At 35.7% G+C, this 72089-nt stretch overlaps 1 protein-coding gene across 1 annotated transcript; it reads right to left on the reverse strand.

Annotated features, from left to right (window-relative positions):
• Positions 1-2635: 2635 nt before the first annotated feature.
• Positions 2636-29841, reverse strand: LOC131802693 (uncharacterized protein DDB_G0271670-like; the record flags this gene model as incomplete). The annotated part of the gene is made up of 3 exons (XM_059123097.1): positions 2636-2766; positions 28132-28284; positions 28375-29841. Coding segments are annotated over 3 exons (1751 nt in total), but the record flags the coding sequence as incomplete, so codon positions are not given.
• Between the last annotated feature and the right edge of the window lie 42248 nt (positions 29842-72089).

Below are 72089 nucleotides of genomic sequence, written 5' to 3' on the forward strand. Positions count from 1 at the left end.
GTAGTACTAAATTTGGTACAATTTTAATTTTGGATGAAAATTGGATATTATGATGTAGTTAGTTACTGAAACATGTACTTAAGTGTACTGAGTGGTACTAGATTTGGTACAATTTAGATTTGGAGGAATGGATGAAGCTGGAATCCTGAAATTTGAAATAAACATTACTGCCGGAGCGTAGGAATGGGTTATGTAGGTAGTGTTCGAAATTTGCACTCAAGATTTGTATTTGTACTGAAATTTCGCATTAGGATCACTGTTAATGTGTAGAGCTTAGATTTGGAGGTGGTTTTGGAAATAAGTACTAAACGGTACTAAATTTGGTAATCGTGTAAGAGATTAAGTTACAACTGTAAATTTTGGCATGAGGATCACCTTTTGTGCGGTGGTTTGGTTGATACAAGGAGGGGGATTTGGATATACAGGGTGAGATAAAAAAACTGCAACAAAGTCAAACGCCATAATTTTTACATTTTTTTAAATTTTATTGAATGAAAGCAGAAATGTCGGAAATAACATCAAATTTTAGAACAAGTTTAGATTTGTTCGAATTGGTCACCTTTGGCACGAATTATGGCCTTCAAACGGCCAATGAAACCTTCACACGCTGCCCGAATGTTGCTCTGCGGTATTTGGGCCTATTCCCGGCGAAGCGCTTGCTTGAGGTGGTCGACACTTTTATATTTTTTTGGGGCAACCTTCCTTTCCAAAATACTCCAGGCACAATAGTCCAACGGATTAATATCCGAAGATTTCGGTGGCCATTGTGTGCTGAAAATGAAGCGAGGAACCTCATTTTGTAACCATTCTTAGGTGGCTCGTGCTGAGTGCGATGGTGTTGAGTTTGAATGTCCAAGGTCTGCGGCCAAATATTTGAGTGCCCAAGGCTTAAATACACCCTCCAGAATATTTTCGCGATAATATTCAGTATTTTTTCTGATACCACGGTCGATTAATACGAGCAGAGAGCGACCATCGGCTGTTATGGCCGTCCATACCATCACCATGGCCGGCGCTTGAGATCTGGTGGACAACCGAAGGTGCACATTTTCAGCTGACCTCTTTGGTTTGTTTACAAACTGCTAGACAACGAATGTTTTCTCATCGGAGACAGAGAAAACCAAATTCGGCAGTTCACCACTTTCGGCCAAGCGAAGTAACTCTTTAGCTCTTTTTAGTCTATTTTCTGTCGTCTTTCTGTTGCGGTGTAAGTTCTTGCACTTTTTGGAATTTCAATGGCTTTCCGCCGAGTTCATTTTTCAATATTTGCCGAATGGAATATTGCGATATGTTCAGCTCACGAGACATTTTTTGGCAACTGCGCCGCGGGTTTCGATCAAGACGCTTTTTTACTTTTCGAACCATTTCTGCTGATGTTGCTGTTTTCTTCCGTCCACTTCCTTGACGTCGGGCTACGCTACCAGTATCACGGTAACGAGCGATGGTACGAGATACAAAAGATTTATTCCGATTCAAATACTGGAGTGCTCTAACGATAGCCACTTGTGGTTTTCCGGCCAAATATAAAGAAATCACACTATCACGCTTGAATTCCATCACGAATAACTTTTTCTCTGGAGAATTTTCACCAAAATGCTTTTGTACACTTGTAAACAATATAATGAGATGTCACTAGAATAATTTTACCAGCGATGGTGCTAAATCCTGTTGGAGTGTCCAAAGTCTGCGGCCAAAATGTTTGCGTGTCCAAGGCTTTAACACCCTCCAGAATATTTGTCGCGATAATATTCGGCATTTATTCTGATGCCACGGTCGATTAATGCGATCAGAGAGCGAACATCGGCTGTTATGGCGGCCCACACCATCACCATGGTCGGCGCTTGAGTTCTGGTGGACAACCGAAGGTGCATATTTTCAGGTGACCTCTTTGGCAAGTAAACACGATAATTTTGTTGGTTTACCACTGCCTGACAACGAATGTTTTCTCATTGGAGAAATGACAGCAGTATGAGTTGGTTGCAGTTTTTTCATCTCCTTAAAATCATTACATATCGATATGTAAGGATTCTAGGGAATCTTAAGTCGAAAATACCAAAACATGTTGTAAAGGGGGGAACTTTCCTCCTCTATCTAGGTTACTTTGCGATGCGAACTATTCTATTATTCTATTTTTAGCTCTACTTTCAGAATCTGCTGGATTTTGCCTGTACTATGGAGAATAAAAAAAAATTGTCTCACAGTGTACCCTTTTAAACCTCTAGCAATACTCCGGTTATTTTAGATCGGTCAAGATTCTCATATCATCCGGATCGGTCCAAAATAACCAATGTCTTGCTTTAGACATCGAAGGTAAATAACACTGTGCGACAAAATTCGAGTTTTTCAATAACCGCACGCAAAATCCAGTACTTTCTCAAAGTAGAGCTAAAAATCAGCAGTTCTTGGCAAAGAGATATCTAAAATCGGGAGGACTATATGCATTATAATATTTCAAAATATGACATAATAAATTCTAAATCAGGGCTCCAATTTGGGGTGAAAATTTTGTGGTCTCTTCCCCACTTTACAGCTTCAGTTCTCATATGTAAATAAAGTTCTCCCATATTTGAGTACATAAAAATTTCTCCCCCCAGACGAACTTAAAATATCCTTACCTATTCCGTTTTTCTTTTGTTTAATTTCCAACAATTATCATAAAGCTTTTATTTTTATTTGTTTTTTTTTTTGGTTGGTACTTACGTGGTATGATGCCTTGTTCCACCAGCTGGGAGTGGGGTCTTCGCACCATCAATTTCACTTTGAGTGCTGCAGCAGCCGACGAATTAAGCCGAACAATGAGAACCGAGAAGAAAATAAAGAAGAAATAAAAATTTAATGAGTTTATTTCTAGTGTGGAAAACATGGGTAATTATAATTGATGGCAAGGAACACTTGACGGTGGCGGTGGCGGTGGCGGTGGAGAAGGTGAGGGTCGTCAGGTAATTTAATTTCATTTTAACTGTCATTTGTTTGGCAAAGATAATTTTATTTTTTTTATTTTGTCGGTATTGTGTGGTAAAAGTTGTTGGGAGGTTTATTATGTGGCGACCTACGTTGTTGTTGCTTTTGCTTTTGTTGTTGTGGTTAAAACCAAACATCACACAATGTCATATACAATCTCACATCTAAGCCCAAAAATCCATAATGTTTTGAGACTTGTGTTTTGGAAGTTTTACCACAAATTATCTAACAAAGCCCCGCAATAATTGCAGAGAGATTAATATTAAATTTTCGAAGGAAGAAGAGATGAAATAAATTTGAGGCAATTTAAAGATTAATAAATGGGAATTTACGATTGGTGTTAAATACTTCTATAATTAGAACTTATTCATATTGCTACAGAGGGTATTTTATCATTTATATGGTCAAAATGTGTCTCATCAAAGCAACAGTTTTACACCCTAGGCCTCTTTGAACGAAATCCATTTCAGAATATTTGGAGTCGATTTAGCAACGTAGTCTTAGTTAGTTTATCTGTCTGTCTATTTGTGAACGTAATAGCTCACGAAATTATATGGTCTTAACTTGGTACATCGTACTATTTTTAGAAGGAGAAGGACAAAATCAGTCTACTACCTCTTGGTAACACCTCTACAAAAAGGCAATTTTGACCGAAGAAATGGGCCATTTTGTGTCTGTCCATGTCTGAAATTAATATTACAAAGAGCGCGTTAGCTTGTCAGCGGAAATTCCATCTTAGAATTTTAGATTCCTTCCAACAGGTTGTGTAAGGCTTTTTAGTGCTCAAAATGCATAATTTCTTCAGTTTTTATTCTAAACTTCATACATTGTACTAAATTTGCAGAATTCCAAGGTTTTAGATCTTCTTCAAGTTTTCCTTTTTTTGGAAAGCTGAAATGTCTGGGATTCTATAGAGTCGACCTAAAGGGCCGGGGTGGAAAAACAACAAGCTGGCATGAAAACTTGCTGAAGGGCAAAAATTGGGTATAGAGCGAAACCGCAGGGAGTTAATGTTAAGAGGAGCTGAAGGACCATCGTCTATGTATAGACGGACTGAAGGCCCAGCTAGTAGATATAGAGGAACTTAAGAGCCAGAGATTCGATATAGACAAACTGGTGGGATAGGGCCAGCCTGGAAGTTGATATGATCCAAACAGTTCTTATGGGTGCTGAAGAGTGCTATATTTCTCAAAAGCTACCCCAACCTCTGCTGCACTTTGGACACGAATTCTTTGTGTCATATTTGGAAATTTTAGAATTCCTTCTCTATCCCAAAAACCACATTTTGTGGAATTTTGCACATTTCGTACGTTTATAGTATGCATTTCTAAAACCACCTCCTTCTCTCAGACACAGACACCAACAGCTACATCAATATAAAATTTCAGGATTTCGTACAGTTAAAAGTACGCCTTTCACAACAATCTTCAAATTGCAATCTCAGATATCTCAATATCAATATTTCGGGATTCCAGCTCTATGCCTTCATCCAATGACCAATTTCGTACCTCATAGTACTTTTTAGTACAATTATGGCACACATTTACAAAACCCCCTCCCTAACTTAAACACTGACACCATCTGTGATAGTATACATATCAAATTTCAGGATTTCGGTTCTATTCTTTCATCCAAGAACAATCTGTTCACCCAATACCAAATTGTACCAAATATGGTGCTTTTCATGTACTTGTAGTACACATTTCCAAAACCACGTCCATATTCTAATTCCAAATACCAACAGAGACCTTAATATCCAATTTGATGATTCCAGCTCTATTCCTTCATTCAATAACAAATTTGGTACCATACACTACTTTTCGTAGAAATATAGGACACATTTCCGAAAGCACCCCCAAATCTCCATCAGTAATCTAAATATCAAATTTCAAAATTATATATATATCCCTTGACCCAACACCAAATATAGTACCATTGAGTACTTTTCGTACAACTATAGTACACATCTCTAAAAACACCTCCATAAGCAAACCCTAATACCAAATTTCAGATTTCACTATCAATCACTATCTGTTCACCCAATACCAAATTGCACGAAATATAGTACTATTTAGTATACTTAAGTACGCATTTACAAAATATCCTACATAAAACCCAATCCTATCCTCCAACAGTAATCTTAAATCTGAATTTTTAGGATTACAGCCCTATCTTTTCACACAAATCCCAATTGTACCAAATTTAGTGCACATAAATACGTATTTCCTACACTCCACATTTCCAAAACTACCTCCGTACCCCAAAAATACAATCCAATAAAAATCATCTTTCCAAATTTCAGAATTCCATATCTATCGGCCACACCACAATTCCAATTTGTACCAAATTTAGTAACATTTGATACACATAAGTGCGAATGTACAAAGCTTCATATATACCTTAATCCTACTCTCCCACAGCAATCCCGAATCTAAATTTCAGGACTCCACCCCCATTGGTTCACCGAGAAAATATAAATTGAACCAAATTAAGTACCATTTACTAAAACTTAAAACTTACTACATACCTCAATCCTACAATGCAATAGTAATGTTATTTACAAATATCAATATTCCAGCTCAAATCGAAACTGTAACAAATTTAGTACCATTTAGTACTTTTTGTGCACATAAGTCTAAATTTCGAAAACTACCTTCATATCAGAATCCACACTGCGCCAGTAATGTTATTTTCAAATTTCGGGATTCCAGCTCCATCCGTTCCTCCAAATTCAAATTGTACAAAATTTAGTACTGATTTCCACTTCAAATTTCAGGTATTTAGATCGAAGCCTCAGATTTTATTGAACTAATTTTATCCTTGACCAGAAAAATGTCACTATATATTTTCTTGGTAAAAAATGACCGAATATCGGGGGGAGGGGGGTGGGGGGTTCCGTTATATGAGAGCTATACGAAGACGTGAACCTTCATGGCGCATTTTCTGTCTTATGCTGTAGTATCCACTACGAACATCAAATACCAAATTTGAAATAGTTCCGGTAAATAATGTCGCTACAATCATCAAAAATACCGAATATCGGGGGGTACCGGTATATGTAGGCTATACGAAGACGTGGACTTGCACAGACAATTTTCTATCATAGGCTGTAGAATCCATTTCGAACTCCAAATACCAAATTTTAAACAATTCCGGTGAATAATGTCGCTAAAATCATCAAAATACCGAATATAGGGGGGTACCGTTGTATGGGGACTATACGAAGAAGTTGACTTACATGGCCCATTTTTTGTTTTATGCTGTAGTATCTATTACAAACTATAAATATTAATTTTGAAACAATTCTGGTAAATAATGTCGCTAAAATCATTAAAATACCGCATAACGGGAGGTACCGTTATATGGGGGCTATACGAAGACGTGGATCATATGGCCCATTTTCAATACCAAAAGTCCTGCATACATAATACACATTTGAGTAAAATTTTATCAACCTACTTCATTTCGTTCGGAAGCTAGAGTGATTTCAACAGATATTGATAAATCGACATAGTATTTTATGCTAATCAAGAATATATATACTTTCTGGGGTCTAAAATGTATATTTCGAGGTATTACAAACGGAATGACAAACTTAATATACCATTCATACTATGGCGGAGGGTATAAAAAATCATCTACAATTTGCAGCCTCTTTTTTATGGCTTCTGATTTCAACCATACAAAATATGTGACCTACAGTGCAGGGCATAAAATATTTGTATGCGACGAAATTAAGCCAATATTTGTTTATTATCATGTGAAATACATGCATGTGTTTATATATGTTTTTGTCTATGTATATGTGTATTTGATTTTCTGTGTATTTAATACAGTCTGCATATATTGTTATTATATTATTCAAAATTTAATTAGCACAATCACAAAAGAAGGATGAACTCAGCAAGCGTGAAAGTAGATACAGTATTTCCCGCCTTAGTGTTAGCCAAATAAATATATGTTCCATAAAATACCTGGAATTTATTTTGTGTAGACCAGTTTATGCTACACTACTCCCCCTGTTTCGGAAAAATGTCGTATAACTGAAATATAGGTTATTATAACAAATTGTCGATTCTTTAGAATATATGTTTCGCCTCAGGGCAAAAAAAAAAACTAGCTTGTGTAATCATGGAATTTAATTGCTAGTTGAGAGGATAAATTGCCTAACAACTAAAAAACATTTCCATGAATTTCAAATAATATTAGATTGTCCATATAAACGAGAAAATGGAATACCTTTTGTAAATGCGTATACGTTATTCCAAGAATGCAGAGTCACCTGTATGGACCTACCATCATTCACACATTTCCCTTTAATTTGACCAAATTAAACAAATGCTGCATAAGGTAGATATAACCGTATATTTTATGTATGTATGTTTGTAATGAGAACAAAACTCTATCTCTCTCACACACACACACTTATAACTAGTCACTTTGTTCATTCGTAGCCATATCAACATTTGAGATTCGTTGTTGTAAATCATGTTCAGCTTCTGTTGTGTGGCCAGTTTGAGACTGGGGGTGTTGGTTGGCGTATGATTTCGCTGGCATTATTCATACGCCATGATAATGTGTGCGGGTGTGTTGTGGTGCATAAAATATTCATCATACGCCTAATGGCCATGAAACGAGTATTTTATTTCAATTAAAAGTTTGTTTCTTTCACTTCGTTTCCTGTTCCGTTTTCATGTTTTTCCTCCCGATCTGTTGTATTATTAACACTGCTGGCCACAATAAACTAAATTAACAACGAAAATCATAACTGGTTGAGGGGAAAAAGGTACTAAACAAGTCGCCAACATTTGGATCTAATTTCATGGCGGCAATCATGACGACGATTTGGGAAAATGTGTGGGTGTGGAAAATTCGAAGCATCTAAAACTTGAATTTGGAAATTTAGAAGTGAAGAGGCTATTGGTATGAAATGAAGAATCGTCCGGTTTTTCATAACCTTCACAATACTATGGAGGGTGTATTAACTTTGTCATTTCGAAATACTCATGATAGACCCAACAAAGTATTTATATTCTTGATCAACGTAAAATTCTAAGTCGATTTAGCTATGTATCTGTCTGTTCGTCTTTCCGTCTGTTTTAATCACGCTATCTTTCGAACGAATTGAGATAGAAAATTAACATTTTGCCAGTACGTCTAGTAGGTAAGTTCGTAAATGGGTCATATAGTTTCACGTTTTCATATAGTCCCAAAAACGGTAACTCCCAATATTCGTTATTTTAACGAATTTAGCGATATTTTTTATATATAATATAGCCAATGACAAAAATTAAAGATTAAGCTGGGTTTTTGACGTAATGTGTCACGGTGTTGAGAGGAAGATTAGAGGTACAACTCTCTAATTTGGAATGCGAAAACTTATATAGAATCGTCTGAAAACTTATATAGTTCCAAATCTGAACCGATTTTAATACAATTTGACAAATTTGTGTTTAGGCGAAATTCTGTCACATATTTCAAATCTGCATTGAATTGGTGCATCAAATACATAAAATCGGCCGAGAATATGCATTTGGATGTAGCTCCCATCCAAATGTATTTTTGTACCGAATACCGTTACACATTCCAAATTGAAAGATTATATCCGTAACCCATCAAAAGATATGTGCACAAAAAACCTAATATTTTGGAGGTGGCTCTAATTTGGATGCTATATCTCTAGTTTAAGGCGATGCTGTAGTATATTTGGAAATATTAAGGAAAATCTGTTTAGAGTTCAAAAATTAGAAACAAACAATAAAAGTTACAAACATTTTTCTCTTTTAAAAATAAAGAAAATAGTCCTGGAAAATATATTCTTTAAAAACACATAGTCCTTAAAATTAAATTTTTTTAAAAATCATTTGTAGTCATTGAAAAAAAAAAAAACATTTAAAATTCCACATCTATAAGTCAGTTACCTTGAAAAACAAATTTTCAAAACTATAAATTTTTTGGCCAGAAAGTCCTTAAAAATATTGTTCTAAGATCCACGTCTATTGGCTAGAGGATCCATCAAAAAAATCTGAAGTAAAAGCGTTTGTTGGCCAGATAGAGTTTGAAAAAAGTAAAATCATAGTCCCTGCAAAATATTAATCCACGTCTAGTGATTAGGTAGTCATAATAATATTCTTTTAAAGTCTACGTCTATCAGACAAAAACAAACACGTTTCTTAGTCCTTGAAAAAAATGTTCATTAAAAGTCCACATTTTACGAATTGATAGTCGTTGAAAAATATCCAGAAATATCCAGATTTATTGGTCAGAAGTCAATTTTTAGGAGTCAGCATTTACGAGTCAGATATAATCTGAAAAAAATATTCTAAAAATTGAAAAGTTCTATTTACTATTTTTACTATTTTGAAAAGTATTATTTAAAAATTCACGTAAATTTGTCGAAAAGACCTTAAACAAATAAAATATAGTGGCCAGAAGACAGTTTTTTTAAAAAAATATTGTTTTAAAATCCCACGTCTTTATGGATATTCCTTAAACAAATATTCATTAAAATCCCCCTTTTATTGGTTAGAGAGTTTTTGAAAAATATACTTTAAGAGTGCGCGTTCTTAAAAATTTTATTAAAAATTTAAAATTATTGGTCCTTGATCATGTAGTCCTTGCAAAAACGTGGTGGACTCGGACATCCGTCTTACAAAACTAAGAAAGGTTCCAAACTACTGTAAGCTTATGTAGGTAGAACTTCGAAATTAAACAGAAAGATGTTTCGAAGATATCTCACGGCAAATATACTAACCAGGCTTTTAATATACTAACCAAGGATTTTAATACCCAAGAGAAATTTTCCGACCCACCATCAAATTTCGAACCACAATTTTAATTTATATTTCTCGGTTCAAAGACTACTACATGGCGAAGAATAATTCTAAAATTATTCCGCCATAAAATAAAAAAAAATACATTCCTCGAAGACTCCTTCCTGCTCAATTCCAAAACCTGCAATACTCTACTAGTTTTGAAATTTTTTCCGATATTATAAGGGAAAAATCAGTTTATTTATTTATTTTTATTTTATCAGCAACAATTCTTCCCATTACCCAATAATGGATTTACTAATTGTTGGCAATCGTAGCTACCTACAAATCCACCTTCATCGCCACTATTTTTACAAAAACATGTTGCCCAAAATAAGTAGTTATTGTTTGGCGACCGAGAAGCTCGCTCGAATTTAAATAAAGAATGAAACTGACTTGAATTCGGGAACCGAAACAAAATCGAACAAACCTCAATTTTTCCATTTCACTCGAATTGGAGTGAACATTATTTCCTAGTTTTTGTGTGGAAGCAAAATTCGTTCGACATCAAGCAGATCCCACTTTTGCCGTTATTGTATTTCTATGTTATTGTATTTCTATAATTTGATTATTTAAGTTTCAGTATAGGTCCTTGATACGATATAGCTCTCATATAAATGATTTTTCCAATAGCTTTACCGTTCATCTTTATCTCAACAATTGTCGATCTATTTTGAGTATTATCACTATATTTTCCATTCGAATAAAATTTGACTGGTTAATTGTAACAGATAGAAAATCATATTAGAAAAGTATTCAATATTGATACAGGTTTAGACAATAAGGATTGTTGAAAGTAAAATTAAAATTTCGTTTTCTCGTTTCTATAAATCTCATTCTTTTCTCTCCACTTGATGTTTTCGCTAACGAAATATCGGGCCGCTGCATCGTAATAAATCAGCTCTATGAAATTTCACAATTATAAATATCCTGATATCGACTTCAATGTGTGATATGAAAATTATTAACAATATCACAAACTAATTAACCTCATTTAAGATTCGTTCGTGTTTGTATGTTTCACAATTCTCTTATCAATATTTGTTATTGTAAACCGTATGAACAACAACAAAAACACCAATAACAGCAAAGCAAATAAAAACATTAACGTGTATCTACTGGTCACACAAAACCCAACATAATGACACATGGCGGTAACAACAGCTCACCTGCCCCCAGTCAGTGTGGTGGCAGCAGCAATTACAGTATCGAGAAACGAAAAAGCGAAAGGATAGCAGAGCAAAGAAAAACAAACAACACATTTGTGAAGAGCGACCCAAATTAAAGGACACGAACTGAACAATGCATGTGGAGCCATGGCGTGTTGATGCTGTTCTTTTTAATTTTCAAATAAATATCGGAAAGCACGCAATCTTGGTTAATGTAATAATGCAGTGGTGTAGACAAAATTAAGTCTTTAAATAGACTAGGAGGATTTGAGAAATTTGGAGTTAGCACGTCAGGGATTGTAAAGCGTACTTTCGAAAGGAAATTAAGATTTTTCTAGGGGGGTTCGAATGACATTAAAGGGAATGTTTGGTTTGTTATCTTAGGGAGAAATATCATACGCGGTTTCTGTGTGTGCTCAAGCTTGTGGCACTGCAATGGGGAAGGTTGGTAGAGTTTGGCAAGCTAGCACATTCGAGGTAACAGTTGCCTGAGGTGGTCCAACTTGTATAAAAAAAGTATTGTTTCTAAATCTGGTTTTTATAAAGCTATGCTGGGATTAACAACATTTTGAAATAAGCTCAAAATTGTACTGATTTCGAATCGAACAATTATATACCATTTATAAATTTCATATACATCCCAGGTTTCTGGTTGAGTGAATAAGGCAAGTTGTAATGAATCGCTGACTTGTTTTGCAAGCTATGACCGATAAAAATATTGAAAATTGTGACCCTTTGGGGGGGGGGGTGAGGTACCAAAAGGATTACAAAAGGATTATACAGATCGCAATTATGGTCCGATCTTCACAAAATTCAAAATGTAGGTGGGGTTACGGTCAGAATAGAACCCTATTTATTTTGCTATCTAAAATGCTTATATCTCCAGAATGGTTGGAGCGATTTTGACAAATTTTGTAAATTTAGAATGCCCGTTTGGCATAAAAGTAAAAAAAATCACATAAAAAGATGTCAATAACGATGTTAATATAGATTTTGTAGTTTTTTGTGACATTTTTTATTTTTTCATTTTTTTTTTTTATACCCTCAGCCATATGGCTACAGAGGGTATATATCATTTGATACGGCCAAAACGTGCCTAGTCGAAATAACGGTTTTAGACCCTAGGTCTCTTTGGACCAAATCCGTTTCAGAACATTTGGAGTCGATCTAGCGATGTCCGTCCGTCTGTCTGTCTGGCTGGCTGGCTGGTGCGCACGATAACTCTCGAAGGGAGTATCCGATTTGGTCCAAATTGGCTACAACGTAATATTTTTGTCAAACATAGATCGAGTTCGGAGATGGACAATATCGGTCCACTCCTTCTGGTACCTCCCCCACAAAAGGTCCAAATTTTCAAAAAATATATTTTTTTTGCACAGGAAGAGAAAGGATAATCCGATTTTGCTCCAACTTTGCAAATCCTAATATTTGCGTCAGTGCTATGTCTGGTGTGAAAATGGACACCATCGGCCGACTCCTTCTGGTACCTCCCCCACAAAGGGTCAACATTTTAAATAATTACAACTCTCATAAAGTGTGATGTAAGAGTCCGATTGTCTTCAAATTTCACACATCCCAATATTTGTATTAACCCAAGGTCTGGTGTTAAGATGAACAATATCGGTCTACTTCTTCTGGTACCTCCCCCACAAAAGGTCGAAATGTTCAAAAAAATATATTCTTTGCACAGAAAAAGAAAGGATAATCCGAATTTGCTCCAACTTTGCAAATCCTAATATTTGCGTCAGTGCTAGGGCAGGTGTGGAAATGGACAATATCGGTCCACTCCATCAAGTACCTCCCCCACAAATGGTCAAAATTTTGAATAATTACAACTCTCATAAAATGTTATGTAAGAGTCTGACTGTCTTCAAATTTCACACATCCCAATATTTATATTAACCCAAGGTCTTGTGTTAAGATGAACAATATCGGCCCACTCCTTCTGGTACCTCCCCCACAAAAGGTCGAAATTTTCAAAAAAAAAAAAAAACAAATTTTTTGCTCAGAAAGAGAAAGGCTAATCCGAATTTGCGAATCCTAATATTTGCGTCAGTGCTAGGACAGGTGTGAAAATAGACAATATCGGTCCACTCCATCAAGTACCTCCCCCACAAAATATTGAAATTTTGAGTACCCATGAAGCTCATAAATCGCCAAATTAACATCCGATTGGCACATCTGTCGAAATATTTATATCATATTTTGGGTCCGATAGAAAAAGGGCAATATTGGCCCATTCATTCGGGATCTGCTCCATAGAGGGTCAAACGTTTGAATAACCTTAACACTAGTCAAAATATATTTAGATAATCGAACATAGGCTGAGGGTATATCTCTGGCGGCAATACCGACTGATACTTTTTAACTTGTTTTTTTTTTTTGCATGCGATTTTTTCAATTTGACTTATAATATTGAAGTGTATATTTTGTAATATTTTTGCACTTTACAACACAGTTTGGGGTTATTATATACAGATTGCAATTATCGTCCGATCCTCACGAAAATTTTCACAAGGATCGGATTAGGCTCAGAAGGGCTAGGTCTATCGTTTTCAAATATGTCCCAATATATTTAGCGGTTGAAATGGACCAACAATTAAAAATATTCTTGATTTTACAGCCGTTATAAAGGTCACAAATAGAAACCAAAAGACACGAAATCTCGCATGAAGTTAGAGTTAGGACAGAGGATAGAATGGACCACTACTTTTGTGTGAAAAAAATACCAACACTACTTACAGGCGATATTCGAAATACACAAAAGGCGAACTTCTCGCTTTTTTATGCTGATTTCGTGACCAAATATAGCCAAATATCGTAGACAAGAAAATCATATAGATTAGTCTAGATTAGGAGATACAGAGGGGCCTCTTGCTTTTGGAGATGATCGCAAAATATTTAGGGGTTCAAATGGACCAAAAACAGAAAAATGTTCCTGATCACACAATTGAAGCCAATCGACACGCCTGAGAAGAGAGTTAAGGACAGGAAAAAAGTTTAACATTTTGGATGACCATTGGATTATATTCAGCTGTAAATGGACGACAACAACTAACAGCATAACTTCAAAAACGAAATTTCCCAAAATGGATTTGGACATAAGGGGGGCTTCTATCATATTGTGGTGTTGTAGGGTATCACATAGTCGGCCCCGCGCAACTTTAGCCTTTTCTTACTTGTTTTTAAATGTTATTGAATGACAGCAAAAAACATTGGGAAATAGTATCAAATTTTAGTATAAGTTTAGATTTGTTCGAATTGGTCATGTTTGGCACGAATTATGGCCTCCAAACGGCCAAGATATTTCGTTGGGTTTTGGGATAGACAGGGAATTCTGAAATTTGGTATCGAGCCCACTGTTGGTTTCCTGGGCATACATGTGGAGACGTTGAAATAGTTTTTGAGCGTAAAATTGGATGAGGTCCTTTGTGAAATGGTTTTTCTAATATCCTCCTCGGCAAAATTCATTATGAAAGACTTTGAAGACTTTTTGGTGTAAAAGGAAACATTTTCTTCTCATTTTTCCGAGAAAAGAAAAAATTTGAATAATATATAACAAGTAAAAAAACCAAATTTTTAATACCCTCCACCTTAGGGTAAAAGAAACATTAGAAGAAATGTGGCAAAAACCATTAAAATGCCGAATATCGGGAGGTACCGTTATATGGGGGCTACACCAAAACGTGGACCTATAATTACAATGTTCCGCCACACGAACTAGGACCCATTATGACCCACAAATACCAATTTTTAAACAAATCAGTGAAAAAATGTGGCAAAACCATTAAAATGCCGAATATCGGGAGGTACCGTTATATGGGGGCTACACCAAAACGTGGACCTATAATTACAATGTTCCGCCACACGAACTAGGACCCATTATGACCCACAAATACCAATTTTTAGACAAATCAGTGAAAAAATGTGGCAAAAAAACTAAAATACCGAATATTGGGAGGTACCTTTATATGGGGGCTATACCAGAACGTGGACCTATACATGCAATGTTTTGCCACACGCTCAGGGACCCGTTATGACCTACAAATACCAATTTCCAGACAAATCCGTAAAAAAATGTGGCATAAATCATCAAAATACCGAATATGGGGAGGTACCGTTATATGGGGACTATACCAGAACGTGGACAGATATATCTCATTTTCAATACCAATCATCCTAGACACAATGCAAATAGCTCTGCTAAATTTTGGCGCTCTACGTCAAATAATGTGGGCTGTATCGTGATTTCAACAGACAGACGGACAGACAGACAAACAGACAGACAGACAGACAGACGGACAGACAGACAGACGGACATCGTTAAATCGACTTGTGCTTTTCCAGCCAAATATAAAGAAATCTCACCATCACGCGTGAATTCCAAGACGAATAACTTTTTTTCTGGAAAATTCTCACCAAAATGCTTTTGTACGCTTGTAAACAATATAATGAGCTATCACTGGAATAATTTTAACAGCTGTCGGAGGAGTGGCTCAGAAATGATAGCAGTCTGAAGTTGGTTGCATTCTTATCATCTTACGCTGTATATTTTTTAAATTAAGATTTTTCCAGGATTTTCGTATGGCATTACCAAGTTCGCTAGGGGGATTGGAAATTGACAGGACCACGTAGCGGACGGTACCTTGGATGGGGGTCTCAAGTCTAACAACTTTTTTATTTTTCTTCTCAGTCTTCGAGCATTACTCAACATTGAAAAGTCCTTTGAACGAATTTAATCTCTAATTACCTACTCAACATTTCTATGTAAAGCAGTTTTGCATTTAGAATGTCCATTTCTCTTCAATCTATTGCCTTTGGCAATTACACCATAAATCGCTTAATGATTTCCCAAGAAAAACTACTCTAAATAGACATGCTTCTACCAATCAAACATGGAAATCGACAGAAACATTTGATGCTCTGGTGATGCCTGTCAATTCTAATGAAACCACATGCAAACATAAAACTGGACCACTTTTAGACCATCAAACCATACGCACATTTCGCGGAGATTTTTGGAGACCGGTCTACAACTGGTTGTGGCCATACTTAATTGTTGTTCTCTAGAACTACATTTGACATGGGCATTAACAGTTAACAGCCTAAATATTATAACCATATAGAAAAGGCTAAATGTTCATTCATGTTGTGCATTGGAAAATCCTGTGGAATGAATTATTCCTGCAGAACAGTCAAACATGGCTATAAGGACAGCTATATAAATTTTGCCAACAACAAACACCAGTTTATTTTTTTCGAAGGGGATTTTCCCTTCACACCTCTTTAACATGTTGTACCAAATCTATGTTGGTTTACGACATGTCCTACTCAGGTTTGACTGTGGCAACCTTCACATAATGTCTTCCTAATTATATATTTGCATTGAAAGAGTATACAATCGATTAGCTGACTGACTGATGGCTGATAGTGTGGGCGAATAAATGAAAATAAAGATGGATCGATGGACGGACTGCTGACGGATGACAGATGGCAGACAGTGCATTATTTGCTAATGTGAAAGTAATTATTTCGCGTAGAAGAAAAAGTAAACACCTGCTAGTGGCATTAGTTCCGTTGAGTTTGAGGTCGCAAAACTTCGAAATATAAATGGGATGAGTGTGAAGTTATTATTTCTCAAATAATGAAAACCCATGTATAGTTCTCCAAGGTCAATTCCCATCTGCAACCATTGGATAATCACACAATCGCCTGGCTTTATTTTATATAACCATATCCATTTAAAATGGATTAAAAAATGTTTGGTTAGGTACCAGAAGGGATGGTCCCTTCTATCCGTTCTTGATACCAGATATTGTGTTGGTAAAAGAATTCGGATTTGTGAAATTTGAAGACAATGGTACACTTATTTCACATTTTATAACAGAGACGATTGTTCAAAATTGTGACCCTTTGTGGGGGAGGTACCTTAAGGAGCGAACCTATATATCCCATTTCCACACTACATCCTGCGTTGAAGAAAATATTAAGATGTGCGAAATTTGAAGACAATCGACCTCTTATTTCATAATTTATAAGAGTTAAAAATACTTAAAATGTTGAGTGTGTCGATATATTCAATTTTCATACCTGACGTGGTACTGATACAAATATTAAGAACTGAAAAGTTTGAACAAAATTGGATAATCCTTTATTGTTTCTACGAGGTAAATTATTTTCTGTGAAAATGTGACCTTTTGGGCGAGAGATACCAGAAGGATACCATCTGTGAACTCAATCTAAGTATGATAATAATATTACGATGTACAAAGTTTGGATCAAATCGGATACTCCTTCGAGAGTTATCGTGCGCACCAGCCAGCCAGACGGACGGACGTACATTGCTAGATCGACTGCAAACGTCCTGAAACTGATTTGATCCAAAGAGACCTAGGGTCTTAAACCGTTATTTCGATAAAGCACGTTTTGGCCGCGTGGAATGATATATAACCTCCTCTCTAGCCATATGGCTGAGGGTATAAAACGACACTTCCCTGCCCTATTTTGGTCGACCCCGAATGTACACTTTGAAAACGCTGATGCACATGTCTCATAGTTCTAGCGCTACTTTCATAATCTACTTGGTTTTGCTTGTAATTATTTTTTTTTGTCGCCGTGTTTCTTTGCAAGATGTTGATCGTTTTAGGAGGGAGGTTTACCTTACCTTATACCCGAGGGTATAATTAAGTTTCCGCATGGGTGGATTATTCGAAAATCATTAAAATTGTTAGCTGTCTCTCTTTTACTCTCTCTCTCTCTCTCTCTCTCTCTCTCTCTTATTGCTGCTATTTTCTTCTTTGTCGTTTTTCTCAATTCATCTCTCAGTCTCTCGTTTCCCCTATCCCAGTCCCTGTCTTCCTTACCCTTACCATATTGGGAGCCCCCATCCTCCATAATATTATATTATTATATTAAGTATGTCATTCCGTTCGTAACACCTCCAAATATACATTTTAGATCAGCATAAAATTCTATGTCCGCCTGACCGTCTATGGAAATCACTCTAGCATCCACATGAAATGAAGTAGATTGGTAGAATGTTTCTCAAATTAAGTTTGCAGGATTTTTATACCGCCCACCATTCTATGTCATTCCGTTTGTAACTCCTCGAAATAATCATATCAGACCCAATAAAGTATATATATTCTGAATCAGCGTAAAATTCTAAGTAGTATGTATAGCGATGTCCGTCTGTTTGTCTGTTGTAATCACGCTATCTTTCGAACGAATTGAGATAGGAGACTAAAATGTTGCATACATGCATAGTTTACCAGTAGGCAGGTTAAGTTCGTAAATGTGTCATGTAGGTTCACGTTTTCATATAGCCCCCTTATAACGGTACATCCCGATATTTGGTATTTTGATGATTTTAGCGACATTATTCACCGAAATTTTTTCAAATTTGGTATTTGAAGTTTGTAGTGGATACTAAGTAGCCTAAGACAGAAAATTGTCTATGCAGGTCCACATCTTCGTATAGCCCCCATATAACGGTACCTCTCTATATTCTGTATTTTGATGATTTTAGCGTCATTATTCACCGGAATTGTTTAAAATTTGGCATTTGAAGTTCGTTATGGATAAATTTGTCAGAAATTTGTCTATGCAGGTCCACGTCGTCGTATAGCGCTCCTCCCAATATCCGGTATTTTAATGATTTTAGCGACATTATTAACCGGAGTAGTTTCAAATTACGTATTTAGAGTTCGTAATGGGAACTGCAGCCAGTTACAGAAAATTGTCTATGCAGGTCCAGGTCTTCGTATAGGCCCCATATATCAGTACCTCCCGATATTCGGTATTTTGACGATTTTAAAAACAATACTCACCGAAATGGTTTGAGATGTCGTATTTGAAGTTCGTAATGGAAGCTACAGCCTGTGACAGAAAATTGTCTATGCAGGTCCAGGTCTTCATATATAACGGTGCATCCCCATATACGGGATTTTATGGTAATGGTTATATTATGGTAATGGCTTATAACAAACAATGCCTATATAGGTCCACGTCGTATAGACCCCAATATAACGGCCACATTCGGTAATTTTAAGATTTTAACAGAATTTTTAATGGATTTTATTTTTCGACAATTTTCAAATTTGTTCCAAATGGTAGAGGGTATTCAGGGTAGAGGCCCGGCCGAACTTAATGCTTTTTAACTTGTTGGTATTGAAAATAGAATATATATGATGGTGCATGTTTTGCTATAGGCCACATGCATCGGCATATTTATGGATCTTTGTTTTTTTGCCGTAAATTGAGAGGTATCGTTCTTAGTATGTAGGAAAAAAAACCTTGCAGAGAACTGTCCATAGAGGTACAAGTATAGTATCCATAAAACTGTACCTCCGCATATTCCGTTTTTTGATGATTTTTACCACATCTTTTCACCCTCAATTGCTTTAAATTTAGTATTTAGAGCTCTATTACAGAAAATTTTCGGAACAGATCGACATCTTCGTATAGCCCCCATATAAATGTACCTCGTTGTATTCGTTACTTTGCCGATATTAGAATTATCTCAATCCTGGTGTTTAGAGTAATAGGCACCACTTTTTCTGTCAGATAATTGGCTCTAGAGGTCTTTGTTTTCATATTGCCCCAACTATAACAGCAGATATTCGGAATTCCGAAAATTATAGCGTAATTTTTCAATGGATTTTTTTTTTACATTTTGCTAGTTCCTTCCGAATGGTGGAAGGTATTAAAAATTCGGCCCGATCGAACTTTGCTGTTTTTTTTTTTTTTGTATTTTTTTCCTCTAGCTCTGTAAAGGGCAGGTCAAAGCTAAACAAACTATATTTTCACGCACTTTGGATATCCCATTACCTATAAATGAAAAAAGGGGCATTGTTTCCTATTTATATATTGAGATTATTTCTCTCATTTTTTTCTTTATATGGCTGAAAATTTAAAAACAACTTTTAAAAATTGACAAGTAAAAAAGCTGTAAGTTCGGCCGGGCCGAACTTTGAATACTCTCCACCATTTGGAACGAATTTGGCTATTCTCAAAAACAATAAAATCCGTTAACAATTCTGTTAAAATCTTAAAAATGCCTGATGTAGCAGCTATATTAGGGTCTATACGACAATATGGACCTGCTTAGGTAACATTTGTCATAAGCCATAACAATATTCAAATGCGAAACTTAAAAAAATCGTTAATCATCAAAATAGCGAATATCGGGAAGTACCGTTATATGGGAGCTATACGAAGACGTAGACCGGCACAGACAATTTTCTGTCTTAGGCTGTAGTATCCATTACGAACTTCAAATACCAAATTTGAAACAAAGTTGGTGAATATTGTCGCTAAAATCATCAAGATACCAGATATCGGGAGGTACCCTTATATGAGGGCTATACGAAGACGTGGACCGGCACAGACAATTTTCTGTTCTAGGCTATAGTATCTATTACAAACTTCAAATAACAAATTTGAAACAATTCCGGTGAATAATGTCGCTTAAATCACCAATATACCAAACAAAGAGAGGTACCATTATATGGGGGCTATACCAAAACATGGACCTACATGACTCACTTCCAATACCAAAAGTCCTGCAGACATAAAATACATTTGAGTAAAATTTTATCAATCTACTTCAATTCGTTCGGAAGCTAGTGTGATTTCCACAAACGGACAGAGGGATAGACGGACATCGCTAAATCGACATAGAATTTTATGCTGATCAAGAATATATATATACTTTATATTTCGAGGTGTTACAAACGGAATGACAAACTTAATGTTGAGTATAATAAAATTGTATTTTGAAAACGCATTCTGTTATTAAATACTTTTTCTGAAATTCACTCTTATTTTGGAATCATTTGTTTACGAAGGGAAAATTTTATAAATTCGGCAATTTTTCAAAATTTTGTGCTCTTTGAAAAATTAAGATTGCCAATTTCTGAAAAAGTCTCACAGACTCAAAGAACTAGTGAGCGAAGTTCTATATTATTGAAATTACAGATGTAATACAAAACGATAAAGCCTTACATTGCCTTTTTGATCGCATGGAAGCCCATGTAACTTAACGACAATTTTGCTAAACAGCCCACTTGGCAGAACATAGTTAGGCCGGCACAAGCCGAATGGTAATAAAACCACCCATTCAAAAAAGGACAATGTCGCATTTAATATTGCCAACTGTTTGTTTGTCTTTCACATGACGATGATGATGAGATTGGCCATTTAATGATGGATACATGATGAACATAACCACAACAACACAGCCCGGTTGTTGCAGGAGTATGTGTGTGTATGTTTGTAGCAATTGGTATACTTTGTCCCTGGTAGTACATGCCAAAGGATATAAAAATAAAAACCGACCGAGTAATAAACTTTTAATATGATAATAATTTGCATGATTACACTTTTATTGTCAACATGGTTCGCTCTAAACGAGTGCCATTTTCAGTTAATAAATCCAATTTAGTTGTGTGGCTTCCTAAGTATTTTATTGGTTGGCCAGGATATATAAATCATACATTAATTATTAATTACTAAAGAATTGTTAATGACAGAGTTTCAAGCATGACACAAGTAATGACATGACATGACAGGACACAAGAGAAAGGAAATAATCAATGGTGAGACCTTTTCAAAGGATGTGTGGCGAGTAGGCTATGTTGACAAAGATATACTAGACACCAAATTATCCCAATTAAAATCGCTCTACCATAAACTATGCTAAAAAGGTTATAAAGAAAGGTATTTCTACTACCTAAATCAGTTTTTACCCTTTGTGAGGTACCAGAAGGGGATGGCAGATAAATATTTACAAAAAAAATTTGATGTGTGAAATTTGAAGAGAGTTGGATGCTTATTTCGCTTTCTTTGAGCGTTTTGTTTCTTAAAATCTTGAACGCTATATGTGGGAGGTACCAGAAGGAATGGCCCGATCTCTATGATCTTTATAACAAATCTTGTGTTGATGGAAATATTGATATGTGCCAAGTCTGAATACAATCAGATGTTAATTTCGCGTCTTACGAAGTTCACGAATATTCAAAATTTTGAACCTTTGTGGGGGACATACCAGAAGGGGGGACTGATAGATTCCATCTTTATAGAAGACCTTGTGTTAATGAAAATATTGTGATGTGTGTAATTTGAAGATAATCGGACACTTACATCACATTTTGTAAGAGTTATAATTATTCGAAATTTTGACCCATTGCGGGGGAGCTACTTGATGGAGAGGACCGATATTGTTCATTTTCGCACCTGACCTGGCAGATATTAAGATTCGCAAAGTTGGAGCAAAGTCGGATTATTCCTCACTTTCTATGCAGTAAAAATTGAAAATGTTGACATTTTGTGTGGGAGGTACCATATCTGAAATCAATCTCAGATCGACTCAAAATATCCTGAAACGGATTTGGTCCAAAGAGGCACGTTTGGCCGCATCAAATGATATATAGCATCTCTAGCAATATGGCTGAAGGTATAAAAATTCACGTCTAAAGGCCTTTCATCCCTAAGGGCAAGAGAAGATCCCTTAAATAATAATTTAAAAATCCATAACTAAAAAGAGTTTTAAAAAAATTAATATCAAAACCCACGCTTAAAGACCTCAGAAGATTTATTAAGAATTCATTTAAAAATCAGGATCCTTAAAATATTCATTTAAAAATCCACGTCTAAAGACCTCAGAAGATTTATTAAGAATTCATTTAAAAATCAGGATCCTTAAAATATTCATTTAAAAATCCACGTCTAAAGACCTCAGGAGATCCTTTAAAAATTCATTTAAAAATAAGATCCTTTAAGAAAATCAGAAGATCCTTTAAAAATGCATTTAAAAACCACGCCTAAAGACTTTAGAAGATCCTTTAAAAATTCATTTTAAAAATCCACGCCTAAAGACCTCAGAAGATCTTTTAAAAATTAATTTAAAAATCCACGACTAAAGATTGTAGAAGATCCTTTAATAATTAATTTAAAAATCCACGCCTTAAGACCTCAGGAGATCCTTTAAAAGTTATTTTAAAAATCGACGCCTAATAGCTTGAGAAGATCCTTTAAAAGTTCATTTCAAAAATCCACTCCTAAAGTCCACTGGAGATCCTTTAATAATTATTTTAAAATCCACGCCTTAAGACCTCAGGAGATCCTTTAAAAGTTATTTTAAAAATCGACGCCTAATAGCTTGAGAAGATCCTTTAAAAGTTCATTTCAAAATCCACTCCTAAAGTCCTCTGGAGATCCTTTAATAATTAATTTAAAAATCCACGCCTTAAGACCTCAGGAGATCCCTTAAAAATTAATTTAAAAATCAAGATTCTTTAAGAAAATCAGAAGATCCTTTAAAAATTCATTTAAAAATCCACAACTAAAGACCTCAGGAAATCCTTTGAAAATTATTTAAAAATCCACGTCTGAAGACCTCAGGAAATCCTTTGAAAATTCATTTAAAAATCCACGCCTAAAGACCTCAGGAAATCCTTTGAAAATTCATTTAAAAATCCACGTCTAAAGACCTCAGGAAATCCTTTGAAAATTCATTTAAAAATTCACGTCTAAAGACCTCAGGAAATCCTTTGAAAATTCATTTAAAAATCCACGTCTAAAGACCTCAGGAAATCCTTTGAAAATTCATTTAAAAATCCACGCCTAAATACCTCAGGTAATTCTTTGAAAATACATTTAAAAATCAACGCCTAAATACCTCAGGAAATTCTTTGAAAATTCATTTAAAAATCCACACCTAAAGACCTCAGCAGATCCTTTCAGAATTCATTTAAAAATCCACGCCCAAAGGCCTCAGAAGATCGTTAAAAAGTTCATTAAAAAATCCACACCTAAAGACCTCACCTTTAAAAATGCATTTAAAAACCACGCCTAAGGACCTCAGAAGATCCTTTGAAAATTCATTTAAAAAATCCACGCCTAAAGACATCAGAAGATCTTTTAAAAATTAATTTAAAAATCCACGACTAAAGACTGTAGAAGATCCTTTAATAATTAATTTAAAAATCCACGCCTTAAGACCTCAAGAGATCCTTGACGCCTAATAGCTTGATTAGATCCTTTAAAAGTTCATTTCAAAATCCACTCCTAAAGACCTCTGGAGATCCTTTGAAAATACATCTAAAAATTTACGCTTAAAAACCTTTGGAGATCCTTTGAAAATTAATTAAAAATCCATGCCTAAAGACCTCAGGAAATCCTTTGAAAATTCATTTAAAAATCCACACCTAAAGACCTCAGCAGATCCTTTCGGAATTCATTTAAAAATCCACGCCCAAAGACTTTAGAAGATCCTTTAAAAATTCATTTAAAAATCCACGCCTTAAAGAAATCCTTCCAACATTCCTAGGATATCATTTAAAAATCCTATTTTAATTTCCATTAAATTTTTTTAATTTAAAAATTTGCACAATGCTCCTTTGATTATTCTGGAGAAATAATTTATTCTCCTGAATTAAAAATTTCCACCGAAAAAATCAATTTAAAAATTCTCATCTGTATTCACCCCCTGCCCCTCGCATTTGTTGAATGTGCCAAGAAGTCAGTAGATTATCTGATATCGATAGATGATGTATCTCTTAATTGGACGTTTATTTCAGAATTAAACAAACGAAATGATTTAATTGTTGACCTTGTATTTTCACATTTCCCATCCTTGCTTTCGATGATATTTCGTATTTCATAGTGTGCCAGGATGGGTATGTGTGTGTCTGTGTATGTTGACTTATAATAAACTTTACTAAACCATAAGGAACAGCTCACAAAAAACTGCTAAGGATTTGGTTGCTTTTGTACTTGTTTATGAATGTATCAACTTGATAAGAACTAACACAAACACACACACACACACACAGATGAGTGAACACCACACACATACACACACACACAAAAGGAAATATCCGAAACAATGGTAAACAAGAGTAGATAAACAAAATTGAACGGAAACGAAAGTCTTGTAGCTGAAAGTCGTAAGACCATGTTCAGCATTTTGTTAAATGTCTATATCAAGGATCATGATAAGGAACTTGAAGGACTCGAGCAAACAATGCTCTTAGTTTTAGCCAACCATAAAGCAAACAGAGTAGCAGCAAAAAGAAAAACAAAACGAAACGAAACCATGTACAATATATTCTACTGTAAGTCTGATGTAGTTTTTCCTAGCCATTGTTGCGAAATATGTTCTCAAGTTTCCTGTAATCAAAATGCTGTGCGGCGGAGAGAGAGAGAACTCAGTCTTGAAGTCAACTATTTTCTATGAAAAAATATTAGATACCATCATCCGATTATTCACAAAAATGACCCTTCAAAACATGCCAAGTCTGATTTGTTTGCTTGTTTTTTTTTCTTCTTCGAAGTCTTCAGTCGAATGTCAAACCGGACATTTCCGAACATTTGATTTTGTATAACTTATATAGCTTATATTTGTTACTAATTACAATTGGTAATGGAGAGCAACAAAACTAACAACCTAAATGTCCCCCAAATACTTCAGTGAACACACGCACTCACTCACATATCATATTCAATTAGACCCAAAATGGCAAGGGATATTAAGCATAGTGATACAAGGATCTTCTGAGGTCTTTAGGCGTAGATTTTTAAATGAATTTTCAAGGATCTTTGAGGTCTGTAGGAGTGGTTTTTTATATGAATTTCAAAGGATCTTCTCAGGAATGAATTTTTAAAGCATCTTCCAAGGTCTTTGGGTTTGGATTTTTAAATTAATTTTTAAAGGATCATCTGAGGAATGAATTTTCAAAGGATCTTCTGAGGTCTTTAGGCTTGGATTTTTAAATTATTTTTTAAAGGATCGCCTAAGGTCTTGTAAGGCATGGATTTTTATATAAATTTTAAAAAATCTTCTAAGGTCTTGTAAGGCTTTGATTTTTAAATAATTTTTTAAAGGATCTCCTAAGGTCTTGTAAGGCATGAATTTTTAAAGGATCTATTGAGGTCTTTGGAAATGGATTTTCAAAGGATCTTCTGAGATATTTAGGCGTGGATTTTTAAATGAATTATCAAAGGATTTCCTTAAGTATTTAGACGCGGATTTTTAAATGAATTTTCAAAGGATTTCCTGAGGTATTTAGGCGTGGATTTTAAATGAATTTTCAAAGGATTTCCTGAGGTATTTAGGCGTGGATTTTTAAATGAATTTTCAAAGGATTTCCTGAGGTATTTAGGCGTGAATTTTTAAATGAATTTTCAAAGGATTTCCTGAGGTATTTAGGCGTGAATTTTTAAATGAATTTTCAAAGGATTTCCTGAGGTATTTAGGCGTGGATTGTTAAATGAATTTTCAAATGATTTCCTGAGGTATTTAGGCGTGGATTGTTCAATGAATTTTCAAATGATTTCCTGAGGTATTTAGGCGTGGATTGTTCAATGAATTTTCAAAGGATCTTCTGAGGTATTTAGGCGTGGATTTTTAAATTAATTTTCAAATGATTTCCTGAGGAATTTAGACACGGATTTTTAAATGAATTTTCAAATGATTTCCTGAGGTATTTAGACGCGGATTTTTAAATGAATTTTCAAAGGATTTCCTGAGGTATTTAGACGCGGATTTTTAAATGAATTTTCAAAGGATCTTCTGAGGTCTTTAGGCGTAGATTTTTAAATGATTTTTCAAAGGATCTTCTGAGGTCTTTAGGCGTAGATTTTTAAATGAATTTTCAAAGGATCTTTTGAGGTCTGTAGGAGTGGATTTTTATATGAATTTTCAAAGGATCTTCTCAGGAATGAATTTTTAATGCATCTTCCAAGGTTGCGAAATATGTTCTCAAGTTTCATGTAATCAAAATGTTGTGCGGCGGAGAGAGAGAGAGAACTCAGTCTTGAAGTCAACTATTTTCTATGAAAAAATATTAGATACCATCATCCGATTTATTCACAAAAATGACCCTTCAAAACATGCCAAGTCTGATTTGTTTGCTTGTTTTTTTTTTTTTCTTCTTCGAAGTCTTCAGTCGAATGTCAAACCGGACATTTCCGAACATTTGATTTTGTATAACTTATATAGCTTATATTTGTTACTAATTACAATTGGTAATGGAGAGCAACAAAACTAACAACCTAAATGTCCCCCAAATACTTCAGTGAACACACGCACTCACTCACATATCATATTCAATTAGACCCAAAATGGCAAGGGATATTAAGCATAGTGATACAAGGATCTTCTGAGGTCTTTAGGCGTAGATTTTTAAATGAATTTTCAAAGGATCTTTTGAGGTCTGTAGGAGTGGTTTTTTATATGAATTTTCAAAGGATCTTCTCAGGAATGAATTTTTAAAGCATCTTCCAAGGTCTTTGGGTTTGGATTTTTAAATTAATTTTTAAAGGATCATCCGAGGAATGAATTTTCAAAGGATCTTCTGAGGTCTTTAGGCTTGGAATTTTAAATTATTTTTAAAGGATCTCCTAAGGTCTTGTAAGGCATGGATTTTTAAATAAATTTTTAAAAAATCTTCTAAGGTCTTGTAAGGCTTCGATTTTTAAATAAATTTTTAAAAGATCTCCTTAGGTCTTGTATGGCATGAATTTTTAAATGAATTTTTAAAGGATCTATTGAGGTCTTTGGAAATGGATTTTCAAATAAATTTGTAAAGGATCTTTTGAAGTTTTAGGTGTGGGTTTTAAAGGATCTTCTGAGGTCTTTAGCCGTAGATTTTTAGATACATTTTTAATACATCTTTTGCGTTTTTAGAGGTGGATTTTAAAAAAATCTTCTTAGGTTTTTGTGCGCGGCTTTTAGAATTAATATTCAGGTCGGCTCTGATAAGACATCCACTCTTCTATTGTTTTTCTGGTCTTTCGTGAGAAGACCTTCTGGCTATTCTCCTTTCGTCTTCTATGAAAACATCTTCTCGTTTTCTATAAGAAGGCCTTCTGAGAAGACTATCGCCTTCTCGCGAGAAGACCTTCTGGTCGTTTATGAGAAGACCAGAAGAAGACCGTCTGCTCTTTTATGTGAAGAAACCTTTGAAGAAACGTCTTGCCTTATAAGGGAAGACGACCTTATGGTCTTTTATACGAAAGGCCGAATTATTTTTCTGCTAAAAGATCTCTGTTCTTTTGTGACAGGACCTAGGAGAACACCAATTGCTCTTCTATGAGAAGATCTATCATCTGGTGTCCTTTATACGCTTCAAAATTACCCTCGACCTCTACTTCACTTTAGCTTGGGAATTCATGTGAAAACTTACATTCTTTGTTTTTATCCATTTGTGGCTGCAGGGGACTGGAATCGACAATTGCCTTGGGCGGCGATTGCCGTGGATCATAAAAATCGGAATTTGTGGCGTCATCACTGCTGCTGATGCCTCCTCCCAGAAATGATGCATTTAAACGTTGTTCGCCTGCAAAGAAAAAAACCACACACACACAAACATACAAGTCATAAATTAATAAAAAATCCTCCACTCCTCGAAGATTGTTCAACTACTTACCCTCTGACATATCGTCGTAGGCTTCCTGTAATAATATGACGTCTTGAAATGTCTGCTCAAAGGCTGCCTTGCCACTGAGATGGGTGGCGTTCAATAGGCCGTTGCACGAAGAATCCGATATAAGTTCGAACGTTGTTGCCGAACCGGGTGATGAGAATGTTGCAAGTAACGAACCACCACTGAGGCTATGCAATGATGGTGATTTTGGAATTACACGGGTAATTGTTGTCGCTCCCACAGCGCTGGGTATGTGGGCGGGTAGGGGTGGTGCCACAGGTGTTGGTGTCGGTGTCGATACTGTGGTTATGGGTTTCAGAGTGACACTATTGACGGTTGCACCTGCTGCTGTTGTTGTTGTCACGGTTATGCTGGCGCTTGGCAACGATTTGGCAAGTGTGGAGGTGTTGTTGGAGATTTTCGGTGTCTTTATTGGAGGATTTGAGGATTTTTTCGTTGAGACTGTGGTGGAGACCGATGCCTTCGATTTGCTGGCTGCTGACGAAGACAAAGATGAGCAGGACGTGGAGGATGACGACGAGCAGGACGAAGAGGATGACGATGAGGACGACGACGAAGACGACGATGAACTGGAAGATGATGATGAATGGTTGGATTTGTTTATCAAAATTGGTGGCTTAGAGTTGGAAATAGTTTGACTAACACCACCACTAACGTTGTTTGTTGCTGCTACTACTACTCCTGCGTTATTTCCTCCCACCACTACTACTTGTTGCTGCTGTTGTTGGCGTTGGTGGCTTGTGGAGCTTTGGGAATTTTTCGATGAGATCGTTGAATGTGAATTACCCGAACAGTTAGAGGTCACACTTGATGCTGGCGATGCTGACGAAGATGACAGGGAAGAACAGGCGTTGGCTAGCAGACTGGTCCCGTTCAACTGATGCAAATGGAGTGTATTTTGGTTGCTAAGAAAATTATGATGACCCGTGGATGACGACGAGGTATGCAAATAACCGCCGCTCGTATCAATCGTTATGGGGGTCACACAAATTGTATTATTCAGCAGATTTATGCTGCCGCTGGGTGTGATGTTGTTGCGGTTGGCGTTCGATGTGGCGGTAGTCGTGGTGATGGTAAGACCGTTGATGTTATTGCCGTTGATAATTTTATTCACGTGGTTGTTGCTGGTGTTATTCTTATTGGTATTGTTGAGGATACTCGGATAGTGATAGCTGTGATGGTTACGCCGATAATTGCTGTTGATGGTAATGGTATTGTTGTTGTAGTTATATGTCTTCGTGCGATTTATGTGATTGGCTGTAGTGGTCAAAAGTTTGGTGGCGGCACTACTGCAGCTACCGCTGCTGTTACCGACAACCGTTGTTGTGCCAATGGCACCTGTCGACGTCTGCTGAAACCAACTGGGGAAACTGCCCTTGAGCGTGTCAATAAGATCCTGATCGAGCGTTAAACGCCACGATGCAGGCCCGTCCACGCCGTGCGTAGACTCTGTGGAAGAAAGGAAAGGAAGAGATCAATATGAAATTGAAAATTACAAAGATTTGTCTTGAATAAGCAGTAGGTCTCGATAGATATATTACAAAGGTAAACAAAGGTTAAAAAACCGGAATTTTCGTTTTTTATAAAAATATATATATATAAAATTTTGTAAATAATAATTATATGAGAATGTATTAAAAAATCGCATAAAAGTCTTGCATTTGCGAAAGATGTCTTAAGTGCCATTTATCTCTTGAAAACCTATTAAGGGTTGTCTATCTTTAGAGTAATTTTTCAAAGTCTCCCATTAGCAGAATATATTTTTAAGCTTCTTTATTTACAGAAAGACTTCAATGCATAGAAAAGTTTTAAGAAAATTATTCTACAGCAGAACTTCGACATGTCCTCATCTATAGATACATTTTCCTATCGATTGAAGATCACTGAAGGAGTCCTGTTTTTTAAAAGGTCTTGCAAAGATTTTCTATTTCTGAAAGACCTCACGAAGGACTTATTTTTATGAAGGACCTTCTATCTATAGAAGTCCTCCTAAGAGTTTATGTTTCTGTGTGTAGAAAATGTCCAGAAAGGCCATATATCCAAGGACTTCTCCAGGATCACTTATAAGTAGACAACGTTCAAGTCTCTTTAATTTTTGAAGATTTCATAGAGGACTTCTATTTATAGAAAACGCTTCAAAGGTATTATATCTATAGGAGGCCTAATAAAGGACTTCTATCTGTAAAAGAAATATCGGAGGTCTTCTATAGATTGAAGATCTCTCGAAACACTAAAATGTCTTCTATTTGTCTATAAAAAATCTTAGATACTTTATATTTAAAGAAGGCTTAAATGACCTATAGAAGATCTCGCAAAGAATCACTTTCTAACGAAGATCGCTTAAAGGAATTTTATTTAAGGTGAACCTCAGAAACTTCTCCAATATATCAAACACCTCTTTAAGATTCTTATTCGATTGAGACAAAATTTAACAAAGTTAATTAATTTGGTCCAAGGACGAACCTCTTGAAATTAATCGTTCAGATTTTGAAATGACGCCCTCTATGTTAAGAGCTAATGAGCACATATTTAAAGACTAGACTAACTGGCCTTTCTATGAGAAGACTTTTATGAAAACCCCTAATGGTCTTTACAAAGAAGATCCAATGGTCTTCTACAATAAGGCCTTAAGCAATCTAAGTAGAGAGGCTGTTACCCCTATTCAACGTGAGCAATATTCTTTCAGGTACCTCTACCAAAGAAGTCAAAATTTTCGCAAAAATAATTTTTCTTATAAAACACGAAGGGAGCATCAAACTTTGTGCAGATATTGCAAATCCCAATAATTGTCTTTGTGCTATGTCAGGTGTGAAAATGGACCATATGGGCCCACTCCAACATGTACCTCCCATATAAGCGGTCGAAATTTTGTATAATTATAACTCTTACAAAATTCGAAATATGGGACCGATTGTCTTAAAATTTCATTCAACCCAATGTTTTTATTCGAAAAATATCTAGTGTGAAGTTGGGGTATATCGGTCCTCTCTCTCTGGTACGTCCCCCACAACGGGTCAAAATTTTCAATAATTATAACTCGAATTAAATGTGACATTAGGGTCCGATTGTCTTCAAATTTCACACATCACAATATTTTTACTAACCCAAGATCTGGTGTGAAGATGGCATATATCGGTCCACTGCTTCTGGTACTATCTCCCGCAAAAGGTCAATATTTCAAATAAATATATTCCTCACAAAATGGAAAATAAACACCCGATTCCCTTCAAATTTCATACATCCAAATATTTTATTAGCAAAAGTTTGTACCTCACGAATATTTGAGGATTTGAAAAAATATCACATCTTCTTCTTCTATATCTATAAAAGAGGAAAATGTTTGTATGTTTGTTTGTTTGTTTGTAATTTATGGACTCGAAAACCGCTGAACAGATCTTCCTGAAAATTTGCATGTATACTGCAACATCGCCTGAAAGTAACATAGGCTATATACATTTTTGAAATTACACTTGGAAGTGGAGATATAGCATCAGAATCGGAGGTACCTCCCAAAAATTTAGATTTTGTAGGCACATATATATTGATCGATTACAGATACAGTCTCCAAATTTGGAATGCGTAACGGAATTTGGAACAAAAATAAATTTGCCAAATTATATTGAAATCGGTTCAGATTTGGATATAGCTTCCATATATATTTTCGACCGATTTCGTTCATTTGATGCCTCAAACACGATATGAATGTTCGATTCCAAGGAAATTTTGAATTTTTACCGGGATTTGATCCGAAAATAAATTTATCAATTTATATTGAAATCGGTTCAGATTTGGATACAGCTCCCATATACATTTTCGGCGGATTTCATGTATTTGGTGCACCAAACACGATATGTATGTCCAATTTTAATGAAATTTAAAATAAGTAACGAAATTGGGAGCAAAAATGAATTTGTCAATTATATTGAAATCGGTTCAGATTTGGATATAGCTCCCATATATATTTTCGACCGATTTCATGTATTTGATGCACCAAGAACGCTATGTATCTCTAATTTCCATGAAATTTGGAATGTGTAACGGAAATTAAAACGAATATACATTTGTCAAATTATATTGAAATCGGTTCAGATTTGGATATAGCTCCCATATATATCTTCAGCCGATTTCGTTTATTTGATGCACCAAACACGATATGTACGTTCGATCCCAATGAAATTGGGAATGTGTGACGGGATTTTGATTAGAAAACAAATTAGTCAAATTATATTAAAATCGGTTCAGATTTGGATTAGCTCTCATATATATTTTCGACCGATTTCATGTATTTTATGCATCATACACGATATGTATGTTCGATTCCAAAAAAAAAAAAAAAAAAAAAAAAATGGGATATGTGACGGGATTTTGATTAGAAAATAAATTAGTAAAATTATATTAAAATCGGTTCACATTTGGATATAGCTCACATATTTGACGCACCAATTTCAATGAAATATGAAAGTTGTGGCGGAATTTAGTGTAAAAGTAAATTTTTTAAAATTATATTTAAATCGGATCAGATTGGGTTATGATTTTAATAAGAACCATTAACCCACAACGCCTTAGGCTAACACTAAAAAACAACACAACAATTTATTTGAAATATGCTTATTACGGGGAAGTATGTTGCTACCTCGAATTCACTAATTGGAATAGAAATGCCACTCAACTTGGCCACTGCACGCTTGGTATTTGCTATGAAATAAATAAATCCAAAGGACAAACCCTTCGTGTATGCATGTCATGTTACTGCTTTTCTAATGGTTTTGTTTATTAACGCATTAAAGTAGTGCAATATATATATATATATATTTTTTTTTTTTTCATTTTTAAATTTGTTTTTGTTTTTTTTTTATCCAACATATATTCGTAAATAAAATTTTGAATGCATATAAAATCAAAAGGGGTAGCGAAGCGCACCGGGTTCTGCTAGTATTCCATAAAGTGTGAAGAAAATAGTAGAAATAGTCGAAATCTTACACGTTGTAAAATTTATATCAGTCTAAGGTCTCATAAGAAATGGATACTATTGGCCCACTCCTTAAGACCCACACATAAAGGATCAACAGTTTGAACCATCGTAACGCAAGGCTGTGGGTATTATCTCAATTTAGATTGGGTTTTACTTTCGAGTTGCATTGAAAAAACTCGATTTATTTATTTTTTTTTTTTTGCATGAGTAAGGCTGTCCATCTTCATGTGATTTTCACTCTTTAGTCATAAGACTGAAGGTAAAAAATTATGAACTTCAAATTATAATTTATTTCAATTTTTTGTTTGTAGTTAATTTCATTATTTTTTTAGCGTTTTCTAAAATGTAAATTACAAATTTTAGCAAACATAAAAAATGTCTTCCTTTCTTTGATTGGCACACTCACACACACAACACGCTTACAGTTTTAACGCAGCTGTAAAAGTACGATTTGATTGTTGTTAGATTTTTATCAGATCAGTACAGTTGGCGAGTGTGCGTTTGTTTCTCTACATTTTCTTTTTTTTTAATTTTGTCCTTTTGCCAATTTCTATTTCTGTTACGTCGCACGTTTCACAAACAGTAAACAAACAAAGAAGACTAAAAGCGTTATACGCAAACAAAAACTCACAGGCACACATTTCGGATGCATTCTCGATATAGAAATATTCATTGAAAATCTACAAATTTACATATCGAATAGTAATGTTGAAAGACCTGCGAGCTAAGGCCAAGTAAGTAAGGAATTTTACTACAGTGAAGTAAAATAAAGTTGAATGTTTTCGACTAAAATATTCAAAATTTGTTGGACTGATAGCTGTTACATTTCTCGTCTTACATAGACCATTAGCGAATAGAAAGTTTGGGATAAATCTTGAAATCCGCCCTTTACAATATAAATTAATTTTGCAAAATTTATTTTAGCGTTCGCCATTCTCTATCTTCATACAGGATATTATATGAGCAGAAACATAGAAATGCCAAATTTAAAGAAAATAGGGCACTATGTACCAGATTAGGAATACCACAAGGAATGGTTAAGGCTAAATCATACCTTCATGCCAGATATTAGGAAATATTGAAAAAGTTCAAAAAAATGACGAAAAATACCGCTTAAATAAAACCGTTATATGGGGGCTAGACGAAGACCTGGACTTGCTGATATGAGAATTGAAACGATTCCGGCGAATAATGTCGCTAAAATCATCAAAATGCCAAATATGGGGAAGTATAGTTATATAGTTATATGGGAAAACGTGGACCGATATGGCCCAAAATACAAAATAGAATTGTTTAATACCTTCGGCCATATGGCTACAGAGGGTGTATATAATTTCATACGGCAAAAACGTGCCTCATCGAAATAACGGTTTTAGACCCTAGGTCTCTTTGGACCAAATCCGTTTCAGGATATTTAGAGTCGATCTACACCCCTCTGTCTGTCTGGTTGATGGGCACGATAATTCCCGAAGCGAGTATCCGATTTGGTCCAAACTTGGTACATCGTAATATTATTATCAAACTTAGATCGAGTTCGAAGATGGGCAATATCGGTTAAGTCCTTCTGGTATCTCCCCCACACAAAAAAATCGGAATTTAAAAATAAAAATAAATATTTTACTGCACAGAAAGGGAAAGGACAATCAGTTTTTTCTCCGACTTTGGAAATTCTAATAATTACATTAGTGCTAAGTTAAGTGCGAAAATGGACAATATCGGTTCACTCCATCATGTACCTCCTCCCAGATTTTACTGTGAATGATTATAACTTTTATAAAATGTGATGTAAGAGTGCGATCATCATCAGATTACACACATTACAATATTTTTATGAACCGATTTTCTGGTGTGAAAATGAAATTAATCGTTTCACTCCTTCTAGTACAGGGTTGCCCATATTCGACGGACCCATCTGGCAACGCCATAACTTTGACAGAGATGTCACATCGCTTAATGACATACCGCGTTTGAAGCGTCAGTCCAAGCAGATTTTTACCATGAAATAGTTACATTCAACAGAAGAAGTCAATTGTGAAAACTCAACGTGCTTTTAAAACATTAAAAAATGTGAGAAGTGCGCCTTCTAAGAACACCATTAAGAGTTTATACGAAAAATTTTCGACTGGTAAGATTCTTTCTAATCCGAAGAGGCCATATAAAAGTCGACCAAGGCGATCGGCCGAGAATATCGCTGCCGTACGAGCCAGTGTTGAGAGGTCCCCAAGAACATCCCAAAAATGCCGTTCTCAGCAGTTGGGCATGGCTCGGTCCACTTTACAATGGATTATTCGCATTGATTTACATTTGTTCCCGTACAAAATTCAATTGACGCAAAGAATGTTGCCTGCGGACAAGCCTCGTCGATTGGAATGGGCCCAAAGGGCCCAAAGGTCCGTCGAATATAGGCAACCCTGTACCTCCCCCACAAAGGCTCAAAATTTGAATATTTATGAAGCTCATAAAACGCGAAATTAACATCCGATTCCATTCAGACTTGGTACAGCTCAATATTTTCATCAACACAAGAGTTGTTATAAAGATGGTAGAGGTCGGACCCTTTCTTCTGGTTCCAAAATTTTGAAAAAACAAAACGCTCAAAGAACTTGCTATATCTAAATATTTCTCTCAACCAGAAGCCTGAGATGACTATGGAATTTATGATGTCACATAAAATTGGATATGGGTGTTCGATCTTCTTGTAATTTTGCCCATACCAATATTTTTATCTGTATTAGATGAAGTAGATGAAGAATACTTCGATCGACTATATCTGGTACCTCACGCACATTTTACATTTTAAAAAAATTATCACATATAAAGAGAAGAAAATAACCAATACAGTCCAAACCTGGCACGTATATCACGTATTTATAATCCTATAAATAATCGAACATTGGCTGAGGGCATATATCTGCCGACAAAACCGACTGATACCTTTTAACTTGTTTATAAACCGAAATTTAGGATATTTTCTATGGTACATATTATTTATACACACTTCCTTTATTCAGAGACTCAGTTTGAAATTCGATCTAGAATATTTCCTCTTTTGACACTTTCCCCAAGAAATGAGGTATATAGGGAGATTTTGACTTGGAATGAAACGAAAAAAACGAAAAAAAACATAATATCTACGTTTAATATAAAAAATTGGAATGTTTTGTTTTGTAACCATAAAACCTGGATATATGGTTGGTTCTGAGATCCATAATGAATTTTCGTGTATATTTTTTTTTTTTTTTTTTTGTTATTTTCTGCCTAAAACCAAAATTTTATTTTAGTTTCAGCGTCAACTCTATATTTATTTATGCCTTACATAAATTTCACTTATCCCATATTTTCCTCCTAAACCACTCATAGCGATGAAGATTTGACCCACATCCATGCATATTCAAATATACATTTGTACTCATATGTATTTTTCTATTCCACTAAGTAGGTCAGTTAATATAATCTCTGAAAAAAAAAAAACAACAAAACACCCTCAAATTGTTGTCAACCATTCCTTGTTGAGATTTGTTTGAAATATGGCCAAAGTAAAGACAGCTGCAGAAATAACTGAATCTAAGGCGCCATTAATTAGAACAAACAGCAAAATTTTGTTTTGCCAAAAAACGAGAAGCTATTGACAAATGCCAAACATTTTCGAAACAAACACAATACAATGTCACGTGATTGCTGAGAACACCAAAATGTGATACGTTGTCATTAGGATGGACTAACAAAAAAACATAAACAAGCTCCAGTTTCCACTCCCTAATGGGAATTATAACAAATATTGCGATTTTTTTCATTTTTTTTTTTTTTTGTGGGTTTTTTTTGTATTCAATATCCTCATCTTCCTAAACTTAGCCATCACGTAGTTCCGTTTTACCCTGATTTTTATCCCATTGCTTTTAAATGTAAAATTTTGTTATTGTTTTTTTTTTTTTTAGCGAACATTTGTGTTAACGCCACATTGGCATTGCTTATGGACCGTATCATCACACTGCTGCATATTCGCAATACATTCAACACATATAGCGTTTCGATTTCAACACCTTTTCGAGCGGTGACTAAAAATTATTTAATTTTTGAAATTATTTATTTATTTTTTTTGATGTTTTCATTTTATGATTGTCGTATAATGTTGCAAAACGGAAATTAGCAGCTTTATGAAATTAAAAAAAAAAAAAACAAGTTAAAAAGCAGTAAGTTCAGCCGGGCCGAACTTTTAATACCCTCCACCATTTGCAACGAAATTGGAAATTTTCAAAAAATAAAATCCTCAAAAAAATTCTGTTAAAATTTTAAAAATGCCGAATATAGCCGTTATATTGGGGTCTATACAACGTGGACATACATTGGCATTGTTTGTCATAAGCCATTACCATATTTAAATTCGAAACTTGAAATAAACGGTGAATAATGTAGCTAAAATCATCAAAATATCGTATATAAGGAGGTGCCGTTAAATTGGAGCTGTGCAAAGACCTGGACCAGCATAGACACAGGCTGTAGCATCCATTACGAACTTCAAATATCACATCTCAAACAATATCAGTGGGTATTGTACCTACTGATATATGGGGCCTATACGAAGACCTGGACCCGCACAGTCAATTTTCTGTCTTAGGGTGTAGTATCGATTTTGAACTTCAAATACCAAATACCAAATTTTAAATTACTTCCAAGAAAAAGGTTGCTAAAATACGTTACTGGATATTTTTATGGTACTATATCCTTCAGACTCTTCACATCTTAATTTCTGAATCATCCCATCTTAATTTCTGAATTACAAAAACAAGTAGAGAAAACAGGAGGATCAAGGAATCATATGCCTAGCTGGTACTGATTGGTGAGAATATTCTTTAACATGGTTCTGTTTCGTTTGCAGCTGTATATTGAGAAAATATTAAAAAATAAACTAGTCGTGCATAGAAGTTTCTGGAACCATGGTCCATGGACCCATGGGATAGGTAATTGTATTAATTGAAAATAAAAATAAATAAAAAATATTAAAAAAATTAACTAAGCAAAAATGGAATCGACGCAATTTTGAGAGAAGTTTACTCCCACCCACAAACCGAGGCCAACTCGTTCTAATTTGCTTGCACATCGAAAAAAAGGGTAGGCTCGATTTTTATAGGCTCCAACATTGTATGGAGAGTACATTTAGTTTGCCATTTCATTTGTAACACCTCGAAACATACAGGGTGAGATAAAAATTGCAAAAAAGTCAAACGCCATAATTTTTAATTTTTTTAATCTTTATTGAATGAAAGCAAAAAATGTCGGAAAAAGCATCAACTTTTAGAATAAGTTTTAATTTGTTCGAATTGGTCACCTTTGGCACGAATAATGGCCTTCAAACGGCCAATGAAACCGTTACACGCTGCCCGAATGTTGCTATGCGTATTTTGGCGCATTTTCGGCCATGCGCTTGCTTGAGGTGATCGACACTTTGGTATTTTTTAGTGCCAACCTTGCTTTCCAAAATACTCCAGACACAATAGTCCAATGGATTGGTATCCGGAGATTTGGGTGGCCATTGTGCGCTGGAAATGAAGCGAGAAACCTTAATTTTGTAACCAAACTTGGGTGGCGCGTGCTGAGTGCGATGGTACTGAGTTCTGTTGGAAGGTCCAAGGTCTGCAGCCAAAATGTTTGCGTGCCCTAGGCTTTCATACACCCTCCAGAATATTTTCGCGATAATATTCGGCATTTATTCTGATGTCACGGTCGATTAATACGACCATAGAGCAATCATCGGCTGTTATGGCGGCCCACACCATCACCATGGCCGGTGCTTGAGTTCTGGTGCCCAACCGAAGGTATACATTTTCAGCTGACCTCTTTGGTAAGTGAACACGATCATTTTTTGTTTACAAACTGCTGGGGATGCTGCTGTAATGTTTTCTCATCGGAGACGGAGTAAACCAAATTCGGCAGTTCACCACTTTTGGCCAAGCGAAGCAACTCGTTAGCTCTTTTGAGTCTATTTTATTTCTGTTGCGGTGTAAGTTCTTGCACTTTTTGGAATTTCAATGGCTTTACCCCGAACTCATTTTTCAATATTTACCGAATGGAATGTTGCGATCTGTTCAGCTCACGAGCCATTTTTCGACCACTGCGATTTCGATCAAGCCGCTTCTTTACTTTTCGAACCATTTCTGTTGATGTTGCTGTTTTCTTCTGTCCACTTCCACTTCCTTGACGTCGGGCTACGCTACCAGTATCACGTAATCGGTAACGAGCGATGGTACGAGACGAGACAAAAGATTTATTCACATTTAAATGTTGTAGTGCTCTAACGATAGCCTCTTGTTGTGGTTTTCCAGTCAAATATAAAGAAATCACACTATCACGCTTGAATTCCATTACGAATAACTTTTCTTCTGGAACTGGAATAATTTTAACAGCTGTCGGACGAGTGGCTAAGAAATTACAGCAGTCTGAAGTTGGTTGCAGTTTTTTCATCTCACCCTGTAGGTCAGAATATTGATATATGCTAAGTAGGAGGAAAAATGGACTTCGATACAAGAGTCATTTTCAATCAAAACATATACCTTTGTTGGGGGATATAAAAGAGACGTTAGACCGATACTATGCATTACCGAACTCGATCTATGTTCGGTAAAAAAAAATATTCCGATGTGACATGTTTTGAACAGATTTGATATTTTCTTTGAGTTATCCTGCGCCTATATAGAAATACATGTTTTGTCGTATCAAAATAAATAATCCCCCTTCAGCCATACGACTGAGGGCAAAAAAAGGCTTTGGTTCCTTACAAAAGTAGAACATTTAAAAAAATATATATATAACATTTTTGTCCTATATAAAATGAATATAGTACTCGACTAAGTCTAAACTTAGTACATGCTTATGTGTATATCAGAGATAGGTCCGGAGCGAACATTGATATTATTTTGGACCTCTAGCCCTTGTACCATGCCCAAACAGGAAAAAAAAACAATCTTCAATATTCTATTCAATTTTTCCACCAACCTTGGGTCTCACATGTAGATGTGATATGTATCAGTTCGACTTTTCTGTTCCTTTTTCTATAATAAATCTTTTTTTTCAAAACATATTTTTTGTATAAAATCAATATTTGTCAAGTACCTCTCCCACAAAGAGCCAAAATTTTCCATAATTATAACTCTAATACAATGTTTCCACAATTTTCTTCAAACTTCTCAGTTTCTCAAAGAAAAATCTTTTAGCCGTTTTAGTATCATTTTAATCCGACCGAATACTGTATTACACAAATCGTTTGTCAATTTTTATTTTTCTGTTTATTTTCTATTTCTGCTGATGCAATATCCCATTTAAAGGTTGCATCATAAGAACGCCAAGAACACACAACACCAAAAAAAAAAAAAACACAAGCGCATTTTTGATTTTGTTTCGTTTTTTTTTGTTCGGTTGCTTTCTTTGGGGTTAAATTTAAGTGTTGTCGTGAGGTTGTTGCTGCTGTTTTTATATTTGGGACAATACTGATGTATAAATATATATTTCGATACATATGTGTGTATGTAACTATGTGCATTTCTACTAAATTTATTTGATTTCATTTTTTCTCCCTTCGGCAGATTTTAAGCGGGTTAAACTGCAGACTGTGAAGGAATTTTGTGTCATTTTAAAGTGAGGGAAAAATTGTTGAAATTATACTTTTAGAAGTGAGGAGAGAGATTTAGGTTCTTATTGTTTTAGATAGACTTTTAATTTTAATAAATTTTTGGAACTGGTCTTACTGGCTGACTTAAATAAAATCATAGATTTTGAATCAATTGTGAATTTCGATTAAAAATATGGGGTGTTTTTATAGTCGGGGTATATTTACAAAAAGTCCTTACCAAGCTTAAATGATAATTTTGTGCTAATGGCGCAATATATATTATAGAAATAAATGGACTCCCTCTGTATGTGTGTGCAAGGCTATATTTTTGGCTTTGAAGCCTGAAACAAGCCACGTTCTTAAAAATCCACTTGGAATTTTCCACTACCCACACTGACCCAGATTGGCAATTTAAGAAAATTGAAAACGAATTCGAAAAACTGCTTAATTTGGTGATATTTTTATGTTACATATAGAGTATACAGATCTCTTTTTTCAGAGACTTACAATAATATTTGATCAGGAACATTTTTTCTTTCTCCAAAAAATGAAGATTTAAGTGAGATTTCGACTCAGAATGGAAACGTGTTAAATTAGAAGTAAAAACGTAAACATAATTTTAACTTATAGTACATACATTTCGGATGTAATTTTCTTAAAACGATTATAGTTCGATAGATGGTCTATTTTGAGATTCATAGTAAAATTTGGTGTAGAATATTTCTTCTTTGGCTACTGTTGGTCTAAAACGAAATTGTATGTTTATTTCAGACGTCAACTCTAGAAAATACAGAGAAAAAATTATAAAAAAAATATTTTTATTTTTGATGCAAATGTTTTTTTTTTTTTTTTTTTTTTTTTGTGTTTTGCTTTGTTAAGGTTTTTTGTTTCTTTTTATACCCTACAACACTATGTGTTGGGGGTATTATAAGTTTGATTGGGCCAAAAATTATGTAACACTTCGAAATATTGGTTTCCCACATAGGGAAGTATGTATGGATCTTCCTATCTTGCCGAGCTGAGTCGATATAGCTATGTATGTCCGTCCGTCCGTCTGTCCATGTTAATTATGGCCCGATCTTCACGAAATTTAGAATGAAGGTGGGGCTAGCGCTAGAATAGAACCCTATTTCTTTTGGAGATGATCGCACAATGTTTAGGGGCTGAAATGGACCAAAAACTGAAAAATTTCCTGATTTTGCAGTTGCTCTACAGGACGCAATTATGGACCAATCAAAGCGGAAGTTAGCATGGGGCTAGAGCTTCCGGCTGGGCAGAAGCCTTCCAATTTTGATGGTCAACGGGTAAAAATTAGTTAAATAAATATTGAAGTGTATATTTTGTAATATTTTTTCACCTTACAACACAGGTTGGGGATATTATATAAGTATTGCAAATATCGCCTGATCCTCACGAAAATTTTCAAAAGGGTAGGGTTGGGCTCAGAAGGGCTAGGCCTATGTTTTCAAAGATGTCCGCAATATATTAGGGGTTGAAATGGACCAACAACTAAAAATTTTCCCGATTTTGCAGCCGTTATAAAGGTCACAAATAGAAACCAAAGGACAGGAAATCTCGCATAAGAGTTTAGGGCAGCGGGTAGAATGGACCACTAATTTTGTGTGAAAAATACCAGCATTACTTACAGGCGATATCCGAAATACACAAAAGGCGAACTTCTGGCTTTTTTATGCTGATTTCGTTGACGAATATAGCCAAATATCTTAGAGAAGCAAATCATATAGATGAGTCTAAATTTGGCGATACAGAGGGGCATCTTGCTTTTGGAGATGATTGTAAAATATTTAGGTGTTCAAAATTACCAAAAACAGAAATATTTTTCCGATCACACAATTGAAGCCAATCGACACACCTGTGAAGAGAGTTAAGGACAGGGAAGAATTCCAGCATTTTGGATATCCATTGGATTATATTTAGCTGTAAAATGGAGCACAACAACTAACAGCCCGAAGGAGTGCATAAATATTGGGCAAATGTCCCTAGTCAAAATCCTTATTGCAAAAGCGAAATCTTCCAATATGGATGTGGACATAAGGGGGCTTCTAACACATTGTAGTGTTATAGGGTATCACATAGTCGGCCCCGCACGACTATAGCCTTTGCTTACTTGTTTTTTTTTTTATATATGCAGTAAAAATAGAGATTCCTTTTCTTCGGCGGCCTGTAGCGAAATTTGATAAAAAAAATATTTTTGCCATTCTTCCAAAATCATGCTGTTTTCGAGATTTTTGCACAAATTGGCCGGTTAGATCGTGTGTTTTAACGCCTTTAGACTACGTTTGTGGGGCTATGTTAAAGCCCATGTCAGGATATACAGACGAGTATGCTTCAAGTGACTAATTAGAAGACAACAACATGGATCATTTAAGCTGCAATCGCGGTCAACATTTTCATCACATTTTATATGGACTTAATGCATTTTAATGATTTTTTTAATACCTTCAGCCATATGGCTAGACGAGGTATATATCATTTTAATGGTTAGATCTCTTTGGCCAAAGATCTCTTTTGGCCAAATCCATTTCAGGACATTTGTAGACGATCTAGCGGTGTCCGTCCGTCTGTCTGGCTGGCTGGTGCGCACGATAGCTCTTGATTTGGTCCAAACTTGGTACATCGTAATATTATTGTCAAATTTAGATCTAATTCGGAGATGAACAATAGGTCCACTCCTTCTGGTACCTCCCCCACAAAATGGCAATAATTTACTGTCCAGAACGAGAAAGGATAATCCGATTTTGCTCCAACTTTGCCAATCCTAATATTTGCATCAGTGCTAGGCCAGGTGTGGAATTGGACAATATCGATCCAATCCATCAAGTACCTCTCCCACAGAAGGTCAAAATTTTGAATAATTACAATTCTTATAAAATGTGATGTAGGTGTCCGATTGTCTTCAAATTCCACATATCACTATATTTTTATGAACCCAAGGTCTGGTGTGAAGATGGGATATATCGGACCATTTCTTCTGGTACCTCCCCCTCATAGGGTTCAAGAATGGTGGTATAGTGGTGGTACCTCCCTCACAAAGGGTGAACATTTTGAAGTTCATAAAACGCGAAATTAACAAAACAAAGAAAGCGGAATACGCATCCAACACTTTTCAAATTTCACAATACAAACATTTTTGCTAACACAAGATCTGTTGTGAAGGTGAGAACCCCTTCTGGTACCTCACACACAAAGGGTTACAATTTTCAATAATTTTACAAGTCAGCGATTTTTATCTGTATTACATGAAGTATGAAATTAAAATACTTCGGTCGACTATATCTGGTACCTAACGCACTAACATTTTTCAAAAATGATCACAAATCTCACATTAAGCGAAAGAAGTAGTCGATATAGTATGGCACGTCGCAATATTTATATCATATTTATTTGGGTCCGATAGAAAAAGAAAATATTGGCCCATTCCTTCGGAACTTACTTCATAGACGGTCAACAATTTGAATAATCATAACAGAAATCAAAATATATTTAAATCATAAAACATTCGCTGGGGGTATACATCTGCTGGCAATACCGACTGATACTTTTTATTTTTTTTTTTTATTAAAAATTAATTGACGGACTACAATTCTTTAAAATCTTCAGGTAATATCTTTAAATTGCATATAATTTTGGCATCACTAAAATATGTTTTCTCAATAAATTCACTTGTTTCCTTTTAGTTTTCATCAGGGTTATGTGTGCGTGTCCTCTTTCAGAATAAATTATTTCACGTTGCCATAGTGTCTGGATAATAAATGGAATTTCATTTGCCTTATTCATTTGTTGACCATTTGTTTGTGAATGGGAATTTTGGTTAATTTATGCAAAAGTCCATGCAAAACAAAGTTGTTGATGAAATAAAACATTTGTTTTTTTGGGTTCCCTTTGTGTACACCTAAGCGTATGAGGGATATTATTTGGGGGAGTGACAGGTGGCGTATACGTCTTGGCAACACGTATACGTTAGGTGGTAACGTGTGAGAATTACTTTTGTCGATTTTAAGGGAAATTATTTTTTGAGGAAAGAAATAAAAAAAATTAAAAAGAAGATTTTAAGAAATTTTGTCGTTATAAAGAATTTTAGTTTCAGTATTTATTTTGTCACACAGATATAATACAAAAATTCCTTACAATTTTAGTTTGAAAAAAATTAATTTAACTTACATTTTTTTATAAATTTAAAATTTAATTTACGAAGTTTATTATTTTAACCAAAGTAATTTTGTAAATAGGGGAAAAATAACTATGAAAACTAATATCCATCATCCTAGAATGTTTGTATCCCTTGGCTAAACATCCTCCTTCGCGTACACACACACCCAATAAACCACTGCCACTTTGCAAAGAGTTGCTGTTCCGACGAAACACTTTGCACCCGTATTTACTTGTTGATATAAGTTTCCATTTATTTCACATTTGCTCAGTAAATGTATTTGCATAGTGATTGATGGATGAATGAAGGATGGATGGATGGTTGAATGGCTGAGGGAGAACACATTCTAAATGAACATAAATTAGAATCTCATAATAGATTTACCCGGTCGCACATACATCAAGTTAATGCTCAAAGAAAAATACCCACATGTTGGCAAATAATAATTCTCCAGACGACACCCACAGACGATGGAGGAGTTCAGTTCTCCTCCTACTCCTCCTCCGCCTGTTGCTAAGCTCCTTTTATTCATTACTCTTTGGAATGTCTTTCATTTGTGGACAAAATTTCACATAGACACACTCGCATACGCATTCGTGTATGTATGTTGAAGGATTTTTCCCAGGATTCCAGAAACATTGACGTAACCCACAAGGGGAGTTGAGTAACAAATTTAAACAACAAAAATATATATCCCCATTGATTCATGGAAATTGTAATAAAAATTGTTTTCCATAAATATGCCTTTGGCCTAAAAAAGGTGTCAGTAATTAAATTTAAATTGATTGATGATCCGAATAAATTGTGGAGATTCTATTACCAAATATTTTAAAGGCAAAAAGGTTAAATTTGAGACATTTTCAAATAAAATGACTAGATAAAGGGTGATTTTTTTGAGGTTAGGATTTTCATGCATTAGTATTTGACAGATCACGTGGGATTTCAGACATGGTGTCAAAGAGAAAGATGCTCAGTATGCTTTGACATTTCATCATGAATAGACTTACTAACGAGCAACGCTTGCAAATCATTGAATTTTATTACCAAAATGTTGGCAGAAAATCCGCTTTTTTATCGACAAATTTTGTTCAGCGATGAGGCTCATTTCTGGTTGAATGGCTACGTAAATAAGCAAAATTGCCGCATTTGGAGTGAAGAGCAACCAGAAGCCGTTCAAGAACTGCCCATGCATCCCGAAAAATGCACTGTTTGGTGTGGTTTGTACGCTGGTGGAATCATTGGACCGTATTTTTTCAAAGATGCTGTTGGACGCAACGTTACGGTGAATGGTGATGGCTATCGTTCGATGCTAACAAACTTTTTGTTGCCAAAAATGGAAGAACTGAACTTGGTTGACATGTGGTTTCAACAAGATGGCGCTACATGCCACACAGCTCGCGATTCTATGGCCATTTTGAGGGAAAACTTCGGAGAACAATTCATCTCAAGAAATGGACCGGTAAGTTGGCCACCAAGATCATGCGATTTGACGCCTTTAGACTATTTTTTGTGGGGCTTCGTCAAGTCTAAAGTCTACAGAAATAAGCCAGCAACTATTTCAGCTTTGGAAGACAACATTTCCGAAGAAATTCGGGCTATTCCGGCCGAAATGCTCGAAAAAGTTGCCCAAAATTGGACTTTCCGAATGGACCACCTAAGACGCAGCCGCGGTCAACATTTAAATGAAATTATCTTCAAAAAGTAAATGTCATGGACCAATCTAACGTTTCAAATAAAGAACCGGTGAGATTTTGCAAATTTTATGCGTTTTTTTTAAAAAAAAAGTTATCAAGCTCTTAAAAAATCACTCTTTAGAACGTATTGAAGCACCAACCTTGAAATAATTCCGTTGAACTTTGTAGCAACAATATTCAAAAAATGGGGAGGTACCTTTATATTTGGGCTATACGAAGGCTTGGGCCTGTATGGGCAGTTTTCTGCTCCAAGTACCAAATTTCGCAAAAAAAAACAAGTTAAAAAGTCTTAGTCGGTTTTGCCGACGTATGTATACCCTCCGCCAATGTTCGATTATTAAAATATATTTTGACTTCTGTAATGATTACTCAAATTGCAGTAAGTTCCGAAGGGATGGGCCATCATTGTCCATCTCGTATGGGACAGAAATAAATATGATATAAATATTTCGACATCCATCCTAGGTTTGAACAACATACAGGGTGAGATGAAAAAAACTGCAACAAACTTCAGACTGTTGTCATTTCTAAGCCAATCCTCCGACAGTTGTTAAAATTATTCCAGTGACAGCTCAAAATATTGTTTACAAGGGTACAAAAGCATTTTGGTGAGAATTTTCCAGAAAAAAACTTATTCATGATGGAATTCAAGCGTGATGGTGTGATTTCTTTATATTTGGCTGGAAAACCACAAGTGGCTATCGTTAGAGCACTCCAGCATTTAAATGTGAATAAATCTTTTGTGTCTCGCTCCATCGCTCGTTACCGTGATGCTGGTAGCGTAGCCCGACGTCAAGGAAGTGGACGGAAGAAAACAGCAACATCAGCAGAAAGGGTTCGAAAATAAAGAAGCGACTTTATTGAATTCCACGTCGCAGTGGCCGAAAAATGGCTCCTGAGCTGAGCTGAACATATCGCAAAATTCCATTCGGCAAATATTGAAAAATGAGCTCGGGTCAAAGCCATTGAAATTCCAAAAAGTGCAAGAACTTACACCGCAACAGAAAGACTCAAGAGAGCTAAAAAGTTGCTTCGCTTGGCTGAAAGTGGTGAACTGTCGAATTTAGTTTTTAGTTTTCTCCGTCTCCGTTGAGAAAACATTCGTTGTCCAGCAGTTTGTAAACAAACAAAATGATCTTGTTTACTTGCCAATAAGGTCAGTTGAAAATGCGCACCTTCGGTTGGCCACCACAACTCAAGCGCCGGCCATGGTGATGATGTGGGACGCCATAACAGCCGATGGTCTCTCTACAGTCGTATAAATCGCATCAGAAAAAATGCCGAATATTATTGCGAAAATATTCTGGAGGGTGTATTATAGCCTTGGGCATGCCAACATTTTGGCCGCAGACCTTGAACATTCCAACAGGACTCAGCACCATCACACTTAGCACGCCCTACCCAAGAATGGTTACAAAATTAAGGTTCCTCGCTTCATTCCCAGCGCACAATGGCCACAAAAATCTCCGGATACCAATCCGTTGTGTTTGGAGTATTTTGGAAAGCAAGGTTGGCACTAAAAATTACCAAAGTGTCGATCACCTCAAGCAAAAGCTTCGCCGAGAATGGGCCAAAATACCTCAGAGCAACATTCGGGCAGTGTGCGACGGTTTGATTGGCCGTTTAAATCAAATTTTATCGATATCTTTATCCGATTTCAAGTTAAATGTGCACCAAATGGGTAGTACAAGCCCGAATTGAAAAAATACAAATGTCCTGTCAAATTTAATTCTTTGGACTTTAAATTATAATTATATTCATAGCTGCTATGATTTAATTCTCACAAATTTACCTATAAAAACTTTTATTTGTTATGTGAATTTTTACTAAATATGCAAAGTGGTTCAGGGTATCATAAAGTCGGTCCCGCCCGACTTTAAGGCTTCCTTTACGGGTTTTATGATATTTTTTTTTAATTTTTTATGATTAAAATTAAATTTTACCCCCAAAATTAAAAAGCGTCCGATTTAAACATTTTTAAGACTGCCAATTTTTTTTAACTAATTTTTAAAAGTTTAAGTTGAATCATCTACAAATAAATATAAAATCAGTTCTATCATCTACATGTAAAGTCAGTTAAATATCGATTTTAGAATATAGTATCATGAGAGTCTATAATCCGTACCGTCATCAGAATGTATCCTGGGAATTAGGTTTTTACGAAATTATTATTCCGGACTTATCGGTTATGGCTGAGTGCGAAAAAAATATCACCACATACAATTCTGATATAGACCGAATGTTTAACAGAGTAATTTTGATTTTACAAGATCAGATGGGTTTTAGAAAGATACCTGCAAATTCCATGAGTTAGCTTGCGAAGTGATAACTGAGCCACCATATTATCTGGACCTAACAACCAAGAGACTATTTCTCAATACCAAATCTTAATTATTTCTTATTTAAACTCATTAATATTTGTACTCACGTTTCAAATGTAAATTTTCCAAATTTTTACCCTTTTTAGGGGGAAGGTACTTGGTGGAGTGGGCCGATATTGTCCATTTTCGCACCTGACCAATGTACATTTACATTTGAGTAAAATTTAAATAATCATTGAAAAACTTTATCAATTTTGTGAGATTCAATTTTTAGAAAGTTATTTTCAGATATCCTTTTATGTCTTTCCTTTACCAATCACAACCACATACTTGACGGTCCTGTTATGATACCACAAAACCATATTTGGTCATGTTGACAACTGACAACTGTGTGTTCTAGGATTGTGACAAGCAAAGAGTAGTTGTTCTTTATTTTACCTTCTCCATTGTATCATCAACGAATTGCTAAAACAAATGATGTCCCACAATGGAACACCAATACACACACATAGAAAAATAAATAATTCCGTACAAATATTGTGTTTAATAAAATGCCTTGATCCGATGAGGGGGAGGTTAATTACCATCATTGAATATAATATGAATTAAATATGACCTGGATATAAGAACAAATATTTAATTAGAAAATGGGATTGGCTCGATATCTGCAAATATTGTCTGTTTGCATAAACTTTGCAGCAGATTTACCTAATAGTTCTTATTATACACACATACGTAAGAAGTATGTACATAATCTTAAATTACCAATTTAATACTGTAAATATTATGAAATAATCTTGCAGGCTGGAAATTCCAACCTTAACATCGAACGCAAAATGTTATTAGAACAAGTAATAAAGCAGTAAGTTTGGCCGGGTCGAACTTTGAATACCCTCAACCATTTAGAACAAATTTAAAAATTTTCGAAAAAGATAACATTCGCCAAAAATTCTGTTAACATCTTAAAAATGCCGAATACAGCCGTTATATAAGGGGGCTATACGACGTGCACCTACATAGCCATGGTTTGTCACAAGCCATTACCATATTCAAATTCAAAACTTGAAATAAATGGTGAATAATGTAGCCAAAATCATCAAAATATCGTATATGGGGAGGTATAGCGGAGCCGGTAGGGCTATGGCGGAGCCGTGCGAAGACCAGGACCAGCTTAGACAATTTTCTGTCACAGGCTGTAGCTTCCATTATGAACTTCAAATATGACATCTCAAACAATTCCGGTGAATAATGACGCTAAAATCGTCAAAATACCGAAAAAGGAGGTACTGATATATGGGGGGCTATACGAAGACCTGGACCTGTACAAGCAATTTTCTGTAACAAACTGTAGTTCCCATTATGAACTCTAAATACGTAATTTGAAACTACTACGGTGAACAATGACGCTAAAATCATCAAAATACCGAATATAGGGAGGTACCGTTATATGGGGGTTATATGAAAACGTGGACCTACATGGCCCATTTACGAACTTAACCTGTCTACTGGAAAAATAAATATGTGTGCAAAATTTTAGCCATCTATCTCAATTCATTCTTGATTACAACAGACAGATGGACAGACAGACAGACGGACGTAGATTGTTGTGAGAAATATAATAGGTTGTAACAAAAAAAAACCTTGGAGCCGGAAATAGGGTTCATGAGGATTGTTTTTTCTGGTATATACAGGATGTGAAGAAATAAACTGCAACCAACTTCGAACTGCTGACATTTCTAAGTCACTCGTCCGACAGCTGTTAAAATTATTCCAGTGATAGCTCATTATATTGTTTACAAGAGTACAAAAGCATTTTGGTGAGAATTTTCCAGACACAAAGTTATTCGTGATGAGATTCAAGGGTGATGGTGTGATTTCTTTATATTTGGCTGGAAAACACCAACTGGCTATCGTTAGAGCACTCCAGCATTTAAATATGAATAAATCTTTAGGGTCTCGTATCATCGCCCGTTACCGAGATACTGGTAGCGTAGTCCGACGTCAAGGAAGTGAACGAAAGAAAACAGCAACATCAGCAGAAATGGTTTGAAAAGTAAAGAAGCGATTTGATCGAAACCCGCGTCGCAGTGGCGGAAAAATGGCTTGTGTGCTGAAAATATCGCGAAAATATTCTGGCGCATTTTGGCGCAGACCTTGAACAGTTTAACAGGACTCAGCACCATCTCACTCAGAACGCGCCACCCAAGAATGGTTACAAAATGAGGTTCCTCGCTTCATTTCCAGCGCACAATGGCCACAAAAATCTCCGGATACCAATCCGTTGGACTATTGTGTCTGGAGTATTTTAGAAAGTAAGGTTGGTACTAAAAAATACCAAAGTTTCGATCACCTCAAACAAGCGCTTCGCCGGAAATGGGCCAAAATACCGCAGAGCAACATTAGTGCAGCGTGTGACGGTTTCATTGGCCGTTTGAAGGCCATAATTCGTGCCAAAGGTGATCAATTCGAACAAATCTGAACTTATTCTAAAATTTGATGCTATTTCCTACACCTCAAGCCGGAATGGGCCAAAATACCGCAGAGCAACATTCGGGCAGCGTGTGACGGTTTCATTGGCCGTGAGAAGGCCATAATTCGTGCCAAAGGTGACCAATTCGAACAAATCTGAACTTATTCTAAAATTTTATGCTATTTCCGACAATTTTTGCTTTCTGGGGAGAATATACCAGACAAAAAACAAGGGAACTGATGAGGATTGGTGGCTCTTTCCGAAACCTAGGTATTCCCTGCCTTACCCCCCGGCAAACATTACCATCGTTCTCCACTAATAAACAAACGTTGTTTTTATAAAAACAACAATAAAGGGATAAGCCTGACCATTTTGCAACAACAAAATACTACGGTATCCCGAACAAACAAGCCACACTGTTTTATTCAATAAAATTAAAAGAAAAATATAAAAATTATGGCGTTTGACTTTGTTGCAGTTTTTTTTTATTATTTGGTATTGGGTGAAGGAATGAGCTGAAATCCTGAAATTTGATATGGACGTAACTGTTGATGTCTGTGGTTGAGAGAAGGAATTGGTTTTGGATAATATGTGTACTTTAATTGTACGAAAAGCACTGAATAGTACTAAATTTGGTATTGGGTGAAGGGATTGGGCTGGAATTCTCAAATTTAATATTGAAGTCTCTGTTTGCATCTGGAATTGATAGAAAAGGAGCTAGATTTGGATATACGTACTATAATCGTACTAAATGTTACAAAAAACCTGAAATTTTGAATCCCGCAATTTTATATTGAGGTCTCTGTTAGCGTAGTAGTTCTTTGAAAAGTACTAGATAGTACTGAATTTGGTACTGACTGAAAGAATAGAGCTGAAATCCTTTGTTAAAGATATCACTGTTGCTGTCTGTAGTCGGGAAAAGGTGGTGGAGTGCAAAATACCACAAAATGTGCCGTTGGCTGTTGGGATAGTGCTGAAATCCTTAGATTTAATATTGAGAACACTGTTGGTTCTTGGGCACACATGTGGAGACGTTGAAATAGTTTTGGACAGAAAAAATGGATGTGGGTCCACTGTGCAATGATTCTACTAATACCCTCCTCGATAAACTTCAATTTAAAAGATTTTGAAGACTTTTTGGTGTAAAAGTAAATATTTTCCTATAATTATTTTCGAAAAAGGAAACACTTGAATAATTTATAAAACTTTGAAATTCTGTAAATTTTGTAGGATGTATGAAGCTTTTATCCCAAAATTTTCCCAAACAGAAGAAATTGTGCGAACTATTGGTGTGAATCTAAAATTTTAAGGTGGATTTTTCGCTGACGACGTAGCGGACAGAGTTCGAATACACTTCCCCCATTGTATTTGACATCCTACCGCCCATCTTCCAACCGCATGGTTGCCAAGCTTACACAAAATTAACGCTTTGCAAATATGACCTTCCATCGTATTATTATTATAATCAAAACCACGAAATCAATGATCTGAAAACTTCCGCTTGTTTGATAATTGTGTTTGTCACTTGAATTAATTTCAAATTTACCATCAAAATTACGCCACAGAATTTTCGGCTGATGGACATTGTTCGTGCTAATTAACTGTTAGATAGATAGGCCGGCCGGCCTTTCTCTTACTTCCAAAAAGGCCGATATGTGGTTTTCATCGAAATAATGTAATTAAAATGTACCAAACTAATGGAAAGTTAATTGATGTTATATTGAGAGAGAGAGAGAGAGCTAATGACGAAACCACCTGTATGGTTTCATCTGATATGTTTCGAATACATATCATCGTATGCCTGTATGTGGGCGTAAGCAACATGATATGCTGATACATCAGATAATGAGATTATAATTTTTCCATTTGGCATATTTCGCATATCTAAATGTAAACAGGGTTAAAATCTGGCGGTGAGCAATTCTCTTTTTAGCAATGAAAGCCATTTATGTGTACAGGGTGAGATAGGAAAAAAAAAGCTGCAACAAAGTCAAGCGCCATAATTTTTACATTTTTTTTAATTATTTTGAATGAAAGCAAAAAATGTCGGAATTAGCATCAAATTTTAGAATAAGTTTCGATTTGTTCGAATTGGTCACCTTTGGCACGAATTATGGCCTTCAAAGGGCCAATGAAACCGTCACACGCTGCGGTATTTTGGCCCATTCCTGCTTGAGATGTAGGAAATAGCATCAAATTTTAGAATAATTTTCGATTTGTTAGAATTGTTCACCTTTGGCACGATTTATGGCCTTAAAATTGCCAATGAAACCGTCACACGCTGCCCGAATGTTGCTCTGCGGTATTTTGGCCCATTCCTGCTTGAGGTGTAGGAAATAACATCAAATCTTAGATTAAGTTTAGATTTGTTCGAATTGGTCACCTTTGGCACGAATTATGGCCTTCGAACGGCCAATGAAACCATCACAAGCTGCCCGAATATTGCTCTGCTTTATTTTGGCCCATTCCTGCTTGAAGTGTAGGAAATAGCATAGAATTTTAGAATAAGTTTAGATTTGTTCGAATTGGTCACCTTTGGCACGAATTATGGCCTTCAAATGACCAATGAAAGCGTCACACGATCCCCGAATGTTGCTCTGCGGTATTTTGGCCCATTCCCGGCAAAGCGCTTTCTTAAGGCGATCGACACTTTGGTATTTTTTTAGTGCCAACCTTGCTTTCCAAAATACTGCAGACACAATAGTCCAATGGATTGGTATCCGGAGATTATGGGTGGCCATTTTGCGCTGGAAATGAAGCGAGGAACCTTAGTTTTGTAACCAAACTTGGGTGGCGCGTGCTGATTGCGATGGTGCTGAGTCCTGTTGGAACGTCCAAGGTCTGCCACCAAAATGGTGGCATGCCCAAGGCTTTTATACACCCTCCAGAATATTTTCGCAATAATATTCGTCATTTATATTGATGCCACGGTCGATTAATACGAGCGGAGAGCGAACATCGGCTGTTATGGCGGTCCACACCATCACCATGGCCGATGCTTGAGTTCTGGTGGCCACCCAAGGTGCACATTTTCAGCTGACCGACCTCTTTGGCAAGTAAACACAATAATTTTGTTTGTTTACAAACTGCTGGACAAGGAATGTTTTCTCATCGGAGGAAACCAAATTCGGCAGATCACCACTTTCGGCCAAGCGAAGCAACTCGTTAGCTCTTTTGAGTTTATTTTCTTTCTGTTGAGGTGTAAGTTCTTGCACTTTTTGAAATTTAAATAGCTTTACCCCGAGCTTAGTTTTCAATATTTTCGGATGGAATATTGTAATATCTTCAGCCCACGAGCCATTCTTCGGCCACTGCGACTCGGCTTTCGATCAAGTCGCTTCTTTACTTTTCGAAACATTTCTGCTGATGTTGCTGTTTTCTTGCGTCTACTTCCTTGACGTCGGGCTACGGGCTACCAGTATCACTGTAACGATCGATTTTAAGAACACAAAAGATTTATTCACATTTAAATGCTGGAGTGCTCTAACGATAGCCACTTGTGGTTTTCCAGCCAAATATAAAGAAATCACACTACCACGCTTGAATTCCATCGCGAATAACTTTTCTCTGGAAAATTCTCACCAAAATGATTTTGTAAGCTTGTAGACAATATAATAAGCTGTCTCTGGAATAATTTTAACAGCTGTCGGACGAATGGCTTAAAAATGACACCAGTCTGAAGTTGGTTGCAATTTTTTCATCTCGCCCTGTATATAGATTTTTTCTATTAACAACCTCTACAAATTTGCTGCCTCTGTAGCTCATTTTTAAGATCACATCCCTTCAGACAAATCGCATAAGGTATCTTTTTTGTAGAACATCCCGTCATTTTTATCATCCCACCTTTTTCCCCTTTTTTTATTACATTTTTTAAAAAGTGCTTCAAGGTGAGACTTGTTTGCATCCAAAAGAAAACCTATTTTCGGAGACTCAATCCACTTTTAAGGTGTTCACTCAAAGGGTATTGCTTATACACAAACTATTAAACTTTAATGCCGAAAACTTTCTTTGCAAATATGCCTACTGGGCGTGAGCATTACTCATCATTTTTGCCGATTACAATAACAAATTTAATTTCATTCCGATTTTCATATCAGATATTATAACACTTTCACACACACACGGACACACATGATATCTAAAAACCACTTGATTCCATTTCCTCTATCTTTTTTGTTTCGCAAAATCAATTTCATTTGACCAGTAGGTGGCGGAGGGGACGCTTAGAGCAGTGATTATTAATTATGTATAAATTGTTATTTTTATTGTAATTAACATAGAAGTCACTCGCACTCACACACACGCGCACGCTCGCACACACACACACACTCACACACAAATCCACTGCCAATTAAAAACAAAACTTCACGGGCCAATTGCTTTGGCTGTCGTACAACCGCATAGGTGGTAAGTGAAACGTCGACTGTCATCAACAAATGAGTAGATTATTTTCTGTAGGATCAAATTATGTTACGAAACACGTGCCGCATATGGGTGATTCCATGAATAAAAAATTGAAGGCATTTTGGTATGGCAAATTCGATTTTTTTCTGAGAGATCATAAGTATGACACTTTTATATGCGATTACTAGCAAGTACCCGATACTTCGTCGGTCCACCTTAAAATTTTACTTTTCCGTCCGTCCATCTGTTGTAATTACGCTAAAGTCGAAACGAATAAAGATAGGAACCTAAAATTTTACACAGATCAGTATTTTACCTGTAGGTCGTGTGGTCCCCATATAACGGTACCTCCGGATATTCGGTATTTTAATGAGTGTAGCCACATTTTCCAATGGATTTGTCTACAAGTCGATGTGTGAAATTATTAATGGGCACTTATGAATCTGACTAAAAAGTGCAATGGGTCTACTATTGTCTATAGCCCCCTTATAACGATACCCCAAAATATTCGGTATTTTAGTGACTGTAGCCAAAATGGAATTGTCTTGCGTGTTACCTCATCTCCACATAATGGAAACCCTTCGATATTCGACATTTTAATTAATTTAGCCAGATATTTCAAAGGATTTTTTCCTAATTATAGCTGCTACTTTGATGTTTTTATACCCTCCACCACACTATGGAGGGTATATTAACTTTGTCATTCCGTTTGTAACTCCTCGAAATACTCATGTCAGACCCAACAAAGTATATATATTCTTCATCAGCGTACAATTCTAAGACGATTTAGCCATGTCCGTCTGTCTGTCTGTCTGTCGTAATCTCGCTATCTATCGAACGAATTGAGATAGATGGCTAAAATTTTGCACACATGTTTTTTTTTTTTCAGTAGGCAGGTTAAGTTCGTAAATGGGCCATGAAGGTTCACGTTTTCATATAGCCCCCATATAACGGTACCTCCCGATATTCGGTATTTTGATGATTTTAGCGACACTATTCACCGGAATTGTTTAATATTTGGCATTTGAAGTTCGAAATGGATCCTACAGCCTGGCACAGAAAATTGTCTGTGCTAGTCCACGTCTTAGTATAGCCTCCATATAACGGTATCTCCCGATATTCGGTATTTTGATGATTTTAGCGACATTATTCACCGGAATTTGGTATTTAAAGTTCGAAATGGATGCTACACCGTAAGACAGAAAATTGTCTGTGCAGGTCCACGTCTTCGTATAGCCCCCCCATATAATGGTACCTCCCAATATTCGGTATTTTGATGATTTAGAATTGTTTCAAAGTACGTATTTATTTTTCGTTATGGGAACTACAGTCTGTGACAGAAAATTGTCTATGCAGCTCCAGGTATTCGTATAGGCCCCATATATCCGAGCCTCCCTATATTTGGTATTTTGACGATTTTAGGTGCAATACCCACCGATATTGTTTGAGATGTCGTATTTGAAGTTCGTAATGGATGCTGCAGCCTGTGACAGAAAATTGTCTATGCTGGTCCAGGTCTTCGCACAGCTATGATATAACGGTACTTCCCTATATACGATATTATGATGATTTTAGCTACATTCTTCATCGTTTATTTCAAGTTTCGAATTTGAATATGGTACTGCCTTATGACGAACAATGCCAATGTAGGTTCTCGTCGTATAGACCCCAATATAATGGCTATATTTTGTATTTTTTTTAATTTTTTACAGAATTTTTAAGGATTTTATTTTATTCGTTCCAAACGGTGGAGGATATTCGGCCGAACTTACTGCTATTAAATTTGTTTTTTCTGCACCTTTTACGGTGGTCTTAATAAACCATAATCATGTTGCAATAAATGATATACTTGGATTTTTTTCATATTTGCAATTTTAAACTGGATATGTCGGAATATGTAGAAAATATACAAAAAAAATATTTTTCCCCGTCGTACTTATTTGCTTTTCAACCTTTTAGTACTCAAAGTGCCCAATTCTTTCAGTTTTACAAAAAAAAAAAATGTAATCACTTCATACAATGTGTCAAATTTTCAGACTTTCAAGTTTTTCAACTTTTCGGAAAGATAAATTGGAAATTGTTTACCTTTTATACCAAAAACATTTTAAAATCTTACATTTTGAGGCTTACCGAGAAAGATATTAGTAAGATAATGGACCCGCATTCAATTTTTTTTTTGCCCAAAACTTTTTCAACGTCTCTACATGTAAACCCTAGAAACCAACAGTGACCTCAATATGAAATTTCAGAATTTCAACTCTATCCCTTCCTCCAATACCAAATTTAGTAACATTTAGTACGCATTTGCAAAACAATCTACATCTCTCCAAATTGTGTCTAGGATACCATCACTTTTCGAACGATTATAGCTCATATTTCAAAAAAAAAAAAATAAAAAACTCCATATCTCAATTCCAGATATCAATAGTGACCTCGATATCAAATTTCGAGATTCTAGCTCAATATTTTCACCTAAAACTAAATTTAGTACCACTCATTACTTTTCGTACAATTATAGTACACATTTCCAGAATCACTCCAATAATTCAATCCCATGAACAACATAGATCTCAATATCAAATCTGAGGATTCCAGTCCTACCCATCACTCAATAACCAATTTAGTACTATTTGGTAATTTTCGTACAAATATAGGATACATTTCAAACCACCGTCATATCTCGAACACAGATACCAACAATAGTGACATCTTTTTTATATTTCAGGATTTCATCCCAATATAGCACCACTTAGTACTTTTCATAGAATTTATCATTTATTTTCAAAAACACCTTCGAATATCAACATAGACCTCAATATCAGTACTATTTAGTACTTTTCGTACAATTACAGTAAACAATTTCCAAACCACATCCAGACCTTAACCACAGACATCAACAGTGGCATCTATATCAAGTTTGAGTATTCTAGACCCATCCATTCACCTAATACAAATTATGTACAATTTAGTAGTTTTCGTACAAAAATAGGACGCATTTCCAAACCATCGCCAAATCTCAAACATAGATACCATAATCAAAATATCAAATTTCAGAATTTTATCTCTATCCCTACACCGAATTTCAAATGTAATACCATTCAGCACTTTTCTTACAATTTTAGTATCCATTTCTGAAACCGCCTCCATATGTCCAGGCTAAACATGAATAGCAACTCTGATACCAAATTTTAGATTTCAAGTACTATATATGTTCTACAAATATCAAATTGTACCAAATATAGTACTATTTGCTACAATTCGTGCACTTGTAGTTCACCTTTCCAAAACCAACATAAAACTTCAAAATTCAAGCTTCATCCGTTTACTCTAAACCAAACTGTTCGAAATTTAGTACCATTTAGTACAGCTCTTACAGGTAGTATACCACCAAACCACCTTCGTAAATCATAGTTATTTTCCAACCTTGATTTTTATACCAAATTTAATTTGTTCCAGCGCTATCCGTTCACATAATACCAAATGGTACCATTTTAGAAGTTTAGTACCAGGTTAGAACTTACGTTCAAATTTCCAAAAACATTTCTATCCTGCACTTCATTAGTGACCCTCATTCCAAATTTCAGAATTTTAGCTCATGTCATTTGTCCATTACAAAATATTGAATTTTTAATACATTTTAGTTTTTTCGTACGCTTTTAGTATAATTTTCCAAAAACCAACCCAGCCCAGCCCTCATAAAAAACCAGGATTTCAGCTTAAGCCGTTTCGTCTGGGCGTCAGTCAGTCAGTTATCAGTCAGTTAGTAAGATATTTCACTACTCTGTATACCCTCAGCCATATGGCTTTAGAGGGTATATATCATTTGATATGGTCGAAACGTGCCTAGTCGAAATAACGGTTTTAGACCCTAGGTCTCTTTGGACAAAATCCGTTTCAGAACATTTGTAGTCGATCTAGTGATGTCCGACCGTCCGTCTGTCTGTCTGGCTGGTGCGCACCAGCCTAACCTCATGTGAAATTCCGTGTCGATTGGTTTTAAATTGTGACCTGTAGATTCACTGCAAGATAAGGAGAGTTTTAATTTTTGGTCCATTTGAACTCCTAAATATTGAACTTCTTAAAAGACAATAGGCTATAAGCCTAAACTCTATACCCATGCAAAATTTCTTGAGAATCGGACGATAATTGCGATTTGAATACAATACCCCCAAAATATAGTGTTGTGCGGTGAAAATATTATACCAAACTTAAAATTCAGTACTGTAAGTCAAATATGAAAAAGTCTCATGCAATAAAAAATATGACAAAAAATAAAAATATATTAAAAATAAGTGTTCACTTTTTTATTGGCGATTTTGTTCTTTTCGGGCAAGAAACCCTCTCGAATTTGTGAGAATTGTCAAAATCCGTCCAGCCGTTCCTGAGTTATAACTCTCGAAGGGAATATCCGATTTGGTACATCGTAATATTATTGTCAAACTTAGATCGGAGTTCGGAGATGGGCAATATCGGTCCACTCCTTCTGGTAACTCCCCCACAAATGGTCTAAATTTTCAAAAAAAAAAATATTTTTTGCACATTTTGCTCCAACTTTACAAATCCTAATATTTGCGTCAGTGCTAAGTTAGGTGTGAAAATGGACAATATCGGTCCACTCCTTCTGGTACCTCCCTCACAACGGGTCAAAATTTTGAATATCCATGAAGCTCATAAAAAGCGAGATCAACATCAGATTCCATTTTAGACAAGGTACATCTAAAATATTTCCATCAACACAAGATCTGTTATAAAGATGATATAAAGGAGTCTTCTGGATATAAACACCCTACAAAGGGTCATCTGTTTATGGTATACCTATGAAAGGATTTTCTTAAAAACGTCTTCTGTCCGAATTTGGTTTGGTTAGAAGATGCGCAAAATCTCTTGTGTCCATAGGAGATCTTTAGAAGTTGTTCATCAACCAAGTTGTTCATCAACCAACAGAAGACCTGTGGAACAACGTTTTCCCTAAACTTAGCTCATCTTCCAATACACGTCATAAAAACGAAGGACATGTGCAAAATTCTAAGAAATATTTTTTTTTCTTTATTTCACACTAAGTCTAAACAATAATTTCGTTTATTTGCCAAAAAGATACAAAAATAACAGCCACAACAACAACAATAACAGCAACAAAAAATGCAAACGCAAACGACCCAATTATTTTCGGAATCCTTTGTCATTAGTCAAAAATTCTCAAATGGGTGGGCATTAACGAATAAATGCCATAACAAATGAAAAATGAATGAGAGGCCTAATTTTTAAGGGCAGCTGATGTTGCGCCACGCAAAATATTGCAATTAAAAATATAGGTAGGTATATAATGGCAGATAGACAGTGGAAACTCGATAATTATTAATAAAAAAAATAATGCCATTTTTGAAGAATTATACCGTGCAACAGTGGCTAGAGGGAGAGCGTAATAGAGTACTAAAAATACTCAAGAATGGGCTCAACATAACACTGTGCGATAAAAAAATATTTACAAGGAAAACCAAGTGGATTATAAAAGCAGAGCAGAAAACATGAGACACATGTATGCATGTTTTGAACGCATAAATTAGCTCCTGATAAGGCGAGGGAGTTACGCCCAAATAAGGCGAAAATATTTGAGTTAAGAATTCATGAAGTTAGGGTATTCAGGGTGAGATGAAGAAACAGCAACCAACTTCAGACTGCTGTCATCTCTAAGTCACTCGTTCGACAGTTGTTACAATTATTCCAGTGAGAGCTCATTATATTGTCTACAAGCGTGCAAAAGCATCCTGATAAAAATTTTCCAGAAAAAAATTTATTCGTGATAAGGTGATTTCTTTATATTCAGCAAAAATCACAAGTGGTTATAATCGGAGCACTCCAGCATTTAAATGTGAATAAATCTTTTGTGTCTCGTACCATCGCTCGTTACCGTGATGCTGATAGCGTAGCCCGACGTCAAGGAAGTAGACGCAAGAAAACAAAAACATCAGCAGAAATGGTTCGAAAAGTAACGAAGCGACTTGATTGAAACCCGCGTCGCAGTGGCCGGAAAATGGCTAGTGAGCTGAACATATCGCAATGTTCCATTCGGTAAATATTGAAAAATGAGCTCGGGGTGAAGCCTTTGAAATTACACCGCAACAGAAAGAAAATAGACTCAAAAGAGCTAGAGTTGCTTCGCTTGGCCGGATGTGGTGAACTGCCGAATTTTGCCGAAAAACATTCCAGCAGCATGTCCAGCTGTTTGTAAATAAAGAAAATTATGGCGTTTACTTGACAAAGAGGTCAGATGAAAATGCACCCTCGGTTGGCCACCAGAACTCAAGCGCCGGCCATGGCCACCAGAACTCCCGCCATAACAGAAGATGGTCGCTCTCGGCTCGTATTAATCGACCGTAGCACCCGAATAAATGCCGAATATTGTCGCGAAAATATTCTGGAGGTTGTATTAAAGCCTTCGCCCCGCAAACATTTTGGCCGCAGACCTTGGACATTCCAACAGGCCTCAGCACCATCGCACTCAGCACGCGCCACCCAAGAATGGTTACAAAATGAGGTTCCTCGCTAAATTTCCAGCGCACAATGGCCACAAAAATCTTCAGATACCAATCCGTTGGACTATTGTGTCTGGAGTATTTTGGAAAGCAAGGTTGGCACTAAAAAATACCAAAGTCTCGATCACCTCAAGCAAGCGCTTCACCGGGAATGGGCCAAAATAACGCAGAGCAACATTCGGGCAGCGTGTGACTGTTTCATTGGCCGTTTGAAGGACATAATTCCTGCCAAAGGTGACCAATTCGAACAAATCTAAACTTATTCTAAAATTTGAAACTATTTCCGACATTTTTTTCTTTCATTCAAAAGAATTTAAAAAAAAATGTAAAAATTATTGCATTTGACTTTGTTGCAGTTTTTTATCTCACCCTTTATAGTGTTTCTTTTTTTCTTTTTTTTTTTTGTAAAAAAATTAAATCCTCAGTCAAAATTTTGAAAAAAAAAGTTAAAGGTCCATTTTCATACATAATTTGCATTCAGACGAAACATTGCAAAACATTATCGTCGCAATGAATTTCCCCATCCAAAATAATCTGACTTTTCATTACTATTTTCAAAAATTTCAAGTACAAAGTACGAAAATATTTGCCACAAAATTTCACTAATTACTTTCTTCCACAAAAAAAAAAAAAACGATTACCTCAAAGGTGGGGGGTGGTGAGGCTAATAAATTAATTGAAATAACCCATAAACAAATGCCAAACTGTGACGTCATTTTGAAAAGTGAAACAAAAACAAATCCTCGATATATACATTTTATCGAAACACCCACCCACTCGCTCGCTCGCTCCCAGAACATCATTCGCATAATCAGTTGAATAACTGATTATGCGATTACTTTGTTTTTGTTTTCGGTTCTGGCTTTCCAATACCATTACCAATTCAATTCCAATTTTTTCTGTTTACCGCATCATCTTTAATTGCCTGCCGGCTTGGAGAGCAGCAAATGTAAACAAAATGTTGTTTTCTATATATATATGGAGGAAGGTAGGTACGTAGTTGGGCATTATATAATCTGTTATTAATTTATAATATATATGCAACAAAGTTAAGGCTGAAATAAATGGGGAAGGATGGTGATTAATACAAGGTGGGGAATATTCATTCATTCAAAAATCTTCTGGAGGAAGATCTCTGCAAAGAAGTCCAGGTCTTCCACGACTAAACACCTTTATACACCCAGAGCCCTCAAAAGTGTCTTCTTTTCATAGAAGACAGGTTAAAGGTCAAAGAGGGCATATACAGGTCTTTTGTCCCTGGGAAATACGTAAAAGGATTACGGTTAGGCCTTTTGTTCTTTTGAAGACCAATGATCAGTCGTTTGTCCTTAGACGACCTGTAAAAATTTATATGTGCGTTGATGTACTGTGATATATCAATCTCCTAGCCTAAAAGACCCATAAAATGTCTTCTACCCAAAGAAGAATTTTTAAAGGTCTCCTGTCCATAGAACACCAAAAACCAAATCCTGATCCTTAGGTGACTTGTAAAAGGTTTTCTGTCATTGAAAGAAGTGTAAAATGTTTTCTGTGTCCATAATCCAAATCAGTAACAGCTCTTGAGCCCACAGAAGACCTATAAATGATTCCCCTTTTTTAGAAGACATGCTAAAGGTCATAGTTCATATATGACAAAAAAATGGTCTTCTATACAGAGTAATTCTGGAAAAGCTCGTCAAAAGAAGACGTGTAAAACAGAATCTGAACATAAAAGACCTTCAAAATTTTTTTCTTATCAAAGAAGACCGTCAGATCTGTCAAAAGAAATCTAATATTCTTGAGTCATGTAAATGTTCGTCTGTCCATAAAATGCTTTCAAATAACATTTTTAGCTAGAAACCCGGTAATAGGTCTTTTGGTATAAAAAAAGAACTACTATCCCATCAAACACCTGTTTGAAGTCATCGGTTCTAAAGAAGACCTGAAAGAGGTCTTCCATCCTTTCTTAAAGAAGACCTGAAAGAGGTCTTCCATCCTTTCTTTTTCATAGAAGAATTGAAAGATATGTTCTATCCTACAGAAAAAGAGATGTCTCAAAGTATCCCATAGAAGACCTGAAGGAGGTCGTCTAATCCATAGAAGACTTGAAGCCTTGAAGGGGGTCTTCTCTTTCCAATAAAAGACCTGAAAGAGGTTTTTTTTTTTTTTTTTTTTTTTGAACGTTCCCACGATTTATACCACACAAGACCTGAAGGAGTAAAAGTTAGTCTGTCCATAAAATAATTTCAAAGGGCATTATTAGCACGACAACCGGTAAAAGGTCTTCTGGTATAAGAAAAGAACTACTATCCTATCAAAGACCTGCATGAGGTCATCGATTCTAAAGAAGACGTGAAAGAGGTCTTCCATCCTATAGAAGACCTGGAAGAAGTGATATTTTTCATAGAAGAATTGAAAGAGATATTCTAACCTACCGAAAAAATGAGGTCTCAACGTACTCCATAGAAGCCCTAAAGGAGGTCGTCTATCCCATAGAAGATTTGATGGCTTGAAAGAGGTCTTCTTTCCAATAAAATACTTCAAAGAAGTCTTATATCCCATAGAAAACCTAAAAGAAGTATTATTTGCTTAAAAAAACTATAGAAGACTTGAAGAAAATATAGAAGTCTTAAAGAAGATCCTTTATCCTACGGAAGACCTGAAAAGGGTATTTAGCCCATAAAAGATCTAAAAGAGATCATCTACAAATAGAAGACATAAAAGAAAACTTATTTTTCATAAAAGATTTAAGGGAGTCGCCAATTCTATAGAAGATCTGAAAGATGTCTTCTATCCAGTGGGTCAAACAAAGATCTGCAATCCCATAGAAGATCGAAAATATCTTCTTTCCAATAAAACACCCGAAAAAGGTCTTCAACCCCATAAGAGACCTGAAAGATATCTCCTACCTTATAAATAGATATCTTCTATGCAGAGAAGACCTAAAGAGTTCTTCTATTCCATAGAAGACCTGAGAGAGTTATTTTTTCTTTAGCGGAGCAGAAGATGTCTTCTATCCTATAGAATTCAGTAACGAGGTCTCCACCCTATAGAAGACCAAAAAAATGTCATAGTGGGAACTACAGTGTATGACAGAAAATTGTCTATGCAGGTCCGGGTCTTCGTATAGGCTCCATATATCAGTATATCCCTATATTCGGTATTTTGACGATTTTAGGTACAATATACACCGAAATTTGGAAATTGTATATGCAGATCCAGGTCTTCGTATAGCCCCGATGTAACGGTTCCTCCCTATATTCGGCATTTTGATGATTTTAGCTACATTAATCACCGGATTTTTTCAAGTTTCCTATTTAAATATTGTAATGACTTATGTCAAAAGTTGCCTCTGCAGGCCCACGTCTTCGTATAGACCCCAATATAACGGCTATATTCGGTATTTTTAAGATATAAAGTGAATTTTTAACGGATTGTATTAATTTTTTTTTCAAAATGTACAAATTCGTTTTAAATGGCGGAAGGTATTTAATGTTCGTCCCGGCGGAACTTACTGATTTTTTACCTGTTTTGTATAAATAATGGAAAGTTGAAGAAAAAATACAAAGCAAACGAACCTATTTTTCGTAATATAAGGGCACAAAATAGTACGAAAAGTTACTTATTATGATACCGTTGAGAGTGATTGATTTATAAGTAGTTCCAATAGCCAAAAATGAACAAAGAACTCCATTACTTGGTAGATCAAGTTTTTGCTGGGAACAGAGAGAACCTGTAGAAGTTCTGCTAAGCATAATACCTAACCAAAAATCGTTAAACCATAGAAATGTTACACAAGTAATATAGCAGCTAAGTTTTAGTTTTTTTTATACCCTCCAATATTCGGTAAAAAATTTCTCCAAAAAAAAATCCGTCGAAAAATACTGCTCAAATGATAACCTTTATAGGAGGACTATACGAAGACGTTGCGCTGGATAAGTATTTTTTTATGATTGGCTGTAGTAACGATTCCGAACCACAAATACGAAATTTGACGCATTTCCGGAGAATAATGTCGCTAATATCATAAAAATACCGAATAAAAAAGGTACCATTGTATGGGGCTATACTAAGACGTGGTCCTGCATAGGCAATTTTCAGTCATAGGTTGTAGTACCCATTGCGAACTTCAAATACGACATTTGATGCAATTTCGAAATACCGAATACCTCAGGGTGGCTAAATCATCAAAATATCGAAAATGGGGAGGCCACCATTGTATGGGGGCTATATGATATCGTGGACCTATCTATAAAATTCTCTTTCAGGGGGTAAAGTACTCACAAAGAACTCGTTGTGTAGAATTCCAGACAATGCCATTGAAAAATGTGGCTAAAATCATCAAATTACCTTACCTATGTCGGGAGGCACAGTTACAGGGTTGTCCATATTCGACGGACCCATCTGGCAACGCCATAACTTTTGACAGAGATGTCACATCGCTTAATGACATACCGCGTTTTAAGCGTCAGTCCAAGCAGATTTTTACCATGAACCAATACACGCCACGCGAGCGCTCTGAAATAATTGAAATTTACATTCAACAGAAGAAGTCAATTGTGAAAAAAAATGTGAGAAGTGCGCCTTCTAAGAATACCATTAAGCGTTTATACGAAAAATTTTCGACTGGTAAGGCTCTTTCTAATCCGAAGAGACCATATAAAAGTCGACCAAGGCGATCGGCCGAGAATATCGCTGCCGTACGAGCCAGTGTTGAGAGGTCCCCAAGAACATCCCAAAAACGCCGTTCTCAGCAGTTGGGCATGGCTCGGTCCACTTTACAACGGATTATTCGCATTGATTTGCATTTGTTCCGGTACAAAATTCAATTGACGCAAAGAATGTTCCCTGCGGACAAGCCTCGTCGATTGGAATGGGCCCAAAGAGTCATGGATCCGTCGAATATGGGCAACCCGTATATATAGACGATATCGTGGACCAATATAGCCCATCTTCGAACATGACCTGCCTGCAGACAAAAGACTGATCTGCGCAAAATGTTATCTTCTTTATTCGTTTTGATTCTAGTGTGATTACAACAGACGGCCGGACAGGACTAAATCGTTCTGTTGGGTCCAAAATTATAATTTCGATGAGTTACAAACAGGATGACGAACTTAAGACACCCTGCATACTATGTAGGGTGGAGCGTATAAAAAGGTCTGCTATGAAAAAAATGCTTAAAGTCTTCAATCCACAAAAAATGTGTAAACGTAACTTTTTCCACAAAATACCTCCCAAAGGTCAACAGAAAGCCAATACAAGATTTTCACTCTCCCTAGAAGCCCTACAAAAGTTAGGGCATCACGAAGCCACCATTGCCATATTTTATCTTATTTTTCCACTTTTCCATAATTTGCTGTCATCATTGCCAATAACAATCACGAAATTTTGTCTTACGTCAAAAAATATAATTGACCACGTTGCAGCAGCAAGTGAACGTCAAATTGCTTTTGAACCAAAAAAAAAACAAAAACACAACCGACAAACAACAACAATAAAATATTTTTCTCAAAATAAAAAGGACCAATATTGTTTGTATTGGCTGTCTAGAATATTAAGTATGGATTTAAAAAGGGTAGCAGCAGCACAAGTTTGGCAAATCGGTTTTCGGCTGGCAAGGAAGCCATGTCTGGCATGTTAATGTTTTGTCATAATGCCGGTATTTAATATTAATTAGGATTTGTCGTTGTTGTTTCGAATACTACCTGGAGAGGTTATTATAAGTTTGTCTGGCTGTCTGGAAGGCTGTTGTTTCCATGCCAGGAAAAAGCCTCATAGAGTGCATACACACACATATATCCCCCCCACCCCTTCCTATTTCCCACGTAATTTTCGGCAATCAAGCCAAGTTTAGCGTATTTGTGTTGGACGAAAATTTAAAATCAAAAAATTTGCGGAGGTGTAATTTTCTATGCAATTTGTTGTTGTGTTTTTTTTCTTTTCAGTTTTTCCCCAAACCGACCGAAAAGCGTGTCGTGTCATCACCACCATCCTCGCTCGCGTGGCGTAGGCGTTAATATTTTGGCCTATTAGTTTGATTGTGGCCTGGCATGACATTTTGTTGCCGTTGTTGTTGTTGTTGGAATATTTTCAGTTTTATTTGCCAATTGCCAAATATTTGAGAGTGCCACTACATCTGTTGACATTAAATCTTTATAGGCACAAATAGTCTATTTTTGTTTTTAAATATAACAATTTTTTTGTAATTAATTAAATTCCCAAAGTGATTTTTTTCAATGCGTGTGTGTGTAGGATACAGTGAGAATTGTATGTGGTGAATTGGAAAAATATGGTAAAATTAGCAAAAATTGAAACATTCCATAGAAACACTTTGAATAATATAATTTTCGATAGTTTCTTGAAAGTAACTTATAAATCATCTAATTACACAATTCCAAATCTAAACTGAAAAACAGGATTGGAATTCTAAATCCAAAAATTCGAAAATCTATCATTTTGACTTCTCAGAAGGTATAAAGTTTTCGGCCATGCCAAATTTTTCAAAAAACCATAAAGTGGGTGGGCCATATCAAAACGGGAACCTCTATAGACAATTTTATACTTCAAGAATTAGTATATGACACTCTTCTAAAATACCAAATATGAAATAATTTCGTGGGTAAATAGGACCAGGATTATCAAAATACCGAATGTCGGTGGGTATCGTTATATGTGGGCTATAGGAAAACGTGGAAGTAAACATTCAATGTTCTGCTACCAGAGCTAGAAACCATTAAGACAATTTTTTAGACAAAGAAAAGAAAGAAGGTACAGTTATACGGGGCTATACGAAAACATGGACCTATATATACAATGTTTCGCCACCGAGGCAAAAACCCATTATGACTTACAAATATCAATTTTTACACAAATCCGGGAAAAAAAAATTGGCAAAAATCATCACAATCATAACAAAACGTTGACTCATATATACTATGATAGACCACCGGATCTAGAATAAATTAGGAACTACAAATACCAATTTTTAGACAAATCGGCGAAAAAATCAGAAAAAAACATCAAAATACCGAATATCGGGAGGGACCGTTATATTATATATAGAGGCTAAAACAAAACTTGCGCCGACCTAACTCATTTTCAATACCAAACATCCTAGACACAATACAAATTGTTCTGCCAAATTTGGACACCGTTAAATCGACATAGAATTGTGTGCTGATTATGAATATATATACTTTATGTATATATTCGTCGTAGGAATATTTTGAAGGGTATAAAAATAATATAATAAGTCTGTAGAACATATATACCTCCATACCTCGTATTTTTTTTCTTTCCATTGTGGGTACAGGCAGAAGGGTCTGATTGGAATTTGATCAAATATTGCATGAAAAAAGTTTAAAAGTATCAGCCGGTTTTGCCGGCAGATATATACTCTCGGTCAATGTTCGATCATTATACCATAAGCCATATGGCTACAGAGGGTATATATCATTTGATATGGCCAAAACGTGCCTCATCGAAATAACGATTTTAGACCCTAGGTCTCTTTGCACCAAGTCAAGGCAATTGGAGTCGATCTAGCGATGTCCGTCCGTCTGTCTGCTAACTCTCGAAGGGACTAACCATTTTGATCCAAACTTGGCACAACGTAATATAACTATCAAACTTAGATCGAGTTCGGAGATGGGCAATATAGGTCCACTCTTTCTGGTACCTCCCCCACCAAATTTTTGTCGAAATTTTCAAAGAAAATATTTTATTTCACAGAAAGAGAAACGATAATCCGATTTTGCTCCAACTTTGCAAATCCTAATATTTGCATCAGTTTTAGGTCAGGTACAAAAATGGACAACATCGGTCCACCCCATCAAGAAGTACCTTCCCCACAAAGGGTCAAAATTTGGAAAAATTACAACTCTTATAGAATGTGATGTAAGCATCCGATTGTCTTCAAATATCACACATCCCAATATTTTTATTAGCCCTAGGTCTGGTGTTAAGATGGAATATATCGGTCCACTTCTTCTGGTACTTCTCCCATAAAGACTCAAAATCTTCCATTCAGACTTAGTACATCTGAATATTCCATCAATACAGAATCTGTTATGAAAACGGTAGAGATCGGACCATTTCTTTTGCTACCTGCCCGACATATATTTCAAGATTTGGCTGAGGGTATACGTCTGTCGGTTTTTTCTTTACTTTTAATTTGTTTACTATGTCCGTTGATGGTTTAGTTCCACTTTTTTTTTTTTTTGTTTGTTCTTTTGGGTAGAAAAACAAGTAAAAAACATTAAGTTCGGGCGGGCCAAAGTGTTAATACCCTCCACCTTAGGGTAAAGGAAACATTAGAAGAAATGTGACAAAAACCATTAAAATGCCGAATATCGGGAGGTACCGTTATATGGGGGCTATACCAAATCGTGGACCTACACATGCAATGTTTCGCCAAAGGAGCTAGAACCCATTATGACCTACAAATACCAATTTTCAGACAAATCCGTGAAAAAGTGTGGCAAAAATAATCAAATTACCGAATATCGGAAGGTACCGTTATATGGGGACCTATACATACAATGTTTCGCCACACGAACTGGGACCCATTATGACTGACAAATACCAATTTTTAGACAAATCCATGAAAAAATGTGGAAAAAATGTGGTAATCAAATTACCGAATATCGGGAGGTACCGTTATATGGGGACCATGCCAGAACGTGAACCGATATATCTCATTCAACCATCCTTGACACAATACAAATTGCTCTGCTAAATTTTGGCGTTCTACGTCAAATAATGTGGGCTGTATCGTGATTTCAACAGACAGACAGACGGACAGACGGACATCGTTAAATCGACTTAGAATTTTATGCTGATTATGAATATATATACTTTATGGGGTCTACGACGAATATTTAAGAATGTTACAAACGGAATGACAAAGTTAATATCCCCTTCTTTCCAAGGTGGAGGGTATAATAAATGTAATGTCTGAAACGCCATCTACACGTGAATACTATGATAATTGTTTCCAATTATTACCATTTTACCATAAACAATATAATGAAAATCAAGAAATTTTTAATTGCCCGATAAATATCACATGAAGTCCCATGGCGTTATTTAATTTTGAATTGGAGTTATAAAAACTTACCCCGTAAAATAAATAAGCAACTCGTCACTTACCTAAAAAAAACAACAACAAAAAACTTTAGATCTAGATAAGCAATTATTAATTCAATTCATGCAAATTTAATTAAGTAATTATTAATTTAAGGCTTAAATATGTATTAAATTTCACTAAACGCATAGATGTATGCACTACGAGATTGAGGATATAAATCCCAATATTCTTAGGCTATAATTTAAGAAAAAATAAAAGATTGATCCTTTTGAGAAAAAGACTTTGAAGACAGTCAACACGTATTTAGAATACAAACCACTGTTAAAAAAGCTTTAAAATTTGATTTTAATCTTGAATACAACTGAAAATGTTTTGTGTACTCCAATCACAAACTTAAAACAATCACTTTTTGATGACTGTGTGTGTTTTTTTACAGCGCAAATCAGTGACGTAAATCTC

The sequence above is a fragment of the Musca domestica genome, unplaced genomic scaffold (genome assembly GCF_030504385.1).
Source record: "Musca domestica strain aabys unplaced genomic scaffold, Musca_domestica.polishedcontigs.V.1.1 220, whole genome shotgun sequence".
NCBI lineage: Eukaryota > Metazoa > Arthropoda > Insecta > Diptera > Muscidae > Musca > Musca domestica.